This window comes from Zingiber officinale, chromosome 9A (genome assembly GCF_018446385.1).
Source record: "Zingiber officinale cultivar Zhangliang chromosome 9A, Zo_v1.1, whole genome shotgun sequence".
NCBI classification, from domain to species: Eukaryota; Viridiplantae; Streptophyta; class Magnoliopsida; order Zingiberales; family Zingiberaceae; genus Zingiber; species Zingiber officinale.
Genome location: NC_056002.1, coordinates 110552251 through 110624339, shown reverse-complemented (window position 1 = coordinate 110624339; position 72089 = coordinate 110552251). Strand labels below are relative to the sequence as shown.

The window sequence follows — 72089 nt, the reverse complement described above, 5'->3', positions numbered from 1 at the left end:
TTACGGACACGCCGAGGAGTAGGAGCCCTAATCTCCGAACCTCGTTACATCGGTTTGTTTGAGGTTTGTAGTCTTCCTTTCGTTTCTAGTTTATTTTTCCGCTGCGCTAACGAATTGTAGGAAGAAACGAGAGCGATTTGGGGCGGCTATTCACACCCCCCTCTCTAGCCGAGTACGAAGGATCCTAACAGTTAATACTGCAACTGGGAGGATCTTGACCTTGACTATGTCCAAGTCAAGGAAGTTTGGGTCCTGAAAAGGATGCAAGCAACTATAACGCCCGCCCTTCCCCGCTACTCAGGAAGGGAAGGACGGGATTACTTGAAACATACATATGTACATACTTAAGATCATGACAGCGGAAGAATTGAAAATCTATCTATTTTCTAATCACAGGATCATATTAACATGACATGGCATGTGAACAATATGATAATCATGTAGAAATCATATAACATATTAAACATATGACATGCTACTCCTTTAAACATATCATGTGAACATACTAGTATTCATGCATATAACTTGGTTTAATAGCTACTACTTGAACATGATACATGATATTTTAAACTAGAGCATGGATCACACTATCATGGAACAAGAGAAAAACATAGGTACATAAACCATCCGAACGGTTCAAGTCAAAAGCATCAAGTAGCATAATAAGTTTTCATGCAAAAACTTAGACATATATACATCTTAAAAACACTAATAGATCTATTCCACCATGCCACTGTCACATACATCCTTGCCCTTCCTGCTGCTCCCCTTAATTTAGCCATTCTTTATCCTTTTCTGTAGTACAAAAAAACATAAAACTATAAGCACATAGGCTTAGTAAGATCCTTTCCTACTCACAAAAATCATAAATCATGAACTAAACGTAGAGTAGTGTTATGTTCATTTACCCAACACCTAGATTTAACAATAGCATGCTAGTCTTAAAATCATGTCATACTTATTTGGGCAACCCATAAACCTAGCATATAAGAGCATAAGCATAAGGTAGTAGCATATTCATCTAGGCATCATAAACATATCTCAAAAGAGCATAAATCATAGCATATGAAAGCATAAGCATAAGATAGTAGCATATTCATCTAGGCATCATAAACATATCTCAAAAGAGCATCTTCTTAAAGCATAAACATCATATAGCATGAAACATCTCAAGAGAGCATCTACTTAAAGCATAAGAAATCATATAGCATGAAATATGTAGATGCAAGATGTTCTTTTGAAAACATGTATCATATGACATGGAATGAGTAAATGCAAGATGATTTTTTGAAAACATATATCATATAGGTACTTAAACATAATCTCATCATGATGGCCCGGCTTTGTACCGCATACATGAATGCGCGCATCCTAAATAGATCCAAGGTAGCTAATCTTGAACCTACTAGGAACTAGGCCCGTTTCCTTGACCATCGACCTAGGGGCACTTAGGAGCCCATCCCTTTTACTAGGTCCGTTTCCTTGACCATCGACCTAGGGACAACCTAGGAGCTCATCCCCGGTACAAGTCATACAAAGTAAAATAGCATACATGTTTCTTGTTATATCATAGCATATCATGTTCCTTGTCATATCGTGAAGAGTCACTACAAGAAAAAAGCTAATAGACAACGCTTTTAAAGCGTTGTCTTTGTGCCTGAAAAAGCGTTGTTAAAGGCACTGTTGTTAAAAGTCTGCTCAACGACAACGCTTTTAAAGCGTTGTCGTTTGTAGCTAAGACAACGCTTTAAAAGCGTTGTGTATTTTTTGCAAAAACATCATCTTTGCAACGCTTTAAAAGCGTTGTTGTTTTTGGCAAAGACAACACTTGTGCAACGCTTTAAAAGCGTTGTCTTTTTAAAATAAAAATAAAAAAAATCTATTTACAAAATCATTTTTTTTATATTTACAAAACTATTAATTTTCTTTTACCATATCTAGATTTGAATTTGACATATAAAATAATATTAATTAGCTCAACTAATGATTTCAAACTCGTACCAAAACAATAGAATTCAATTACAAAGTATTAGTATTTACAGGAGAATTCAACTATACACAAAGACTAAATAGTTCTGTTTCAAAGTATAGTGACATTCAAATTTAAAACAAAAAAAGCACAAAATAGCTAGTCGGCCTCGAAGAATGATGCGGCGAGGAGTACACTTTGGCCTTATGCATTGGACAGGTTTTTCACGATATTTACCCGGCCTCACGCCTTTTTTCGGAGATTTGGTGCTCAGGTTCATGACTAAAGCCTCCACAGAGGCAGTCTCAAACAAGTCTTTGCCAGCCATCTCTTGTTGCCTCCACTGATGGAAGTGTTCCAACAATGCCTGCACTGACTCCCGCAACTGCTGCAGAACAGAGTGTAGGGCATTTGGGTTCAGAGACGACCCTTCTACCATTCCACTCATTGACATCCAAACCACCAATCGCTTGCTGAAAGAAACGTAAACAAGCAGATCATAATTGCAAACAGTTATTTGTAGAGAATGTAGAATGTCATGCTTCATAATTGCAAGAGATGGACACTTTACTAATGGAAAAGAATGAAATCATAATGTCTAGAAATGATGGTAAAGAGGTATTAAAGTTTGTAATTTGACACTTTACTACACCTTGTTGAAACAAATGGTTCTATGTTCTAAAGTGGAAGTTGTACCAATTATATATTAGTAGCTCTCAATTCAGCATAAAAGATGAACACAGTCTAATTCCAGACTGTCCATCTTCAATTGGACAATATCACTCACACAATCTTGATATGAGCAAAGAGAACAAAATGATATCATTAGCAAAGGTAAGTTAAGAAATCAAGTTGCTGCTACCTTGTTCTGAAACTTTGTCAAAGATTGTTGTTCGTCCTTGAAGGATCAATAACATCAAAATACTTTGAAACAAAGGGTTGGCTGTGACAGCAGAAATAGTCAGCAAATGGACAGGTATTCCTGTATCGAAGCTGCAATAATCTGAGAGATAAAATCTACTGTATCTGGAAATTCAATTTGTCAGAAACCTTCCACGAAACAGAACTAAGAGATACAATGTCCATGGCTAATCCATTGAAAATATGAGAGTGCAGGAAAAAACTAACAAGCATAGCTGATAATGGATTCCAAAGAAGCAAGAAGTTGCTTCTTGTTGTTGAGGAGCCTATGGTAATAAGATACAAATTATTAATGATAAACATACACATGAAGGAAGATTGTTATATATAATTACACATACCTTTACTACTTCCCACATAGCCTTTTTTCTACCTTTCCTTCCCTTGTTTGAATTAAACAATCTTAAGGCCCTTCATATGTTAATGATTTTTTATATATGAGTTTTGTATTAACATAAATGCTTAATAAAAATAAATATGAACTCACATTTCCACTATATATTTCCAATCCTCATCATGAATGCGGTGCCTTAGAGAATCCAACAAACATCATAGGAACATAAACTAGAGCATGTGACAAAACCTAAACTAATTACATTCAAATAAAGAACAAACATCATAGGAACATAAATCACTAAACTAACAAGCATTACTTGGAATTAAACTAAAGAAATTGTATCAACTAAAACCTATACAATGGAAGAGAAATTTAATCAAACACTTGATGGGCATGAATCAATGAAATCATAATGTGTGTAAATTGAAATCATAATATCAGATATATTAATCAAAATATTATAAAAGTGCTAGGTGAAACCTGAAACAAAAGAGATCGTTGTTTTGTCTCTAGATCAAATTGCTTTGAGACCCTATACCCTGGCCTCCCAATCTTAACTGCAAGGATAGTGCAATGTAACAACGAAGCACCAGTAATTGATTTTATAGAGTTCCAGAATATATAGATATATTAGTTGCAATGTCCCTATGTTAATCTAACTGAGCATTATATAAAAGAGAACATGGATACAACTTACAAGTAATAAAAGTGTCAAAGTACAAATTTCTCGAGCAGAAATAAATTACTCAAAAATAGAGAAAAGAAAAGAAACTGTAAACAAAACAGCTTGTCCGCACAATTAACTACTAAATGATCAGATTACACCATGATCTAAATTCAACTACACATGTGCTATTCTAAATTCAATTAACCAATGTGATCCAATTTATCCCTAATTCAACACATAAACCTATCTAACAATCATCTACATCATGTATCAAAACCCCTACACATACCTCAAGCTCAGCCCCTTCTGTTGATCCCCAATCCAGAATCATTACTGCCATGAAAGAGTAGTTGATGGGACCAAAGAACACCACAGAACTAAACTTCCCTGCTGGAATCTTTCTCACGTAAGGTTTAGAGGCAATCAACAATTCACTTTCTGCTGATCCTCAACCATAGATGGTTGCTGCCGGAAGAAGACTCCCCCACCAGATTACCTCAACAATCGAACGTCTCTGGCGAGCAAGGGAAAAGAAGAATCGGTCACACAATATCTCAACAACCCATAGAGTACGATGCCTTACCTCCAAGATCCGGCTAGGGCACAGCGCCACAAGAGGAAGAGGAGGAATCGAGGAAAGGTCCGGCGCTGAGGTTTGCGGGAAATCAAAGAAGAACAAGATAGTTCATCCTTGAGGCTCCGGGAATAAATCTACACCGGTGGTGCCGAGGAAAAGAAGAAAAGGTCCGGCGAGAAGTAGGCGATCAGTCGTGCCCTAGGTATCGATTACTGAAGATGGCTTTGACTATGCCAGTATCGTCGAGATCCGAAGACTTCCTCCTCAAGTGACACTGTCGATCACCGAAGGTCGAAGCTCCGTTCCGTTGTCTTCGAGTCGTCCGCGAGAGAGAGCGCGTCAAGCAGAGGGGAGATCTGGGAAGAGAGGAATCGGGCGCGCAGAGCAGAAGTCGGGTTCGGGATTAAAAGGATCGGCGTCTTTGACCCACTAAAAATCAAGAAGCGTTGTCATATACACTAAGAAAAATGATAATAGACAACGCTTTTCAAGAAGCGTTGTTTTTGACCCACAAAAATCACTAATAGATAACGTTTTTTAAAAAAGCATTGTCTATTAGTAAGAACATAAAGAAATAGACAACGCTTTTCACTAAAAGCGTTGTAAAAGGAAAAAAGACAATGCTTTTTAAAAAAAGCGTTGTCTTTTAAGTGTTGTAGAATCTCGATTTTCTTGTAGTGAGTGCTCTTAGTCTCAACTTATAGGGAAGCATCTCTTAGGCTTCTCATCTTACATAAGCCTTGTATAAGCATAACATGATGGCATAAAGTGCATATAACATATGATATCTCATAGAGAAAACATAACATGATGACATAAGTGCACATATCATATAGCATTGCATAACATGATGGCATAAGTGCACATAGCATATAACATATCATAGAAATCATAACATGATGGCATAAAGTACACATAACAAATAACATGGTGACATAAAATCCATATCATATCATGAGGAGTCATTATCATGCATGGTTGGGGTTTTGAACTTCCCACAAACCCTAAATCATTACTTGGCCGAAACATAGAAGCATGGATCATAGGGTTTTAAGCAACACAAAAACATGAAATCAATAACCTAATTTCTCATAGTACTTAGCATAACATGTGAGGCCTTTTGGAACTCTAGGTAGCTTCTTAACCAAATATTTCTTGTCTTGGCCGAAACATGTAGGCATGATCCTAGCTTCTTTTAACAACCTAAAGCATGAAATTCTTACAACATACATAGCATAGCAAATGAGGTTCTTAGTAAGCATAATTAAGGTTCTAACCCTAATGTTCAAGCCTTGGCCGAAACCTATAAGCATGTTTCTAGGTTTCTTTTAACAACTTAAAGCATGAAACTTTCACAACATACATAGCATGGCAAATGAGGTTCTTAGTAAGCATAATTAAGGTTCTAACCCTAATGTTCAAGCCTTGGCCGAAACCTATAAGCATGTTTCTAGGTTTCTTTTAACAACTTAAAGCATGAAACTTTCACAACATACATAGCATGACAAATGAGGTTCTTAATAAGCATAATTATGGTTCTAACCCTAATGTTCAAGCCTTGGCCGAAACCTATAAGCATGTTTCTAGGTTCTTATGCAACCTAAAGCATGACAACTTTAAATCGACATCATATAGTGGGTTACATATCATGGGGAATCATAAACAAGTATTGTTAAGTTCTTAAACTTCCTCTAATATTTTTATTTCTTTTTGACCGAAATCCTAATGTCATGAATCTAGGTTTTTAAGCAACCTAAAGCATGGAAACTTTAACCAATATCATATAGTGGGTTACATATCATGAGGGATCATAAACAAGTGTTGTTAAGTTCTTAAACTTCCTCTAATGTCTTTATTTCCTCTTGGCCGAAACCCTATCAAGAGCATAGTTCAATTTTTCCTTTAGCAACATCAATTATGAAGACCTTTAGCAACCATAGGTAACCTCTTAACCTTATTTTCTTATCTTGGCCGAAATCTACAAGGGGAAATCCTAGGTTTTCAAGAAATCTTTAGCATAGAAACATACAAAAGCTACTTGTACTGCAGGTGAGGAGAATACTTACATCCTCTCGCTTGATTTACTAAGAGAAGGAATCTTACTTGTGAAGTTTTCCTAAAGAGGAGGCCCTTAGCTTGGATTCGACAACATGAAGAGGAGAACTTTAGGGTTCGATGGAGGAAAGGAAGGAGGAGGAAGAGGGAAGCAAAAATAAAGTTTTCATTCCCTTTTTCCTTTTTATTCTCCATGAAGGAAGAAGGCAAAACCAACTTCTCATTGAAAGAAGAAGAAGAAAACTTAAACTTTTCCTTCTTAGTGAAGGGATCCTTTTCTTTCCTTACCCTTAACTGCCATGTCCCTTTCCTTTCTAACAGCACACTCCTGCTGGGGCTACTGGTTATCACATACATACATCTAACAAGAGGTCCAAGGTTCAAACCTTGGTCATGCCTATTTTTGGTTCTATTTTTTTTTTTTTTTTGAAAAAGAACCTACATAAAGCCTATTCTAATTATGCATAAATTCATATAAAATCATTAGGGATCCTATGGGTGTTATAGCAATGCGGTATATGCCCCTTAGTAGGGGTGAAGTTGATACCGCAGTCGGAAAGATCTCGACCCTAATTATGTCTGAGTCAGGGGACTTTAGGCCCTGAAAAAGACACTGGTGATATGGTATATACTTGATCGATTAGCAGGGACGAGGTTGATACCGTAGCCGGAAGGATCTCGACCCCAACTATGTTCGAGTCGAGGGAGTATTGGATCCTGAAATGGACACCGATGACATGGTATATGCTCAACCCCTTAGCAGGGGTGAGGTTGATACCGCAGCTGGAAAGATCTCGACCCTGACTATGTCCAAGTTAGGGAAGTTGACCCTGAAAAGGGCACGGATGATAAGGTATATGCTAGACCCCTTAGCAGGGGTGAGGTTGATACTGTAGCCAGGAAGATCTTGACCCCGACTATATCATGCAAGATCAAAAGCATTAGAGGGGGGGGGGGGTTAAATAACGCTCGTGGCTTTTTCACATTTTCGTAAAAACTCAAAGTAAACACAGTGGAAATAAAATAAACAATTGCTAACACTTTATTTTTTACTTGGTTCAAAGTCTATGATAACTCCTACTCTAAGGCACACACTCATTGAGTGTTTACATTGGGAAATTCATTAATAATTCAAAGTTTACAAATAAATTCACAAAAACATATTACAAACTTGTGTAATTTAAATTATACCAATAGTATAGAAGTCCGGTGTAGAGTGCAGTCGTTAGAGCAGTGTTGCAGCGTTGTAGTCAGAAGTCGAAGTAGCGCGGCTAGCGTTTGGGCGTAGATTGTTTTCTTTTGATGTTCTATTCAAAGTTTTGCTTGAACAACTCTTTTATAAAAGAGTTGAGGGCACCTCCAATACCATACAAGACACCTCCAACCAAAGATTTTATCCCCTCATCTTCGGTCTTGATAAACCCCGCTACCTACGGTCTTTATCCTTTAGAGGGCGCCTCCAACCACATGGAAGGGGCCTTCATTCCTCTCCAAGTAGGACTTCAGCCAAGGCATCTGAGGCACCTCCAACAGCACCGAAGGCCCCATAAACACTGTTCATCCGAGCTATTCTTTGTGTATTTCACTTCCTGCAATCCAAATAACAAAGATACCTTACAAAATAAAGTTAACATAATAAAATATGATTAATTTAACAGTCTTTAAACTATCTAGTTTTGACTTTCGGATTTTCTTGAAACCCTAGGTCAAATCAACGCTTACTGTTCCCTTAATGGGGAACGCATCCTCACCTACTCCTCTTAGGAGAGTTTAGCTTTTGTTAAATCAGCCCTCCAAACCGTTTAGACTTTTGCTCGACATCTGAGACCTCAGGACTTTTCACTAGACATCCGAACCCCGACCCATCCAGTCTTCCACCTCTGCAGCCTCCAGTACTTTCACCTAGTGTCCTCGACCCTAGGATTTTCGTCCGACATCCTTGACCTGCCAAGACTTCACTCGGTCCATCGGGCATGAACTTCCTTGCCTAGTCACAACTAGGACTTTCCACCTATCTAGTGTCCACTAGAATTTCTTTGTCTAGCCTCAACTAGAACTTTCACCTTGCCTAAGATCACTTAGGATTTTCTTGCACACTTAATCAGACTTGTTAGATCAACAACATATCTTAACTTTGAACCATTTGTCATTATCAAAATATAGGTTCGATTATATGGTGCTTCCTATACCAATAATATCCCCCTTTTTATTATGGTAACACGGTTCACAGTTAAGTAAATCATAAAGATAACATTTCAACAAGTTAAGAAAAAAAATTCACAAGTAAGATTTTTCAAAGTAAGAAATAACTTAGAAAAATATATTTATGCTTTCAAATTTAAAGTTTTATAAGTTAAAATTTCAAAAAATATTTTAGCTTTAAGCTCCCCTAAAGAGTAGCATTTTAACATTAGAGAAATTTATAAAACTTCTAACTTTTAAAATCTTCTTTTCGAGGAAAAATACTTAAGCTTAGTTTTTGAAAAAGAATCTCCCCTTGAAAATAATACTTTTTGAAATAACACTTAATTTTGAAAACTTTTTTTTTTGAAAAAACTTAACTTTTGAAATATTACTTTGTTTTTGAAAATACAAAAAATACTTAACTTTTAACTTCTTTTTCTCCCCCTTTGACATATATAAAAAATAAGTAGTGTTCTTTGCAAAACCCTAAATAATTTAAGAGTGTTTTTCAAACACTTCTTTTTTTAAAAATCAATGATTTAAAATTCCTCCCCTTTAATTGATACTTCTCTTGAAAATTTTGAAAATAATATTGAAAAGTTTTTAAGAAAATTGTGTAACTAAAATTAATACTTACAAGAATAAAAAATTGGGTAACAATTTTGATCGAAACTTGATTAGTTAGAGTAAGGATTCTTAGAAATAAAGTTAAATATTTAATTTTCTTAAAATGCTTTGTCTAGAAGTGGTTGTTGTTTTGATATCAATTGTAAGATCGAAAGTGTTAGAGGGGGTTAATAGCGCTCGTGACTTTTTCACATTTTCGTAAAAACTAAGAGTAAACACAACCGAAATAAAATAAACAATTGCTAACACTTTATTTTTTTACTTTGTTCGAAATTTGTGACAACTCTTACTCCAAGACCCACATTCGTTGAATGTTTACTTTGGGAAATTCACTAATAATTCAAAGATTACAAAGAACTTCACAAAAACATATTACAAGCTTGCGTAATTTAAATTATACCAACAGTATAGAAGTTCGATGTAGAGTGCAGTCGTCGGACCAGCGTCGCATCATTGTAGTCAAAAGTCAGAGTAGTGCGGCAAACGTTTGAGAGTAGATCATTCTCTTTTGAAGTTCTGTTCAAAGAGGTACTTGAAAAGTTCTTTTATAAAGCGTTGAGGGCACCACCAACACCATCTAAGGTGCTTCCAACCACAGATTTTATCCCCTCATCTTCGGTCACGATAAACCCCGCTACCTGCAATCTTTATCCTTTAGAGGGCACTTTCCAGGAGCCTCCAAGCTAGTCTCCAGAGTGCCTCCAACCATATAGAAGGCACCTCCGAGCCTCTCTGCTCGAGGCTTTGGCCAAGGTAGCCAAGGTGCCTCCAACAACACCAGAGGCCCCTTGAACATTATTCATCTGAGTTAATTTTTATGCATTTCAGTTTCTGCAAGACGTGTTGCTCCAAATACCAAGGATACCCTGCAGAATAAAGTTAACACAATAAAATATTATTAATTTAACTATCTTTGAACTATCTAGTGTCTTGACTTTCGGATTTCCTTGAAAGCTTAAGTCGAACCGACGCCTATTGTTCCCTCAACGGGGAACACGACTATGTCTACTCCTCTTAGGAGAGTTTACCTTTTGTCAAACCAGTCCTCCAGATTATTTAGACTTTTACTCAGTATCTGAGACCTCAGAACTTTCCGTTGGATGTCTAAATCCCGATCTGTCTAGTCTTCCACTTGGTGTTTGCAACCCCTAGGACTCTCACTTAGTGTCCTCAGCCCTAGGATTATCGCTCGACATCCTCGACCTGCCAAGACTTCGCTCAGTCCCTCGGACTTGGACTTCTTTGCCTAGTCACAACTAGGACTTTCCACCTGTCTAGTGTCCACTAGAACTTCTTTGTCTAGCCTCAACTAGGACTTTCATCTTGCCTAAGATCACTTAGGATTTTCCTGCACACTTAGTTAGACTTGTTAGATCAACAACACATCTTAACTTTGAACCATTTTCCATTATCAAAACTTAAGTTCGATTATCTAGTGTTTCCTACACTAACATGTCCATGTCAAGGGAGTCTAAGCCCTGAAAAGGATGCGGGTGATATGGTATATACTCGACCCCTTAGCAGAGGTGAGGTTGATACCATAGTCAGGAAGATCTCGACTCCGACTATGTCTGAGTTTGGGGAGTTTATGTTGGAGGATCGGTGGCCGGCTTGAAGGGGGGTTGGATAGCTAGGCCACCCCCAAATCGATTTCTTATCTACAATACGTTAGTTTGCGCAAGCGGAAATATAGCAATTAAAACAATGAAACACAAACAAGAATACAAACGCTAACACGCTCGATGTAACGTGATTCGGAGATTGCTTGCTCCTACTCCACGATGTGTCCTTGAGGTGGACGATCTCTTGATCCTTTGGTGGATCAGTCCTCGACAATCTCCGGCTAAAGCTTCTCCTTCTCGGTGGAGTAAACCTCTCACAAAGTGATCTCTTCCTCTTTACAAGATGGAGTTTGGATTGGGAGGAAGAGACTTAAACTTGGAAGCTTTGGACAAGACTAAGAAGGTTTACAATTAGCACCCGTAACCCTCTTCAAGCCCCAAAGCATTCCTTAAATAAGAGAAGAGAGTTGATCACAAATCAACTCAAACCCCGACACCAGTCGACTGGTCCAAGCACCAATCGACTGGTGTGCCGTTGGACCCTGCCAACGGCTCTCTGCAGAAAGCCAAATTCTGCCAACGGCTATGTACCAGTCGACTGGTCTCAGGACCAGTCGACTGGTCCCTGTAGCCGACAAGCACAGAATGCTTCTGTGCATTTTGTGAAGCTGGATCAGTCGACTAGTCCCATTACCAGTCGACTGGTCCTAGTACATTCACTCCTCTCATCCTTTCCGGAGTCGCCTTTGAAGTCTTCTTCCTCGGCCTTCGTCCCTCAGATGCACCCGAGCCCGCGGCTCCTCTCCATGTCATCCTTCACGCTGCCTTGAAGTCCACTTCCCTCGGCTCCACTCCATTGCTCCTCGTCCGGCGGTCCCTCGGATGTCTTCCACACCATCCTTCACCGACTCAAGGATCCGAGCCCTTGGATGAGTTTCCCATACTTGGCCGCACCAAGTTCTCATGTGTTCCACCAAGTCCAGCAAGACTCAAACACATATCAAATACATATGAAAGCCTAACTTAAACTCTTTGATACACACATCAAAACCTAGGTCGATTACACCAACAATCTCCCCCTTTTTGATGTGTGACAATATGTTTAAGTTAGGTATAAATAACAACTTTGAAAATTTGAAGCAATATGTAAACATGAAGCATAAAACCCAAGCTCCCCCTTAGCACATGCTCTCAACTTTAATTTTCAAAGATGTGCACACAAGTAGGTTTCTAACTTAAACCTACCCATTTCTCCCCCTTTGACACCATCAAAAATATTGTGCCAGACACGTACACATACTATGGTATCAGTTCTAACCAAATATGGACCAAAAAATTTGATTTTAGAACCCCTCAGAGTGCTGAAAGGCTGGTACCAGTCGACTGGTACCTGTAACAGTCGACTAATACATGCTGAACACGAATTTCAGCCTTCTGAGGCCAACTTCAGAAATGCATAAAAAATTTCAGAAAATTCAAAAAATCATGAAATTTTGAGCACATATTCTTTGAAATATCCTTTAACTAGGAAAAATATGTTTTCATGAAAAGTCAACCTATTTTTGAAATTTTGACCAAGTCTCAAGAATTCCAAAAGCACGTAAGTTTGTATCAATTTAAAACCCAGTTTTGCACTCATATGTTTCAATATAGCTATACCATAGTAAATAAAACATAGAATTGTTTTCAAAAACATTTGAAATATCCAACTATGATATATGGGCAAGATGTCCATTAATTAAACATTTGCTTTCCCCATAGTTGGTTTATGATCACTAAAAATTGATACATCACATAACTCATCAAAATGCCATAAGCATATGTGAATTATTTGTATCATCCTAATATCTCACATTTATGGTTAGAAAAGAAGACAAGTCATTGTGAGATAAAGGTAACTTCTACTTAGCCCTCTTAATCATAAATTTCTAGCAATGCTAAGTGCTCCCCCTTAAGGTCTCAAGTCAACCATTTTTCAAGGATTTGAATGATGATTTCCATGGTTGACTTAACCCTAAAATCCTCTGACTCTTGAGGATTGATTTTGGCACCCAATATAAATTCTTTCTAATTGGGTTGACCAAGTACTCTTTGGGGATCCATTTCCTATCTATGGTCTTTGTCTTGGATTGCCCCCTAGCAAGTAGACAATGATAGGTCTTTTCATTATTTGGTTCATTGTATCCTATTCCATTTTTCTTAAAACTTGCCCTTTGGCTCCCAATGATCATATTTAGGGTTTTAGAGCCAATTTCAAATTTTCTAAGGGCATTGGTAAGGTATTCTACCTTTTCCCTTAATTTCCTATTTTCTTCTTCTAAACATGAATTATTTGAAGAATTATAAGAAGCATGCATATTGTTGTCCTTAGAGCACATGGATTCTAATTTTTCTTCAAGCATGCTAATATCATGTTTCAAAGACTTATTCTTCCTTTTTGCCTTGAACAAGTATCATTTGTGCTTGAAATAATTTTAATTAAAATATGAGGAGGAAGATTATGTACCTCACTTACCGAGAAGTCTGAATCCGAAGTTTGACCTCCCCCTTCACTTGAGCTCCCCTCTTCATCTTCACTTGAACTCCTTCCTTCTTCTTGTTCGGATGAGGTGGAAGCTACATCATCAATTCCCATTAGAGCAAAATTTACTACATGGTGCTCTTCTTCCTCCGATGATGATGATGGATCATCCCATGTTGCTTTTAGATTTTGAGCCTTCTTTCCTTTTTCTTTTGTCTTCTTTTCCTCCTTCTTCTTCCCTTCCTTCTTCTTCAAGAGAGGACAATCATCTCTTATGTGTCCTTCTCCTTGACAATTATAGCAAATGATCTTCCTTGTCCTGCTTTTGCTTCTAGAACTTTTCCTAGCACGAGATTTGTTAGAAGAAAAAGATTTAAATGCCTTTCTCATCTTCCTTACCATATATGTCTTTTGATCGCTATCCATTGAGGCACTTGATTCTTCGGAGTCAGAAGATGGTGGTGATGAAGATTTCTTCTTCTTTCCTTTTCCCTTGTTTGCAACAAGGGCTACTCCTCTTGATCTATGAGCTTCTCCATCTAATCCTTCAACTCTTGTTTCGTGAAGCTCCATTGTTGAGAAGAGTTCATCTAGAGAGGATTTCTCTAGGTCCTTTGATATGTAGTATGAATCTACAATGGAGCTCCAAGTTGTGGTTCTTGGGAAAGCATTTAGGGCTTTCATCATCATGTCTCGATTTGAAAGTGTCTCACCTACACTTGTTAGCCCATTAATAATTTCCTTAATTCTAGAATGTAAAATTGATACCTTTTCTCCTTTCTCAAGCTTAATATTGTTGAGTTGAGTTCGAAGGAGGTCTCTTTTTGTCAATTTTGCTTTCGATGTCCCTTCATGAAGCTCCACTAGCTTTTCCCACAAGTCTTTGGCACTTGTATAGTTTCCAATTCTTGTTACTTCTTGTTGTGGAAGAACATGTAGTAGGTGATGCATTGCCTTGGAATTTGCTAGATGCTCTTCTTTTTGCCTTTTGGTCCATCTTGTTATGTCGATTGTCTCATTGCGTTCATCCTTGGGTTCTTAAAAATCACTTCTCATGATTAGCATAATGTCAAAATCGGTATTGAAAAATACCTCCATTTTCTTCTTCCACCATGAGAAGTCCCCTTCGAATTTTGGTGGATGAATGTTTGATCCGGCCATTTTGATGAAGTGCTCTTCTCGGCGATTAGTCTATTGAAGGGCAACCTCGCTCTGATACCAATTGTTGGAGGATCGGTGGCCGGCTTGAAGGGGGGTTGGATAGCTAGGCCACCCCCAAATCGATTTCTTCTCTACAATACGTTAGTTTGCGTAAGCGGAAATATAGCAATTAAAACAATGAAACACAAACAAGAATACAAACGCTAACACGCTCGATGTAACGTGGTTCGGAGATTGCTTGCTCCTACTCCACGGCGTGTCCTTGAGGTGGACGATCCCTTGATCCTTCAGTGGATCAGTCCCCGACAATCTCCGGCTAAAGCTTCTCCTTCTCGGTGGAGCAAACCTCTCACAAAGTGATCTCTTCCTCTTTACAAGATAGAGTTTGGATTGGTAGGAAGAGACTTAAACTTGGAAGCTTTGGACAAGACTAAGAAGGTTTACAATTAGCACCCGTAACCCTCTTCAAGCCCCGAAGCATTCCTTAAATAAGAGGAGAGAGTTGATCACAAATCAACTCACACCCCGACACTAGTCGACTGGTCCAAGCACCAATCGACTGGTGTGCCGTTGGACCCAGCCAACGACTCTCTGCAGAAAGCCAAATTCTGCCAATGGCTATGTACCAGTCAACTGGTCCCCGTAGCCGACAAACACCGAATGCTTCTGTGCATTTTGTGAAGCTGGATCAGTCGACTGGTCCCATTAACAGTCGACTGATCCCAGTACATTCACTCCTCTCATCCTTTCCGTAGTCGCCTTTGAAGTCCTCTTCCTCGGCCTTCGTCCCTCAGATGCACTCGAGCCCGCGGCTCCTCTCCGTGGCATCCTTCACGCTGCCTTGAAGTCCACTTCCCTCGGCTCCACTCCATTGCTCCTCGTCCGGCGGTCCCTCGGATGTCTTCCACACCATCCTTCACCGACTCAAGGATCCGAGCCCTTGGATGAGTTTCCCATACTTGGCCGCACCAAGTTCTCATGTGTTCCACCAAGTCCTGCAAGACTCAAACACATATCAAATACATATGAAAGCCTAACTTAAACTCTTTGACACACACATCAAAACTTAGGTCGATTGCACCAACAGTTTAAACCCTGAAAAGGACGTGGGCGATATTTATATGCTCGACCCCTTAACAGGGGTGAGATTGATATTGCATTTGAGAAGATCTCAACCCCCAACTATGTCTGAGTCGAGGGAGTTTGAAGAATCCATTTAGAAAAAAACTTCTTTCAATCATGTTTAATTGGTGAGTACACATTGTAATAAAAGGAAATGTTTCAAAAGATGACAAACATAATGATTAAATGCATGAGAGTACAGAGCTGGCTTTTAGAGTAGTATGATTTCAGATGGTTGGCATTCCATGGTCGGTCCAATTTTTTATCATAAGTCAATCAGATAATATGCTCATATGAGCTCGTCTTCTCGATCACTTTGAACGGTCCTTTCTATCGGGGTTCTAGCTTGCCAACATCCCCGACTAGTTTTACTTTCTTTCAGACTAAATCTCTAACTTGAAATGATCGGGGTATTACACGCTTGTTGTAGCTGAGACACATCCTTTGACGATATGCCATGAGTCAAGTGGCAGCTTTTGCCCTTGTTTCTAAAATCAAATCTAAATTGAGCAGGCATAACTCGTCATTGTCTGTCCCATAAACACTTCTTCTAATAGATTCATCCCCGACTTCCACCTACACGATCACCTCACCACCATAAACAAGATGGAACGGAGTCATTCCGGTGCTTTCCCCAGGAGTTGTTCAATAAGCCTAGAGTATACTAGGTAACTCGTCTACCCAGATACCCCCAACATGATCTAACTTGATATTCAACCCTTTAACTACCTCCCAATTAATGACTTCAACTTGTTCATTGCTCTGTGGATAAGCTACCGAAGTGAAAGTCTGTTGAATGTCGAAGCTCTCATACTAATCATTTAGACATCAACCTTGAAATTATCAACCATTATCTAAGACCAACTTATGGATGGAAGCTGAATCGACGGACTATATTTTGCCATAAGAATTTCATAACCCCTTGTGTCGTTATTCAAGCTAGTGGCACAACTTCCACCCATTTAGAAAAGTAGTCAACAACCACCAATAAAAACTTCTTTTGATGTCTGCCAATGGGGGAAGGACTTACAATATTCTTACCCCATTGATTAAAGGGGCAGGATACCATGGAGGTTTTTAAGAATTTTATAGGGCGATGAGATAGGCTCCGGTGCTTTTTATAGTAGGGACAAACAACAACGAACCGAGTTACGTTCATTTGCAAAGTTAGCCAAAGATACCCCGCTAGCAATACTTTTAGTGCTAATGTTCTTCCTCCTGTATGATTACCACATATGCCCTTGTGAATCTCCCTCATGACACAATCGATATCTTCTTGACCCAAACATTTGAGAAAGGGTCGGGTAAATGACCGTTTATAAAATGTATCTCCGAGAAGATTGAATCAGCATGCCCTCTTTTTAAGTAGTCGAGTCTGTGCCGAGTCGACAGGAAGAACTCCTTGCTCCAGGTACATCTTGATAGGCACCCTCCAATCAGGCAACATATCTGGATCTGTGATTTGGCTAACCTGAGAGATGAGCAATACTTGGGATATGCAATATTCGAGTCTCTAGCTAGACAATGTGCTGGCCAACTTAGCTAGCTCATCTACCTTATGATTTTCCACTCTGTAAACTTTTTGAAGACTGATCTCTTGGAAATGCACTTGGAGTTTTTCAAAAGCTTTAGCATAACCTTGTAACCTCTTATTTCTAATTTCAAACTTCTCAGCTATTTGTTGAGCCACCAACTGAGAATTCGAGTAGATTATAACTCGAGAAGCTCCTACTTGCTTGGCAGCTTACAATCCTGACAATAAAACTTCATACTCAATCTCATTATTGGACGCTCGGAAATCTAGCAAGATAGAAAGACCATGCTTCTTCTCAAGGAGATATCAGTAGTACCCTCACTCTGCTACCATGTCGATTAGAGGAGCCATCCACATAAACTTTCCAAACGCCTTTAGACATTTGTCCTGGTACTTCCGTGAGAAAATCAGCTAAGGCTTAAACCTTAATAACGGTTCTCGGCTGGTATTGGATATCATATTTACTCAACTCAGTGGTCCATTTGATTAATCATCTTGAGGCTTCCGGGTTGGTGAGTACTTGCCCCAAATTACTATTAGTGAGGATAGTAATCAGATGGGCTAAAAAGGAGGATCTTAGCCTTCAAGAACCTAAGGTAAGCCCCCATGCCAACTTCTCCAAATTGGTATACTTTTTTTTTTGTTTCCTTTAATAGATGACCAAAAAAGTAAATGGAATATTGTACCATGTCCTTTTGTCTTACAAAACCACTGCAACTACTTCTTCGGAGGCCGGCAAATACACCCACAACATTTCTCTTGGTACCCACTTGGAATGTAGGGGTAGTTGGGACAAATATTCTTTTAACTTTATGAAGGCTTGATCACATTTATCATCATATTTGAACTTAGCTTCTTTTCTTAACACTTTAAAGAAAGGTAGACTCCGGCCATCTGCATGTGATATGAATTGAGATAATGCCATGATACGGCCCACCAGCCACTACGCTTCTTTAAGATTACCAGGGCGTAGCTTGCGCTGTAAGACCTGAACTTTCTTCGGATTAGCCTCAATTCCTCGTTCAATAACAATATATCCTAGAAATTTTCCACTCTTGACTCTAAATAGACACTTGTGAGGATTTAGTTTAAGATCATATTACCTAAGGGTGGCACAAGTCTCTTCAATATTTGAATGAGGGTATTGGTGCATGTAGATTTGATTAGGATATCATCAACATATACCTCCACGTTCTTCCCAATCTGATGCTTGAAAACTCGGTCCATCTGTTGCTAATAGGTTGTCCCATATTCTTCAAACCAATATGAATAATAGTGTAGCAAAATATTTCTATTGGGAGTGATGAAACTGACCTTTGTTTGATCTTCCTGAGCTAAGGGGATTTGGTGATACCCTTAGTAGGCCCAACATGCAAATGATCTCACATCCAGCCGTCACATCCACCAATTGATCAATACAAGGAAGTGAATAGCAATCCTTTGGGCAAGCTTTGTTGAGGTCTCGGAAATTAATGCAAACTCGTCATTTGCCTCCTAGTTTGGAGACCAACACCATATTGGATAGCTAGGTTGGGAATTGAGCCTCCCATATGTATTTAGCTTCTAGCAATTTATTGACTTCTGCCTTAATCACCTGACTTTGCTTAGGTGAGAATTTTCGCTTCCTTTGCCACACAGGTCGAGCTCCAAGCAGAGTGTTCAACTGATGAACCATCACCGAAGGGGAGACTCCTACCACCTCTTTAGATGACTAGGCGAAGACGTCATGATTATGAGAGAGGCAAGCAATCAACTTTGTCTTTGAGGCATGACGTGAGGTCATTGGCCACCAGGACGACCCCACTGGGTTGGGTCAGATGAATCTGCACCTCATGATGACCCTTCTCAGGTCGAGTTACTAGTGACTTCTTGGTAACTTGAAAAAATGTGTTGTGGGTGTGACGAGCTTTTCGAGAATCCACGCATATTACATCCACATAGCATTTCCTAGTTGTCGATCGACTCCATTTTACCTCCCCAATTTGGCCCTCCATTGGGAATTTAATTTTTTGATGGAAGGTGGATACCACAACTTGAAACGCATTCAACGCTGGTTTTCCTAATATATCATTATAAGTTGATTCAGTGTTTACCACCAAGATGGGTGTACATCTAGTCCTTCTCCTCAATTCTTTCCCTAGAGAAAGGAAAAGCTCGATCTACCCCATAAGTTGTATCTGATGCCCTGTAAACCCAAATAAAGAGGTATTTACAGGATGCATTTCTTCTCCATCTAGCTGCAATTGATCAAAGACGTCTTTGAAAAGAATATTAATAGAGCTCCCAATGTCGATAAATACCAGTTTGACTATATAATTGGCAATAAGGGCCTGAAGTACAAGAGCATCTTCATGAGGAACTTCTACTCCCTCCACATCATTAGGACCAAAGTTGATCATGGGATCGAGACCGATACCCTGACTCAAGATGACTGCATAATTTTTCAGTCAGTGTCCATGGGCCTTTCCTAGCTCATGTGGAATCACCATCTGTCCACTTTACTAGACAGAGAGGAAGAGGTGCCTTTCGATCTGCTTGGGTAGGCGCTAAGGTTTGGGTTGGTGTCTCTCTTCTTTTGACAGATTAGGTTTCCTTTACTTGAACGTATTTGATAGCCCGAGCTTGTAACCCATCGAAGTTGGTTGGGGTTTTTTCACCAAGGTTCTAAAGAAATACCCATCGATCAGACCCTGAGAAAATGCACTAACTTACACTTCTAGAGTAACTAAGGATGCATCCATGGCCACTTGATTAAACCTCTGGAGATAGTCTTTTAAGGACTCCTTGGGCTTTTGCCTGAGGAAAAATAAATCATGAGGAGTCTTCTGATACCTCTAACTAGTAGCAAATTGCCTCATGAACACTGTCTTAAAGTTCTTGAAGGATCGTATGGAAGATGTTGGAAGGCGATTAAACCACCTCTGTACCGAACCTGACAGCATCATTAGAAAAACTCGACAATTTGACCCCATCTGTGTATTGATATAATAAGGCAGCATTTTCGAATTTGTAGAGGTGGTCTTCGAGATCTATTGCACCATTATATTCTCTAATTTGTGGGACTGGGAAATGCTAGTATTATCCCTTAGAGTCAATTATAAGATGATTGACAAAGAACATTTTATATCATATTTTATTAATAAAAGATAAAGTTTATGATTATTATATTTACTTCATATTTGTGCTAGACGAATAAGTATAATAATGTCCTAGGGTAGTAAATTCTAGTATATAGAAAATCAATTGATTGAATTGATAGTGAGAGGTTGTATATATATATAACACTACTCTTAATTATTTCTAGTTAAACATTAATATACAAGGATAATATTAATGTGTTGAGACTACCATGTAGGTCAATTGATGACTTAATCTCACAAGTCATGGATATAAGATATTAAGTTGACACATAGGTGTATATTAGAGAATATGTACTGAATTGACCCTCCATGAGAATATTTTATGGATCGTTATATGAGTATCATAAATATTCTCATAATGACTATTGGTATGAATTATCCTTAAACCTGAAGTGACTACGGTTCCCTATATAAGGAGTTGTATACTTTGGTATCGGTAAACATCACCTATAACAAGGTGGACTATAAAGTCAATCACCGGGTATGCAATAAGTTATGTGGAGAAATATGAGTAATGTAGATGAGATCTATCCCTTCTATATGACGGAAGTGATATATGTGGGCCCCTTGATTAAGTAGGACACAAGAATGCATGGTCATGTTCAAATTAATCAATATGAGATATTGAGCTTATTTGATTGAGTGTGTCTACTTAGATATCAAGAAACATAAAGATTGATAAGAGGATGACACAGTCTATGCCTCATGGATCAATCTATATATCAAGAATAGAAGAATCAAGTTATGCAAGATAATAGACATAGAAAGGTTATATCGGATCTCGACATTCTCATCACTTTGGTAGCAATAATGCATTGTTAAATGCCGCTCATTGCTTGTGTATCTAAAATAGTTTTAGAAACACTGTCAATGTTATGAGATTCTATTGGGTCACACATAAAGAGCATGTTGACTTGGAGATTAATTTATTTTAGTTGACTAAAATTGTATGGGTTTGAGCCTTAATCCCGAAATTGGTTTCGAATCTTATTATGGCCCAACCTAATCAAGAGCCCACTAAGATACGAACTAATAGTCATCGAAGAAGATGAAGAGTTAGTGTTTATCTTCCTTTTTAATGTCACCTTAAATAGCCATAAAGAGGCTAAGAAGGTGAAGAGGTTTTGGGTGCCTTTTGGATTGTCAATATATATATCATCTCTAGCAAGATGAAGAGGTTGGGGTGACATTCCATTCTTTTCCATTTTTCCATGGGTCAAGAGAGAGAGCTCTCCAATTCCAAAGTTCTTGGAGAAGAACTGAGGGACTTGCTCGTGTGGATACCGTAGAGGCGCGAACATTTTGATCGCACTGAGATCTACCAATGAATCGAAGTTGTTGCCGGGATTGTACCATTCACGCAACAAAGGTAGTCATTCTATCAAACTTTATATACTATATTCACATAGATCTATAGAGGGATCGATTTTTTCCACTGCGTATATTTATTGCTTTTTGCAAAAATATCCCTATAGGAAATGCCTTGGTAATTCATATTGAAGGACTCCCAATAAGAAAGGGGCCCTTTAGCATCGAGTGCTTTACTAGACAGACACACCTTTTCTTTCGGGGGACTCCGACGGAGGATTTCCCCCGAAGACCCAAGAGATTCCTCCCTCATAGCAGAAGTGCTAACCAGGGCCTGGAATGTATCTTTGGAGGTTTCTCGTAGCCGGTTCGACCTAGGCTGCAATGTCGGTGCCACCTCTACGTGTTGGGACGACTGCTCATTTGGGGGAATAAGCCCTGAGAATGTTGAAGGTCGGGATTGCCCCTGTAACACCGCTTGTATAATAGCTATTACAAGTTTGTTGAATTCTTCAGTTGTCATGGTGATAACATTTGCCCCTTCATTAGCATCCGTGCTGGATTGTCCAGTATCATCCATCTTCTCGTCTTAGTCCAATTCTTAGCTCAGATTTTCTACAGACAGCATTAATTTGATCCTGCCTGAGAACAAAGACTTTTGACTCACAGGTAATGCACTGTTATTATTGTTGATTAGGAAGGTGGTGTGACTTCTGTTTTACGAAGAAGAAGAGTCACAGGAAAAGAGTTAGAATGATGGACAGGGAAGTCCCCGGCGAAGCCACTTCGACGCTCAATCCAGCTCTTTATCAACAAGAAAGTGATCGTTGGAAATTAGGTTTTTGAAAGTATGTCCCTGCATATGTTTACTCGTGAGAGTCAACTACCTTTTATATGCCCTGATCTCTCCAACACGTTCTTCCTATGCCCCCTTGTTTCTCGTTGTCATGGCCACGTTTCCTGAAATAAATGGCCATTACGACTCATTTATGTCAGAGTTAATAGTTGTGTTTTCCGCTTTTCTCATGATAACAGGTGCATTATTCATTACCCTCCAGGAATAGTGGAACGCTTCGTTGCTCCAGTTCGTGGAAGTTGAGACCGTTTCAATTTAATTTGAAGGAACCTGAACGTAAGTCAAGAGTCGACAGTCGAGAGTCGAGAGTAGCTAGGAGTCAGACATCGATGTAGCCGGGAGTAGCTGGGAGTCGAACACCAAGCATAGCAGGGAGTCGGGAGTTGCTGGGAGTCGGACACCGAGTGTAGTCGGGAGTCAGGAGTAGTTGGGAGTCGGACACCGAGGGTAACTGGGAGTCAGGAGTAGCTGAGAATCGTACACCAAACATAGCCAGGAGTCGGGAATAGATGGGAGTCGGACATCGAGTGTAGCCAGGAGTTGGGAATAGTTGGGAGTTAGACACCAAATATAGTCGAGAGTAGCTGGGAGTCGAACATCGAGTGTAGCCGAGAGTCGGGAATAGCTTGGAGTCAGACATCACGTGTAGCCAGAAGTCGGACCCTTATTGACACCACATTCCATTCTGATTTGATCATTGACCTTTTTAACCATGTGGAAAATACTTATGGATCATGCATGCTATGAGATTAGAAGATGCTTCTTCTCTAAATCAGACTTTAGTGTTGCCTATTTAGTTCAGTCCATAGTAGCCGAGTGAACTTTCTTTTATTTCTAAAGCATGCCTTTCCACATGTTACAGGTGAATGTTCTCCGTTCAATGAGACCATTGCAATTGGAAAATGTAGTCATTGGACAATACAAGAGCCACACAAAGGGTGGAGTGACGCATCTTGGATACACAGAGATAAGACTGTCCCTGAAGGGAGCCTTACCCCAACATCTACTGCAGCTGCGCTTTTCATAGATAATAAAAATAATAATCTAGTTAATTTCATTGACTGTTTTTTATAGATAATAAAAATGATAATCTCAATTAATGTCATTGACCGTTTTTCACAGATAAAGCAAGATGGGATGAGGTTGTCCTTCCTAATGAAAGCTGGTAAAGCATTGCATACCAAACGGTAGGTTGCAAATGCCATTATGCATTTCTAGGTACTCGTTTCCACTCTCGTGTAAACATCAGCATATATAGTGACACAATTTGGTATTCTTGAAAATTCTATTTGCAGAGCGGAGATTAGGGTTCAGTGTCGACATGTCCCTGGCAATCTCTACAAGCAAAATTTTGGCACCGATAACAAGCTACCAATGAACTTGTCATCAGGGTCCAACCTTGCAATCTCTACTTAAATATTAATAACAAGGTTCCAGGCTTGGGCATGAGACCGGACCGTGGTAATCTGAATCTTCTACACTCATCATCAAGTTACATAAGTAAATGAATTTTCGAAAAAAGTTACATAAGTAAATGAATTCTCTTTCCGAAGAGATATTTTGCCAACGACTTAAAATGCGTATTTCCTCATTACCTTCAAAACATAAGGCCTACTTTACTAATTGTGCCATGAAAATCATGAATTTATTCTCTTTTTTAAACTTTAGGACATTTTAATTAAACATTTAAAATTTTAGTGTCAAAACAAATTAAGTAATATGGAAGAAAAACATATGTACAACATTTTATAATTAAAAAAAAAACAATTGATGCTTGTTATGATATATATCAATTATAAAAAGGCACCCTTTACCAGTAAAGGGTCAATATTCTTAACTAGGATATCTTTTATCCCACTTTAACTACTTCCTCCAGCCTGGTTCCACCTCAACTCATCTACCTTGGAAACGGGCTCCTCTTCTCACCCAACATTAAAATCCATCAACTACACAAGCAAATTACCCAATCGATCTCAACAATTAAAATCGGTGAACCCTTCACACTCTCATTTTACCTACTTCAACTGAACTAAATCAGTTCAAGCAATTGCTACCTGAAAGCCACAATTGAACCAAAATCCAAATCTGGACTCCTGCAGCCTCATTCTAGCGCTAAGCTTTTATAATCTGCTATAACTTACCATAACAATTACAAATAAAATAGACAAACTATTGCACACTTAGCGCAACTAAGTTATTGCAAACTTATTCTTAAAAATTACTTGCAACTTTCAACTTTAGGACAAAAAACAAATGCTCGTCACGGAAGGCCATAGCTCAATACCTCAAATGCCACTGCAACTTGCTACCTATAATCATGGAAATTTATCTGAAAAAACACACCTAGCAATCATTAAAATTTAACGTCATCAGCCATCAATAAGGAAACTTGATTTTTTTTTTTTTAAAGGATAAACTAGGTTCAGATAGAAAAGCACAAGAAGCCAACGATGCTGATGATACAATCCTTACGTCAAACATAGGTCTACTTGATCACAACAAACTAACGATGCTGATGATACGATCCTTAAGTCAAACATAGGTCTACTTGATCACAACAAACTAACGATGCTGATGATACAATCCTTATGTCAAACATAGATCTAATTGATCAAACAGGTGGCCCTGCTGTAATCCAGCCGTTGAGACGGAACATGTCATTGAGCACACAAAAGCTCCCCTGAGGTGTCGGAACCAGTTGAAACGTCTACAAAAATAAGCCCCATTAATTAGCAAGTCATTGATTAATTAGAGAATGGAACATACAAATAGAGATTAATTTTAAAAACCAAAGGATCTAACAATTACCACTATAATCAACTAAAAGTAACAATCAAGAGCTAGGTTTGATGTTTTAAAACATTCTTCAATGTATAATCCATCAGAATCGAAGCAACTAGGAGTGTTTAACATCTCAGGAATTGAAAATATTGCAAATGCAACCAAATTCATAGATCTAACAAACAAAAGCGGAACAGCTCTTCAACAAATTTCTATAATCAAGTGATATAAACAAATTGCAGAATTTTATGCACGGGTAAATCTCAAATCAAACGCAAATTGAAAGATCAATGTAAAACATGACATGGACACAGAAAGCAACATAGGAAAACAGAGCAGCAGGTCAAAACACATCTATTGAACTGAAGAAAAGTCATCACATTGCGTATGCTAACAATCACGAAATTGGTTACTAATTATATAATTACCTGATGCTCTGTGCATTTATATTAGTCATAAGCATTCATGACAAACTGCAATAACAGAATCTCTGTAATTAAGCAATTGGCTGAAACTAGTCAAAATAAATTCAGATAAATCATTATAATCTAAAAAACAGAATATATGGTCATCCCAATCATGTGGACCAGGCATTCCACTTAAGAAATGTTGTTCCCAAATTATTTCATTTGGTAATTTGAATCATGACAAACTTTGATCCCTTTTGAGTATTGTTCATGTGGACCATCTGTGAATTTATTCATAACATGCAAGCTATCTCTTACGAGCATTTTGTAATTAGGCACATTGCTCCCAAAGTAACGGAAGGTTAGGTAGAAATCCTAAGTAACGAAAGTATCCTAAGATGGAAGATAATTATTGCAGATATGAACTAGACCTTGACAGCATGTAAGATGGAATGATCGTAACTGTGTGTCAAACTCCATGGTTCTAAAAGTCCCTGTTTGAACAACATGCAATAAACGATTGAACGAAAATTTTAAGAACTACAGTCAAGTCATTGAGAATGTGAAAATGATTTTCATAACTTTAGATCATTATCTTTAACAATAGTACTAAATAAGCTAACAAATCATACACAAGAAATTTCAAAAAGTGTATGCAAATGGTATATACTGAACCCAAAACATAACTCATGTGTGTTATGTGGAGGCATATTAATGTAGCGGAAGCTATTGATACCGCTTTATTTGAACTCGAGTCGAAAACAATCTTCTGAGGACCTACTGATTCTACATACAATAGACAACCAAAACCTTAAAGTTATGGAGAAAAGACGGCTAAAAATCTTATTGATCCAAAAACTAATTAAAAAACAACTAAATAGATATTTAAATACTTTTAAAACCCTAAATCTACAAAAGACAAAAATACCCTCAAAACTCTAACTCGGTAAAAGATTAAAAAAATCTAAAATTCTTCAAGACATCCGAAAAGGGATCAAACGATGTTTTTTTTGGCTTAAAACAGGGTTGTTACACCTGATAACCAATTGTATATCTCTGAATGAGCTTCGATTTAAGATATTATAAGTCCCATGATTTATCTTTTGTCAAAAGTCATGGTCACTAAAAGCTTCCGCATTATTCTCTCTAGAGTAGAGAAAATTAGCCCTCAAATTATTGGCACATCATCATCAGAAGAGACAAGAAGCAAATACTTCACATTAAACGTAGCGGCAGTGCGAATATGACTAGGTAACTTCAAATGATAGACATTGGGATTTATCTTCACAACAATATAGACATGACCAATTTTTTTTAATAATAATTTGGTGTATTCCTTAGTTAAAACTGGCCACACAATATCTCCAACATCAAACTCCAAGTGTCGGTACATTTGATCTGCAGCGTACCTATACTTGGAATTAGAGATAAGCAGATGTTCATGAATTGCTTTATGGACATCCTATAAGCAATTCACAAAGTAATTGTTTTACCATGGAATGCAAATTTGCTTGGCAATGACAACAAATCCGGTTGACCACGAGGCTAAGCCAGTACTGTGATTGACTGAATGTTTATGAACAAATTTCGTCCGACAGAACTTCTCATCCCAACTCTTCATGTGGTCTCCTATTAAGCAACACAACAAATGCAGCACAACAAATTATCAAATGACCTATTCACAACCTCCGTCTACCCATCTATTTAAGAATGATAAGAACTACTGAAATTCAATTGTGTATTAACCATCTTTCACAAATTGCATCAAAAATGACTAAGAAAACGAGTGTCTCAATCCAATTAAGGAACAACAAACAATGGACGTCGATAGGCCATGAAGACGATAGACATCCCAAAAGAACAATTGTGTCATATTAACTGCATTTGTAGTCTTCTTGCAAAGAATAAAATGAACCATCTTAGAAAATCTATCAACAACAACAATGATGGAATCATTACCTTGCTACGTACGTGGCAAATCAAACACAAAATCCATGTTGATATCAACCCAAGATCGAGAAGGGACATGTAAAGGATTACATGTGTATCCTGCATTAGTGGCTACTCTCTTAAAGACTTGATAGATTTTACACCTCTGCACATGCTTCTCGACGCAATGTAGGCCAAAAGTAGAAAATTTGAAACAATTGCAACATTCTATCCCTACCAGCATGACCCTCATAGTGCAAATTCTTTAATAATACGAAGAGGACAATCTGAAATGCATAACGATTACCCTTAAACATAAACCCATGCAATAAAAAAATATGTTTTCTTCTCGGCTTGAACATGCAGTATCACAGAAAAACACGGATTAGTAGCAAGCAAATCACGAAAAAAGTCAAAACATGACGCCTCAACTCATATAGTAACCAATAAGTTGTTCCTGCGACTCAAAATGTCTATCTGATTAACAACCCTTGCTTTATGTCTAACAGTGTAAGCAAGCTGCTCAAAATAAGCAACCCACCTCGAATGGCGGGGTGACAGCTTGTTCTGCTGGTGTAGGTGTCTCAACAAATCATGATCTGTGTTAAAAAAATTCCCTTAATTAATTATTTCTCAATGTTTCACTACTTACACAATGGCATAATACTCCAATACCAAATTTAGAAGCATCTGTGTGCAACTCAAAAGGTTGTGAAAAATAAGGGAACATAAGATTAACGCAATTGTTAGTCATTCCTTAATCAATCAAAAAGCTAACTCTACATCATTAATCCACTCAAACCTGCTACCCTTGATACAATATGTTATAGGCATCATAATGTTGCTGAAATAAGTAATGAAACACTTGTAAAACGATGTCAGATCGTGAAAACTCCTTGCTTCTATTAAGGACGACGGTGTGGGTCATTCTTTCACTGCTTGTACCTTAGCTTCTTTGACTTCCAAATCCGCTCCTGAAATCACATATCTCAAAAACAACACTTTTAGGGACATAAACACTTCTTCATTGCGACAAAATTATTCCAATTGCAAGACACTAAAACCTCCCTCAGAAGATGCTTTTAAGGAGTCACACTATATATTCGAATATCATCAAAATACACCATAACTAATATCCACAAAAAAAATGGTCGCAATAACTAATTTATCACACGCATAACAGTATTAAAGACATTAGACAAACCAAAAGACATCATTAGTCACTCATACAACCCCTCCCTCTTAAAAGTCATTTTCTATTCATCCTCGGGCCTAATACAAAATTGGTAATACCCACTCTTCAAATTCATCTAAACAAGGAAATTAGAAAGTGGTATTTGACAACCTTGTTGTCCACACATGTGTTGGTGCAATATCCCCTGGGTCAGGTTGACTAAGCTTGAGTTGGCTCAAACTTAAGTCTTGATGTTTGGGTTTCGATGTTTGACAATAAATAGAGATTGCAGGTGCAATCGTCCAATTGGGAAGATTGTTTGTGCAATTCCCCTCAGTCAAGGTTTGACCAGTTTGATGTGAAGAAAAAATCAAGTAGGTCAAGGTTGATCAGATACTTGACTGGGAAAGTCATAATTAGAGGTTAGGCAAAAGCAAACCCAACGGGAAGGTTAGCAGAACTTGAAAATCCAAGTGGGTCAGTGTTGACCGAACACTTGGTGATGGAAGTTCTGGTGAGTGAAGCCAGACAGATAAAAATCCTAGTGAGTGAAGCTAGGTGAAAGACCTGGTGTGTGAAGTCAGACTGTTAGAAGTCTCGGTGAGTGAAGCCAGGCCGTTGGAAAATCTTAGTGAGTGAAGCCAGGTGAAAATCCTAGTGAGTGAAGGTAGGTGAAAGACCTGGTGAGTAAAGCCAGGCAGTTGGAAGTCCCGGTGAGTGAAGCTAGGCAGATAAAAGTCCTGGTGAGTGAAGTCAAGCGCGTGGAAATCCAGGTGTGTCAAGGTTGACCAGACACCTGGTGTTGGGAAGTCCAAGTAGGTCAAGGTTGACCGAATATTTGGCACAAGAAAATCTAGATGGATCAAGGATGATCGGACATCTGGAGAAAGGAACCGGACACTTGGCACGGGACGGAAAGTCCAAGTGGATCAAGGTTAACCAGTCACTTGGCATGAGGATAAAAGTCCAAGTGGGTCAAAGGATTGACCAGACATTTGGTGAAGAAGTCACAACAGATTAACGGTGATCGGATGCTAGGCATGAGGAGTTCCAACAAGTCACGATTGACCAGATGTTGGGTTTGGGGACCCTTGAGCTTGAGTTAAGCAAGTCAAGGGTGGTCAATCGATCAGCCGATCGATTGGACCGAAGCTCAATTGATTAGCCGATCGATTGGGAGAGTGTTGCGATAAACAGCAGCCCAATCGATCAGCCGATCGATTGGGAGCCTGAATCGCGAGCAGAAGCTTTCCCAATCGATCAGCCAATCGATTGGGCAAGTCGATCGATTGGGGGCTGAAATTCTCGCACGACGCAAGAAAGGCTGAATCAATCGGGTGATCGATTCAAGCCTCCCCAATCGATTGACCAATCGATTAGGATATAACCGTTGCGCAAGTAGCGAGCGATAGACGGCTGAGATTGCGTGGATGTGACGTGACAATCGATTTAGAATAAGCTCAATCGATTGGGAGCCCTAGAAGCGTCGAGTATAAAGTCGTGACGAGCTTTCTTCTTCATAGCGCTTACACGATTCTTCACTACTAACCGTCGGACTGAGAACTTGGAAGAAAAGTGTTGTTGCACTTTCCAAAGGGTCCAGAGGCATCTTCATCAACAAGAGATCAAGCAAGAAGAGGTTTTTAATTTGTATTCTTTTATTTTCTTCTTGCGTGTGTTGTATCGTTGTGTGGGTGTTGTACAAGGCTTCTCCACCTTCGGTAGTTATTGAGAAGGAGTGTTTTTCATAGTGGAGAGTGCGTCATGTGTGGATCCTTGGATTAGTCACCTCTTCTTGAGGTGGATACCAAATAAATCTACGTGTTAGCGTTGTGAGTCTTGTTTCGAGTTCTTTTCGTTGCATATCAACAACACCAAAGCAAGCAAACGAAGCGCAACGAGCTATTCACCCCAACCCCCCCTCTAGCTACAAATTGAAACTAACAAGTGATATCAGAGTGCTCTTCATCAGAATCATCGTCAGATAGGACAAAAGCTAGAGGGAGAAGTTGATGCACCAAATTCAACAAGTTAAAAGACTTATCAAGGCTCAACTTCAAGATGGAATTCTGAAATGGACTCGGATTCGACACAAGGGTGCCTCCACCATTCACATTGATAAGCTTCGATTCTTAGAAGTCAAGAATCGAAAATTTCCCTATGATGGAGATAGAGCAATGGTTTGCTCTCATGGAAGGCTTTGAAGTTCCAACGAATTCGAAAGGCAAAATCATCAAGAAGTGCAAATAGAGAAAGAAGAAAATTCAAAGGTGCGAGGTAAATGACAAGGTAACCAAATTATTAGTTAGTTTATTGTCTAGTACTATTATGTGCAAAATTGGAATTTAAAGATGCTAAAGAGGTATAGAGCGAATTGGCCAAGCTTCATGAAGAACCCTCCACTACACCAAACCAAGAGAGATCCAAAGAGGGTGACTCATTGGAGCAAGATAAAGAAGAAGAGAACTCCGAAATTGAGAGATACTCAACTCAAGAAGAGGAAGTCCAAGAAGCTTCATCCTCAACGGAGCAAAATAAAAAGGGCAAAGAGGGATCATACTCTTTGTTCAATGGGCAAGAGGATGAAGATGAAGAGGCCTCCACCTCTAGGATTGAGGAGGAGCGTCACGCATTGACACCGAAGCAAGAAGAAGCATCCATCTCCGGTCAAGTAGAGAGGAAGATGATGTCACCTACAAAAATCAAGAAAAATCAAATGGAGGATCATGTGTCACCCCTACAAGCAAAGAAGGTATAACTATTTCAATTTGTAATAATAAGTCATATCATTTGCTTTGAGTGTAGAGAACATGGACACTATAAGAGCAAGTGTCCTAAGTTGGCCAAGAAGAATGGCAAGTGGCACCAAAAGCTAAGGAGAAGCCAAAGTAGATCGGTCCCTCCGTACGCAAAGGCAAAGTGCACATTGCGTGTTTCTCATGCAATCAAAGAGGACATTATAGGAGTCAATGTCCTAAAGGAAAAAAGCCAAACAAAGTCAAAGGAGGAAGCACAGTCAAGAGGGAGCTTCCAAGGTAAAATCCAAGGTATCATTTATTGAACCTATTCCTTTGACACATGATAAAAAGCATGCTAAGTCTAATTTATATCATTTTAATGTTATTTAACATGAAAATAGGAAGCATGATAGAGTCAAAGACAAATATATAGCATATCATGCTAAAACTACCACACCTAAGGCTATGAAGATAGATAATTTAGGCAATAATCTTAAGGATGTTAGATACTTGCCTAAGAAAAAGAATGCTCAAGGATTTAAAGAAAAATCAAAATCTAAAGATTTAAGATTGGAAAATCAAGTCTGGCCAAGACTTGATAGATTGGAGAAGACCCTAAAGAGAATGAAAAATTTTTCCAGAGTCAACATGAGTATATCTTAGGTATAGGAACACAAAGGTCATCCAAGGATCATAGAGGTTTGGGATACAAATCTAAGACTAAGAAGGATGTCACTTTTTATAATAGGGTTCCATATAGCTATGGAACCAACCCTAGGCCTAGGAGTCAAATTAAAGAAACAAGGGAAGTTATCCCTAGAAATATTTTTGCCCAGACCAATGTAACTAAAAATTCTAAGAAGTCTAAGAAAGTCACTAAGAAGGTCACAAGAGAAGCAATTCCTAAAGTTGACCTAGAAGAAGTGATCAAGGCTTCTAAGAAGCCTAAAAAGGTTATTAAGAAAATAGCTAGGGAAGTTATCCCTAGTGAGTACCTAGAGCATCCAAGGAGCACCAATAGGTTTTGGGTTCCAAAGAGCATATTCTCTGCACCCTAGATGGGTTTAGAGAGTGTCAACTCTAAATAGGTAGGGTGGTTAATCCAACCTTGATAAAGTTGACACTTGAAGGCATTTTCAAAGTTTTTGTTAACCTTTGAAATGAAAAGAATTAATTGTTTACTCTTTGGAAGAGTAAATTGTGCCAAAATTTGAGTAATTGGACCTAATTTAAATTGGCACAATTGGGAAAAGCATAAGAAATGTCAAGTTAGGATTTTGGTATTTTCTTAGAGAGTTAAAGGTAATTTAAGTCTTAACTTAAATGATTACTCTTTGGAAGAGTAAAATGTGTCAAACCTTGAGGAATCACACTTAATTTAAATTGGCACAAATTATAAAAAGCAAAAGAAATTGTCCAAATTTTTAAGTTTGGCATTTTCTTGAAAAAATACGGGCAATCTAGGATTAGATTCTAAGTTTAGCTAAGGTTTAAGGATACTTAGATAGATCATCTAGGTATATTTTATTTATGCTAAATTACCATGATTGATTGCTCAACATATGTCATGACATCATGTGTTGCATTCATTTTTATATTATAAAAAATATAAAAATACTATGTCATGTCATACATGCATCATATAGTTTTAGCAAGTTTTATTTTAAAAAAAAATTACTTATGTTGATGTATGTCATAAATCATCATGCATTATTTTAATTTCTTTATAATTAAGGACAATGACATTTACTAACAAGTGACATCCTAGGTGGATGATCATAATTTAAAATGCTTAGATAAATATGCATGATCCCTAGTTTAGGGTAAAACTAAAATCTACATCTCACAAAGACTATAAGTTGACTTGTATGTGTTTTAGTGCACATTAGATATAAGTGAGATGTTAGGATGATGAACAAAACTCAAGATGTTAATTTAATGCATCTACTTGAGTCTTGATTTCATCAAAACACATAGTTATGTATACTCCAATCATTGGGAAAGCTAATGTACAAGTCATGTACATTGAGTCTGGTTGAAATTGGTTTTGAAAATCATTTTAAATATACTTTAGAAAACCTTGGTGAAGGCTATCTTCTAATAATCATCATCATTGAAAAGTTAGATATAAGCTAGAAGGAAACATTGAAGTTTTCAAGAATTTTCAATTTTGTGTAAATCTTTGAAAATAAGAAGTCTTCTCTTAGAAAATTTTTTTTCCATGATACTTGATTGGGAAAGTCCTAACTAAAGGTTAGGCAAAGATAAATCCAATAGGACGGTTAGCAGAAGTTGAAAATCCAAGTGGGTCAGTGTTGACCGGACACTTGGTGATGTTAGTCCTGGTGATAAAGTCAGGCAGATAAAAATCCTAGTGAGTGAAGCTAGGTGAAAGTCCTGTTCAGCGAAGCCAAGCAGTTGGATGTCCCGATGAGTGAAGCCGGGCAGTTGGAAAATCCTAGTGAGTGAAACCAGGTGAAAATCCTAGTCAGCGAAGCTAAGTGAAAGACCTGGTGAGTGAAGTCAGGTAGTTGAAAATTCTGGTGAGTGAAGCCGGGCAGATAAAAGTCCTGATGAGTGAAGCCGGGCAGATAAAAGTCCTGGTGAGTGAAGCCAGGCACGTGGAAATCCAGATGGGTCAAGGTTGACCAGATACCTAGTGTTGGGAAGTCCAAGTAGGTCAAGGTTAACCAGATACTTCACACAAAAAAATCCAGATGGGTTAAGGATGGTCGGACATCTGGTGGAAGTAAGTCGAAGTGGGTCATGGAGGACCGGACACTTGGTAGGAACGGCAAGTCCAAGTGGGTCAAGCTTGACCAGTCACTTGGCACGAGGATAAAAATCTAAGTGGGTCAAAGGATTGATCGGACACTTGGTGAAGAAGTCCCAACAGGTCAAGGGTGATCGAATACTAGGCATGAGGAGTTCCAACAAGTCATGGTTGATCGAAAGTTGAATTTGGGGACCCTTGAGCTTGAGTTAAGGAAGTCAAGGGTGGTCAATCGATCAGCCTATCGATTGAACTGAAGCCCAATCGATCAGCCAATCGATTGAGAGTGTTGTGATGAACAACAGCCCAGCCGATCGATTGGGAACCTAAATCGAGTACAGAAGCTGATCGATTGACCACCCTTGAATTGATTCCCTAATTGATTAACCGATTGATTGGGCACAGCCAATCGATCGGTCGATCGATTGAGGGCTGGAATTCTCGCGCGATGCGAGAAAGGCTGAATCAATTGGGCGATCGATTCAAGTCTCCCCAATCGATTGACCAATCAATTGGGATATGACCGTTGCACATGTAGCGAGCGATGGATGGCTGCGATTGCGTGGATGTGACGTGGCAATCGATTGGGAATAAGCCCAATCGATTGGGAGCCCTAGAAGCTTCTAGTATAAAGCCGTGGCGAGCTTTCTTCTCCGTAGCGCTTACACGATTCTTCAATACTACTCACTGCCAAACTGAGAGTTTGGAAGAAAAATGTTGTTGTACTTTCCAAAAGGTCCAGAAACGTCTTCATTAACAAGAGATCAAGCAAGAATAGGTTTTTCATTTGTATTCTCTTCTTTCGTGTGTTGTATCTTGTTATGTGGGTGTTGTACAAGGCTTCTCCACATTTGGTAGTTACCGAGGAGTGTTTTTCATAATGGAGAGTGTGTCGTGTGTAGATCCTTGAATTAGTCACCTCTTCTTGAGATGGATACCAAGAAAATCTACGTGTTAGCGTTTGTGAGTCTTGTTTCGAGTTCTTTCCGCTGCATATCAACAACACCGAAGTAAGCAAACGAAGCGCGACGAGCTATTCACCCCCCTTCCCCCCTCCCCTTCCCCCCTTTAGCTATAAATCGACTCTAACAACACATACGCCAAGAACTATCATTTTTCTACGATCAATGAGCCACTAAATTTGAAACAATGTTAGATTCAGCCACCTTCTTTCCCATCAACATATACCCCCTTCTGCTTCACGCAGCTCTTCATAGCAAGCGGCAATAAAGTCGAAACTTCACCTGAAAGTTTAGGTTGTTCCACCGCCTATCTGCAAGTAGTAGCACAATTTTAGCTCCCTCAAACATTAAATTATAAATATTGCCTCACCTATTATGATCTCCACTTCTATCATATTGCCAAAGTTTGCATAACATACGACAAGCATCCATGGCTACTACATTACACCAAACTTCTTTATATTTCAAACCAATAGAAAATAAAACAATACATAGATTCTTAAGCCATACCAATTTATAAAGTTTAGAATGATTTTCAGTCTAAATAATTATTTTCTACATAGCTTCAGCTGAGACAATATTTTCATAACTTTAACTTTGATCACAAAATGACATACCAAACAAAAAATGATACATGTCAAATGAAAAATATAACTCCGAAATCAATCATCGTCCACTACCGATTACGGCATCAAACAAAAGGGTCGAACTACCAATGTCGTCCCAACATCTCCATCCAACAACACTTTGTTTACGGCCTCCTCATCATACACTAGGTGTGAACTCCACTTCACCTTCTTCACCATCATCATTCTTAACAAACAATGTCATGTTAGTCCCCTGGTGGTCGGTTAGAGGGGGATGTATAACCCTGCATAAATATAAAGAAATAAACCTTTCTCGAAACTTTACACCTTGATTAACACTTGCATAAAAAGTAATAAGTAGTAAACTAAAGACAGAGGCACGAAAGAAATTACTTGATTTACAATCAGAGGATTGCTAATCCAAGGCAGTTAAAGCTTACTATCAAAAACTCCTTCAAATGGAGAAGCCTCTTACAGCAGTTAAAGCACTCAAACAGTAGTAGAACAAAAATAGAAAGTGATTACAAGTGTTGTTCTAAGTTATTGAGATCATGTTGTATTTATAACCTTGCTCAGGGCGCCTGGAAGGGTTCCAGGCGCCTGGACAAAAATATAACTTTATCCTCGTCGCATCTGATCACGACAGTGCGCGTTTCGATAAGATTTCTAGTTCGGACACCCGGAAGGGTTCCGGGCAACCGAACTATGAGGCGCCCAGTTGATTCGGGCACCCGGACCAAGTCAACTTTCCAGTCGACTTTTCGATCCGGCCCTTCCACTCCGGTTCCGCTTGCTTGGGTCTGAGTCTTCCGCTCCGGCTCCGCTCGCTTGGATGATTTCGACCATCCGGAATAGGGCTCACCCAAACCCATTTTCCGACCTTCTCGAGCAGCCTTCTGCTCCGGCTTCTCGTCTCTTGGAACCGCCGCGCGTTTCCTTCTTGTCCGACAGCGTACTCTTTCGCAGCACGTACTCTTCCGCAGCACCTCGTCCCTCCGACACACCGAGCCCATCAACTCCCCTGTGTCGTCCTTCTCGCTAGCTGCGTCTTTTCGCTCGACCTCCTGTACTCCTAAGTTTCTGCACACTTAGACACAAGGATATCAAAACAACAACACCAAACTTGACTTGGTTGATCACATCAAAATCATCACAAGGAACTTACAATCTCCCCATTTTTTATGTGAGCAATCCCAAGTTAAGTTAGGGTAAACCAAAAAACAAATAATAGAAAATTGGCAAATACATATTTTGCAATTGAAAAAAAATTATGCAAAAGTCAAATTATACCTCCCCCTAGACTTAACCTCTAATTCTCCCCCTTTGAGTACATAAAAAATGGGGGTACCCTAAAGTGATTTGAAATTAAAATTAAAGCAAAGTCTAATTGATAAAATATAGAAATCAAACTTGAAATTTCGAAATTCTGAATTTTTACAATTTATAAACAATTTTTGGAAAAAATAATTTGAAAAACATTTTTACTCCTCGCAAAATTGTGAAAATTTTTATAGTGGTGAAACAGACATAATCAAAGCTGTGAAAAAATTTCACTAAATTATCAAATTGACTAAAGCAGAAATAAAATATTTTCTATACAAAGATGTACTTTTGAAGAAAAAATCTTAACAATAGTTTTTAAACTCAAAAAATCTTCAAAAATTTTCTAAGTATATATTATGACAAGTAGCTTTGCAGAAAGGATAAACTTTCAAAAAATAGATTTTCAAGATTTTTAATATTAAAAATTTTTATTTAGATAAACAATTTTATATAGAATTCAATAATGATCAAAAAATTTCAAAAATATTTTCCTGGACTAATAGTATGATGTGTTTTCGTAGAGAAAACACCGAAAAATAAGTTCTGCAAAAGTTAGCTCTGCGAAATAATTTTAAATTAAGATAAAAAGAATTTTTTTAAAAAAAATAATTCAAAAATAATAGAACGGAAAAAAAATTTAAAAAAAATCTTGAACAAAGAATATGATAATCTTTCACAGAAAATTAAAGTTTTAAAAAAACTCTGTGAAATAATTTAAAATGAAAAAATATGATTTTTGTTAAACAAAAAAAATAATTTAAGGGTCAAAAGAATTTGAAATTTTTTTTACAGATAAGTGATGTAATTCTCTTTCAAAAAATTAACTTCTAATTAATTTCTAACGGAAATTGTGAAAAGAAATTTATTTAAAAACATTAAACAATAAAAACTTTAATTCAGTTAGAAATTAGAGCATGCAAAAAAAAATTAATTTAGGCACGATTTTTATACCCAATATAAATTTTATCCAACAAGATTAATCAAAAATTTCTTAGGAATATATTTTGATGATAATTTTCTAATTCGTCCCTGATGATATTTAAATTATCAATTTAGTCTATTATAATTTCGAGCTTGTTAAGCATGTAAGCATGCAAGATTTTTTATTTCTTCTTTCAATTTTTCATTTTTTATTTTTATCTTGTCGAAATCCTCTAATCGACAAGAAGTTGTTAAGGTTAATTTTAACTCTTCATTTTCTTTTAAATATTTTTATTTTCTATTTCTAATTTGCAAGAACTTTTCGACAACATTTTTATAAATTTAAATAATTGGTCAGGAGGTAGGGATTGTAACTGACTTACCTTGTCGATTTTTGATGCTCCCCCTGTAGTGTTGCTTTCTTCTGACGATGTTCCCCCTTCTTCGATGCTCTTGATGCTCATTGAGGATAAGCTTGCTTCATCTTCTTCTTCTTGGTGACTTGTCATTAGCGTAAGTCCGGCAAGGGCTTCGATCTCTCACTCAGATGGTGTTTCGTCCCACGTCGCCTTTAGATTTCGATGCTTTGTCTGGACTGGTCTTTTGTCCTTACTCTTTGTTAGCATAGAGGGATTATTTTCTCACACTCTTGACTTTATCCTTGTCCTTGCTCTTCAATTTTGGACAGTTATCTTTCGCATGCTCTTCTTCATCGCAGTGGTAGCATCTTACCCTTTTTTTTCTTCTTTTACTATGCACTTGATTAAATTTATTAGTTTTAAATAACTTTTTAAATTTCCTAACCATGAACATCGTTTCATCATGATCGAGAAAGGTTTCGGATTCAGGTTCATCCATTTTTGCCTTTAAGGCAATGTTGTGCTTGGGCTCCTTCAGATCTGCACATCTTATTTCATGAACTTCAAAGGTTAAAAATAACTCTTCTAAAGTACTTATCTCTAGATCCTTAGAGATGTAATACACATCTACTAAGGAGACCCATTCAGGAGTCCTAGTTAAGGCGTTAAGCGCGTACCTTAGCGAATATTGGTTAGTTAACTTTTCTCCAAAATTCGTGAATCCGATGATGAGTTCTTTGATCCTTAAGTAAAGGTGTGCGACGATTTCGCCTTCTTCTAAGCAGAGGTTACTTATCTGGTTCCGGAGAAGATCCCGTCACGCGAATTTTGCCTCCAAGGCCCCTTCGTGTAGTTCCAGGAATTTCTCCCAAAGCTCCTTGGCTGACTTGTAGGCTCCGATCCGGTTTACTTCTTGAGGTGGTAAAACACTAAGCAGATAAAACTCTATTTTATCATTTGCCATAAAGTCGGCTTGCTCCTTTCTTGTCCATTGGTATTTTTCTTTGCTCTCTGGTGCTACAAAACCAAACTCAATGATTAATAACAAATCAAAATCTATCTTAAAAAATACCTCAATCTTCTTCTTTCAGTTCGCGAATTCCCCCTTGAACTTAGGTGGGTGGATGCTCGGTCCGGTGATCTCTTGTGCTTCGGTCGGTGGTTAATCCTTTTGAAGCAGTTAGGCTCTGATATCACTTGTTGGTCTCCTAGCGGCCGACTAGAGAGGAGTGAATAGTCCTACAAAAATATAAAGAAACAAACCTTTCTCGAAACTTTACACCTTGATTAACACTTGCATAAAAAGTAATAAGTAAACTAAAGACAGAGGCACAAAAGAAAATACTTGCTTTGCAATCAGAGGATTATTAATCCAAGGCAGTTAAAGCTTACTATCAAAATCTCCTTCAGGCTGAGAAGCCTTTTACAGCAGTTAAAGCACTCAAACAGTAGTAGAACAAACAAAGAAAGTGATTACAAGTGTTGTTCTAAGCTACTGGGATCAGGGTTGTATTTATAGCCCTGCTTGGGACGTCTGGAATGATTCAAGGAGCATGGACGTGGATAGAACTTTATCCCCGTCGCACCGAATCACAACAGCGCGCGTTTCAATAAAATTTTTGGTCTGAGCGCCCGGACTGTGAGGCACCCCGGAGGCGCCTAGTTGATCCGGGCGCTCGGACCAAGTCAACTTTCCAATTATCTTTTCGGTCCGGGTCTTCCGCTCTGATTTTGCTTACTTAGGTCTGAGTCTTCCACTCCGGCTCCGCTTGCTTGGATGATTTCGGTCATCCGGAATAAGACTCACCCGGCTTATTTTCGGCCTTCTTGAGCAGTCTTCCACTCCGGCTTCTCGTCCCTCGGAACCACCGCGCGTTTCCTTCTCGTCCGCCAGCATACTCTTCCGCATCAACTCGTCCCTCGGACGCACCGAACCCGTTGACTCTCTCCCTTACCATCCTCGTTAGTTGCATCTTTCGCTCAACCTCCTCTGCTCCTAAGTTCCTACACACTTAAACACAAGGATATCAAAACAACAACAGAACCTAACTTGACTTGGTTGATCACATCAAAACAATCACGGGGTATTTACATGTCTTCCTTCCTGTAACATTTTTACACACCTATTATTTGTGTTCAATGTCTCCAAAACTCCTTATACCGCCACTGCTACCGCTTTTTTTATTAAGTTGGTCGACATCCTTATTCACTCGCACACCGATACTCCTGCCAAGAATCACACAGCTAAGCTCTCCACTCGCTATGTTCATAAGAAAGGAACCTTTTAAATTTAATATTTCAAACCCTCAATATTTAATAACCTTTTGATACATTAATCGCATGAAATTATATGGCAAAAAGGTTGTCCACATGTGCTTCTTCATCTTCTCCCAATTAATAATTTTTGCCTTAACCAACCTATTTCGGGTCTATTTCAGTTGTTATCACCATGTAGTTGCTCTCCCACGCAATCTACTCCCAATTAGTAATTTTTGCCTTACCCAACCTATTTCCGATCTATTTCAGTTGCTGTCACCATGTAGTTGCTCTCCCATGCAATCTACTCCCAATTAGTAATTTTTGCCTTACCCAACCTATTTCCGATCTATTTCAGTTACTGTCACCATGCAGTTGCTCTCCCACGCAATCTGGATGCAATCAAAGGCACATGCTTGTCTTTGGCACCTCTTTAAAATCGAGAACTTCCTTTACCGAGGCTAGCCAATCTAGGAACTTCTCAGGTTATAGGGTGCCAAGGAATTTTAGTTCTCATACACATGTCCTAACACCTATGATCCTCCTCTACTACTACTCTGCGTCGTCTACGAGGAACCTCCTCTTCATAAGCGTCCTCACCACCCGCCTCCACATCTGAGTTTGCTCGGTGATGGTGTTGAACCGAATTTCTTGTATTTAAGCTTCCTAACATTATCACCATCCTCTCTGTAAGTTGTTCCAACTGTTCATCAAACATCTCTCAAGCATGTTACTACATATCACGTTCAAGAGTGTAGTCAATGCATTGCTATCATCTTGGCGGCATGATAACACAAGATCAATTCAACTGGTGATGTAGCAGAAAGCTATGATTTCGTTGATTCAAACTCGAATGTCAAAAATAATCTTCTAAAGACATATTGATTTAGCTAAATATCAAGCAATAGGCGTCTAAAAACTCAAAGTTTTAGGGAAAAGATAATAAAAAATCTTATTGATCCAAAATCTAACTTAAAAAACAACTAAACAGATATTTAACTAAAAATACTAACTTCTCAAAAGATGAAAATACCTTCAAAACCCTAACTCGACAAAAGGTTAAAAAAAAAGTCAAATTCTTCCAGACCTATGAAAAGGCATCAAATGATGTCTTTTGACCAAAAATAGGATTGTTATGGGTTACATCCAGTAATCAACGGTAGATCTCTAAACAAGCTTGATCATGATAGTGATGGTATTCGAGAAGGATCTCCACCAACGGAAGGTATTCGAGAAGGATAATGATAGTGATGGTAGTCGTCAGGACTAGGACTTAGACGTAGTCACCTTGGGAAGAGGTGAACTAAGTAAACCATCCGAGTTAGCGATTGTGTCATGATTTAGCGTCGATTTTGATTCAAATTTTCTACTGCTCATTCAAATGATAAGCACACAAAAGAGAGAGAATGATCGGAACTATTCAACCCCCCCCCCCCCTTCCTCAAGCTCGTAAGGTTCTAACCAGTGGTATCAAAGCGAGATCGCTCTTTATGCCGGAAGAAGAACAAAAGCTAGAGGTAAAAGATATAGTTATCTTGAAGGGGTCAAATAAAATTCAAACATGGATTTAGATACGATATTCGAGTTCCATCTCCTTTTAGATTAGGAAGTTTCGATCATTAAAAATCAAGAATGGAAAATTTACAAATGATAGGCATAGAATAATGATTTGCTCTAATGGAAGGATTTAAAGCTATAAGAGAAAAAACTTCTGCGGAAGAGCAAGTTCAAAAATTCAAGTTAAATAAAATGGTAACTAAATTATTAGCAAATAGTTTACCTAACAATGTCTTGTGCAAGATAGGTCAATATAGGGATGCAAAGGATCCAAGGAATAAGCTTACAAAACACCAACTTGCGTAAAGTGAAAACAATCCTAGGGAAAGAGACTCATTGACATTAGAGCAAGAGGACTCAGAGTTTGAGAAATACTCAACATCCGAGATGGAAGATGAAGCATCGACTTTAAAGATTGAGAGGGAGAGCTCATTAACACCGGAACAAGAAGAGCCCTCAACATTCAGAGCAAATGAAGACGAAGCACATGCCTCCTCTACTAGCATGGAAAGTATATCAATTTCATGCAATAAAAATAAAATTCACTTCATTTTTGCTTTGAATGTAAGGAAAAATAGCCCTACAAGAGCAAATGTCCTAAATTGACAAAGAAAATAAAACTCATGTGGCACCTAAGGAAAAGAAAAAACCAAAAAAAGTCAAACTTTTGGTGCGAAAGGGTAAGAAGCACATAATATACATCTCGTACAACCAACGAGGACATTATCGAAATCAATGTCCAAGGAAGAGACATCTAAGTAAAGTGAAGAAACTCAAACCTAGGAAAAGCTCTTAAATAAAATTTAATGCATTATTTTATAATGTAATTTCATTATATTATGATAAAAACATATTAGAAATAAGTTTTATGACTTCAGTGTCAATTATCATGAGAATAAGAAAAATAAAAAATTTCAGGATAATTGTAGATTGACTCATTAGAACAATATTATAAAAGGATAGAAAAGTAGAAAATAATTTAGGTAATAATCCAAAAAGGTTTAGACACATGCCGGAAGAGAAACAATCAAGGAAAACATGAAAAAGATGGAAAACCAAGTCTTCATGTCAAGACTTAATTATTTGGAGAAAACCCTTAAAAGATGAAAATTTTGTTTTAGTTAAATAAATAAGATCTAGATTTAGGTAGGCAAGAGTCATTTATGGGGTTTGAGACACAAAGGAAAGTCCCTCCTCATACTATAAAATTCAATATAATTATATGTAAAAAAAATCCTAAATCTAGGAGTCGAATCAAAATTACAAAAGATGTCATCCCTAATATTGACCTTGAAGAGACTACAATGACTAAGACTTCTAAGAAGTCAATGAAAGTCATTAAGAAGGTTATCCCTAGTAAGTACCTAGTATACCCAAGGAGCTTCAATATGTATTGGATTCCTAAAAGTGTAATTTCTTCGCACTAAATGAGTATAGAATGTGTTAACCCAAATTGGAAGGGTAGTTAACTCAGCCATGTAAAGTTGCATTTTATGGCATTTTCAAGATATTGTGGTATATTGAGAATGAAAATTCAAATTTTATCTTGGAAGATCTCTATAGTGTGTCAATAAGAATTAAGTTCTTAAATTGATCAAAATTAACATGATAAGATAGAATTCAAAAATGTGCAAAGTTAGGATTTTGACACATTCAAGAGAAATAAGCCGCTAATGTCAAACCAAGTATTTGACAAGATGATAACAATTAGATGAAAAATCTAGGTATTTTGTTTGTGATAATTGTGCAATAATTATCATATTTGTGTCATATCACATGTCATAACATCATATCATATATCTATCTTGTCACGATAACATGCTTGAAATTGTCATGTGATATCATACATGTATCATTAATTGTGATATTTCTTTATGAAAGTTTCGAGATATGTCATACTCATTTACATGTATAAATTTGAATTCATTGCAATTAAGGACAAATGATATTAGTTAACATCCTAAGTAGGATAATCAAGTTTAAAATGTCTTATTAGAGATGCATAATTCCTAAATTTTAGGAAAAAATCAATTATACATCTTACAAAGAATCATATGACTTGTGTGTATTGACATACATTAAACACGAGTGAGATATTAGAATGATAAATAAACTTCAGATGTTAATTTAGTGCATCGATTTGAGCTAAGTGTCATCAAAAGACAATTTATATGACCAATCATGAAAAAAATTAATGTATAAGTTATGTGCATTTAGCTCATAGATGATGGTTGAAAATTGTTTGAAAATCATTTTAAAACCAATTGGGAAAATCTTGATGAAATCTATTTGTTGATAGGAATCACCATTGATTAGGTTGACAAAAGTAGAATGAAACATTAAAGTTTTCAATGATTTTCATTTTTTTATCTTTTTAAAAAAAGATATATTTTTCTCTAATAGTATTTAACATAAATAATGTCTGTCTGAAATTTTATGATTTGTCGGAAAATAAAAAATTACTTGTGCATTTCTGGAGTTGAGTCTAAAATTGAATTGTTATTTTTAGACACCGCAATCGACTACTATTAGTTAGCAATTGATTGTTGTATGTGGCAATCAACTGTTAGTGAACAACTATCAATTGCTACCTTGAGTTTATGCTGAAATAAAGCAAATTTAGTCGGTTAAGCTCACTATTAGGTATCTTAACTATTTTTAGCTCTTTAATATGCTTCAATAAAAATTCAAAAATGATTTTTTCGATGAAAATAAGAAAATGAAGTTAAAAAGAGAAGAATATGAAATTGAGGGGAGGTTTAGATTCAAGGTTGAATGTTACACCTCATAACCTATATTTTGAATTTCCTTTAAAGTTTAAAAACTCCAAAACATTATTGATGCAAATCAATGAAGTGGAGCATGCTTTGAGTGAGAGGTCCTCCTTAAAGGCAATGCGTCGTGCCTTGGCGTAGAGTTTAATATAAGTTTTCTACAACGCATTTAAACGATGAGCACACAAAAGAGACACCGCTCGCAAGGTCCTAACAATATGTAGTTAATATTACATACTAGAAGACATTTTTATTGATATCTACGATATTTATTACTTATCAAACAAGTGTTTAATTTAACAATTAAGCATTGCACGCTACTAAATAAGGTAGTTGAAGGTACTAAGTGAATTTGTTTTAACTTAAATTAATTTAATGAAGCAATACTCATATAAATTATATATGTCAAATAAGGTCGCTTTGTAGCCGCCTTCGGAATTATTTTAGGTGGTCACTTATACATATAACAATAACAGTCAAGCCTTATCCTACTAGGTGGGATCAATTATATGAATTCTTTTACGCCATTAAATTTTATCTCCTATTATATCATCGTCTATTCTTAAATACATTTTATCTTGTTTTATTGTTGCTAACTAAATTTTTTTCGATCTTCCTCTTCCTCATTTGATATACGTATTTGTCATTGTTTCACATCGCCTAACTAGAGCATTTATTAATCATCTAATTATATGCTCATACTATCTTAGACTTATCTCTCGAAGTTTTCCCTCAATAAATGCAACTCTGATTCTCTTTAATATTCTCATATGTCCGCACATCCACCTTAATATCCTAATCTCTGTAACTCTCATCTTCTGCTCATGTACTTGAATTATAGCTCAATATTCAACTCCATATAACATAGCAGGTCTAATTGCGATTTTATAAAACTTTCTTTTAAGTTTTAGAGGTACTTTACAATCACGTAAAACACCCGGTACTCTCTTTTATTTCAACCATCATACTTTTATTGTATGTAACATCTCTCAATCCCTCCATCGTTTTGTAAACATAATCCTAAATATTTAAACCTCTCGATTCCGAATAACTCGTCATCTCCTACTTAACAATTGTCTCATTACGTCTAATATTTGTAAACTTAAATTTCATATATTATATTTTTATTCTATTAAATTTAAAACATTTTCCTTCTAATGTTTCCTACCAAGATTCTAATTTAACATTTACTCCTTCACGTGTTCGTCTACCAAAACAATATCTGCAAACAACATGCATCACGGATCTGTGTCTTGAATGTATAGTGAATTCGTCCATAATTAGGTAACATCTCTCTCATTAGTTAAATATCTATTTGAACAATTTTATACATTTTCCCTTGTTCTCAAAGTTTTAAATAGCATAGTGTTGGTTCATAACGTTTTTGTCTTATCATCGTGTAGCGTAAATAGCGAAGCGTATAGCGTAAGCTTTTCGTGCACATCAAATTTTAAATTTAAAAAGTAAAATATACTTATATAAGTAAAATAAAAATAGCATAACCTATAATTAATCATAATAATTCATTACATGCCAAAATATCCTAGAATAATAATTTAAAAAGTCTTATAATTAAAATAACATAACCAAAACAACAATTTAAAAAGTCTTATAATTAAAATAACATAACCAAAACAACAATTTAAAAAGTCTTATGATTAAAACAATTTAAAAATATTTTGTATCATCCAACTCTATATCACTATCATCATCAATAGTGTCTATGGTTGAAAATTTTCCACTATCGAAAGTTGTTAGAATTATCCACCATAATTTTCAACATCAAGATGATTATCTTCCTCATCAACCAGACTCAACCTTGCTTGTTTACCTTTGCTTCCACCTATTATATAAGAGACACGACATTTAAGAATCAATTATAGGTGAAGTAGATATAAGTAACTAATTTGCATATGTTTACTTTGAATTTTCAACAACTTTTTTTTTTGAATTCGTAGAAGAACTTCAACTATAATTTCAACATATTTGACTCATTTATCTGAGTCGAAAAGACTTTCAAAGATAGCGGACAACACACTCACAATAGGATAACTTTCAAATAATTCATCATCTTCAAGCCATTAGTAGTTACGGTGAGGACAGGACCTTCTTTCTCAGTTATCTATTCATCATCCGAATCAATTTCATCAACTACAATAGGATCAATCTTATCTCTCCTCCTAATGCTTCTCTCCCTAAGCTTGAAATTATATTTCACAACCACCAACGCATTCAACTTCGCATGTTCAAGTCTATTTCTCTGTTTTTGTATGAATCTAATATTGTAAATAAGAATCATATATAAAAAATTAAAATATGAAATTCAACTTCGCATGTTCAAGTCTATTTCTCTGTTTTTGTATGAATCTAATATTGTAAATAAGAATCATATATAAAAAATTAAACAATGATATGAAATTCAACTTCGCGTGTTCAAGTCTATTTCTCTGTTTTTGTATGAATCTAATATTGTAAAGAAGAAATCATATATAAAAAATTAAACAATGATATGAAAATTATAAATAATTAAAATTCAAGTAGAGTTAGAATATTCACCGATTCAAAAGTGCTCCAATTTCTTTCATATCCCGAAGAACTACAAGTGAGACCAAGCACTCGAATTGCAAACATAGTAAGCTCAGGTATCTTACTTTCAAAACGTTTCCACCACGAGGCTAATAACATAAAGAAAATGAAAATTACAAGAATGTTTATATAATTTTAAAATACAAATGCTAGTATAAAAGGTTAAAAACTGATATGAGAATATAAAGAAGTAAATAATTTTATCCGGAGTTCGCAACATTCTTGTTCGTTTTGCTATTGGAGTTCCAAATTCTCCTTCAGCTTTGTTATACAAGTCCAATTGGATGTCTACTTTAAAACGATCATCAGAAGACAACATCTTATCCATGCAAGCATACAATCCATCTAACTTCATCACAATTAGAAAACCTTTCTTCATAACGCAATTGCGGTTTCAAATAATACCCGACCGCGTATAGAGGATGATGAAGTTACAAAGTCCATCGTGAATCATTTTTTTCCAAATGGGTTTGTATTTTCTGTTAACTTCCCCACAATTAAATTTTATTGTCTCTTTTACCTTTATCCATAAGTTCATAAATAAATCCCATGGTCGATCACTCCTTCGAATCAACTTCCCTTAACACAAAATGCAACATGTGGCCAAAAGTTGGGATCATTAACAACAATTCTTTTCACGACTTTCCCCTGAGTTGTTTAAGATAGTGGTGAATTAACCCAATCGTCGGAAGCAAACGTTTGTTCAAGTGGTTTTTTAACCTTATACATGTGCTGAAGAGTCATAAATGAAATAGTAAAGCGAGTAATAGCCGGACAGAGAATTTCTTTACCGTTTATATACTTTCTCATCAAAGAAAGTATAATCACCATTAAGGAACTTCGCAACCATCTTAGCATGCTCAATTGTGTTAGAAAAAATCTTAAACTTTGCAATATCCTCCAACATTAGATCAATGCAATGCGCCGCATAAGGTGCCCACCAAATTCTATGTCTAATCTTCATAATTTTTTCCCCGTCTTAATGCAATTCAAAACATTATCCATGACAATTTGAATCACATTTTCCTCTCCCACCTCATCAACAACATCATCAAGATACTTAAAGATCAATTCCTCATTTTCAATAGAAGTTGATGCATCAACAGATTTTAAAAAAGAAAGTGCCGATATTCACCAAAAAATTGATCAAACTTCCACACTTTCCATCCGTCCAACCATCGGACATAATAGTGCATCAATATTTTTTCCATGTTTTTTTATGCTCCTCATATATTAGGTTGATGTCATACTTCAATCTTATGTATCCAAGTTCTTAACTCATGCATTAAAGGAAGCTCAAACCCTCTTCCATATTCCGCAATACCCTCAACCATAGGAAACCAATAAGGATCATTCACAACATTAAACGGAATTGCGGTTGAGTAAATAAAACGACCAACTCTACGCTTCACATTAATAAGCAAATCTTTTTTGAATGCCAAATTAAGGATTATTTGTCTAGGTTTCGAACTAACAAATCCATGAAGAGTACCTTTACTTTTTGATTCACCACTACAAGAAAATCCAATTGAATTTCCCCCTTCACTTCCAAGTCCAATTTTGATGATTGTGTACTCATACTCTGAGACCCTCACCAATCTCTCGTAACAATTTGATTTGTTTGCTTTTAGATGTTCTAATTTTGTCAAGCGATTCTCTAATTTCTTGCTTAATATTAACCGGAACACTAACACAAGGTGCAACCCCTTTATGAGTTAGAGCTAAATGTTCTTTTAAGCGAGTAATCCCTCCATTCGATATATGGTGACAAAATTTGCACCGAATAGATTTTTCCCCCTCCTTTTGATAACAATACTTCTAACCAATATCTTTTTTATCTTTTTTTTTTATAAATTTGTAGACATTGCAAATTCAAATATACAATCAAAATCCTAGAAAAACAAAAGGAAAAAATCAGAATAAATAAATAAATAAATAATTTCTTAACACTATTCGATTATCTATGAATGAAGGAGAAAAGACAATCCAAATAAACAAAAACATTTCACTGTTTGAACAAATAATTAATTAATTCCTTCTCTAATTTCACTGTTGATTATATTAGAAGAAAAATCAATTGAAAATTACAAACAATCGACTGAAAGTCAGAAACAAACCAATCGAAGAAAAACAAAAAGGAAAAAACCTCACCTCTAGTCTTCACCCCTCGCCGCCCTTCGTCGATTGTATTCGGACCTGTCTTTCTTACTCGCCTCTACCTTTGCCCTAGCTACTCGAATGTTTATCAGGATTCTGCTTTGTTAAAATTGGATTCTTGCTTAGTTGATTTTGTAATTAACTAAATCAGGATAGCCCAAGTATCGCACGCTATGGGCTACTAAGTCAAGATAACGCACGCTATCGTGCACTATCGACATTATTGTCCCGAATAGTGTTGGCTATTCAGGACAATTGTTAATCAGCGAACGCCGCGTAGCATTTGCTAATCATAGCGCACCATAGCATGCTACATAGCGCGCTATTTGCTGCTATTGAAATTACTACTTATTCTTATATAAGGGAACTAGAATACTTGCCCTCCATTAATCAGATATATTTTTCATTTTCAATATCATGTTAAATAATTTTTTAAGTTATTCAATATCTTATTTCTCTAGGCACTTCCATATCTCTATCGGAATATCATCTGATCCAACGACTTTTCCATTATGCATCTCATTTAAAGGTTGTTCTACTTTTGGAGTTTGAATTTTACAATAAAAATTAAAATTTTATACTCATTTAACCTATTTAAATTACCTAAGTTAAATTAATCACCTAAACATTCATTAAAAAGTTTATGAAAATATATCTTCCACCGCACTTTTATTTCTCCATCGTTACTAGTACTCTATTACATTCATCTTTAATACATTTCATTTGGATAAGATCTCTTGTCTTCTATTCTATAAATATCTCTTTCCCCTTCTTTTGTATCCAATTTTTAATATAACGGTTCAAAAGTTTCATTTTTTGCTTCATTCACTATTCTTTTAGCCCCTTCTTAGCTATTGTATATTTTTAAAAAATGTTCTCGTTCTTACAAATATATATTCTTATAAGCTGTTCATTTTTCCCTCACCTTCTCTTGTACTTTCTCAATCCTCCATCAAGATTCCTTACTTAATGGTGCATGTCTCTTTGACTCACCAGTCACTATATATTTCACCTAATGCTCATATTCCTACCTTCTCTTTAAATATATTTTGCTTCCCATCCTTTAACTTCCACCACTTAATTCTAGGAGTCGTATATATTTTTTTTCTATTAATACTATACTTGAGGCGTATATCCAACACTACTAACCTATGCTGAGTAGTTAAGTTTTCTCCAAAGATGCCTTTACAATCTTTACAAACCTTTCTATCCGTCTTCCTAACCATAAGAAAGTCAATTTGCGATTTATTATTCCTACTTTTGAACGTGACTAAGTGTTTTTCTCTTTTTTTTGAAAAACGTATTAGTTAATATAAGATCATATGTTATCACAAAATCTAATATAATTTCCCTTCTTCATTTCTTTTCCAAACCCATACCCCTATGTACCTTTTTATATTCCTCATTTTTTTTACTCCGACATGTCCATTTAGATCACCTTATATTAAAATCATTTCATTTAATAGAATGTTTTGTAATACTTTATCTAAGTCGTCTCAAAACCTTGATTTAGTACCTTCATATAATTCTACTTGCAGTACATAAATGCTAATTATGTTCATAATTTCTTTTGTCGCTATTATCTTAAGGGCTACAATTCTATCTCCTTTTCTAACTACTCCTACAACTCCATCCTTTAACTAACTATGTACAACAATATCAACTCCATTTCTTGCTTTACACTTTCCTGTGTAGCATAACTTAAAACCTGAGTTCTCTATCATCTTTGTCTTCTTGCATACCTATTTTGTCTCTTATAAACATAAAATATTAAGTTTTCTCCTAATAATCGTATCTACTACCTCTATTGATTTACCAGTAAGGGTTTGAATGTTTTATGTTTATGTCTTAGACTATTAGTTTTCCTATCATATTTGTTCTTATCCAATCTATGGTGTGAGAACTCTTGTCTATTTAACACTACACCCAAGTTCTCATGAAGATATAATGGTCCTTGCCAATACGTTACAGTCGAATCCTGCAACGCGAACTCTTGCATATTTAGCACTACACCTGAGTTCTGGAGATGTAGTGATCTTTGCCGAGATGTTACAGTCGGACCCTGCAACGCGTTTCTTCCGGGGAACAATCTAACATTAGCACAATAGTTTAATGAATCCATTCATTGAACATTTATCATAGTTTTAACGCAGGTTGACATCCTAACGCAACCCTCATTTATCCGAGCTTGGGACCGGCCATGACTGATTCATCATGGGCGAAGTTAGGTGGTCACTTATGCATAATTAGATTTAATTTGAAGCTTCAATTATAGACAAAAAAATTTAGAAAGGAAAAGGTTTAAGTTGAGTGACAAGAAAAAATACGGAATAATTAAGATCATAGCTGTTAAAAGCACTCGCTTTGCTCGCTTAAGCGCAAAGCGAGGCGCGGCCCTTGTGCTTCCGAGAACTCGGACGCGCAAGAGGATTAGGAAGCGAGCACTTTGTTGCAATTCGCGCAGAAGGCAATGAAGCGAGCATCGCTCGCTTTGCAGAAAAATTCCTTTTTGTTTGTTATTTTATTTAAAGCCCTAATTAAATTTCTTTAAACCTTCGTCTCTTCGTCTGCTTTTTTTGCGTCTGCCATTGTTGCTTCTTTGATCGCCCACCTCTTCGTTTCGAGGTAAGTTTCTATTTTCTATTAATTCCTTAAGTTCGAGGTATCCTGGGATTCTTGCACCGTCGGAGGCGTCTAGCGATCGCTTCTAGCGGCACCAGAGACGTCGCAGGAAGCCTCCGCGGCACAAGGAGGCGTCACAAGACGCCTTTGGATTCGTAGTCGTGAGCTGCAGAATCACAATTTTTTTTATTTTCGAACTTTACATTTAATTAATTAGATCCACTCCCAATTTAAATGGATAGTTCAAACAGTCTTACAGAAAACCTAATTAATTTATCCCAATAAAATATATAAAAACATATTTAAAATAAAAAAATCTAATAAATATATTAATTCAAGAAAATCAAAATTAAATATAATAAAAATAAATTTTTTAATAGATTTTATTAAAACACAAAAATCAAATTTAATATATAAAACATAAAAATATAAAAAATTGATAGATTTTATTAATTCATATATATTTAATTTAAAGATAAAAAAAATTGAAAATTAAAAAATCAAATAAATTTTATCAATTTATATAAATCAGATTTAAATATATAAAAATTATTTTTAAAAAACAATCTAATAAATTTTATTAATTATAAATCAGATTTAAATATTTAAATTTTAAATATATAAAAAAAATATTTTAAAAAATCTAATAAATTTTATTAAATTTTATTAATTCTAAATCAGATTTAAAAAATATATTTAAAATAAAAAAAATCTAATAAATTTTTTTAATACATACAAATCAAATTTATATATATAAAAAATATATTTAAAGTAAAAAATCTAATAAATTTTATTAATACATATAAATCAAATTTAAATATATAAAAATATATATTTAAAATTAAAAAATTCCAAGTAATTAATTTAATTAATTCCTATAAATCATATTTATATTTCGATAATTTATTTTTTATTGCTTTATATTTTTTTTACTTATTGATTGTTTATTATTAATTGCAACGGTCTTGACTCTTAATCCTTAACTATGTCAAATATAACAATTTCATCCACTAAAAAAGATATTGTTTGGAATTATGTAACATGTTCGGATCCTAAAAATCCAAATATTGTTGGTTGTATTTTTTACGGTAAAATAACAAATGGAGAAATTTATCGACACGAACTACATATAGTTGGGGGTAATAGAAATATGAAAGTTTATTCCAAATGTCCCGAATATGATAAAGAAGAAATTAGAGAATTCGTGCAAAAAAAAAAAAGAGTAATTTGAATAATCAAATAGATGATATTCCTCATTCTGATTATATTGATGATCTGAAAGATTTGGAAGAATATGAAGATGATCATCAAATTAAAGTGAAAGGGAAACGACCAATATCTGATCCAAGCATCCAACCTACAGTCCAAGGTAAAAAGTGTAAACAGGCTGGACCTATTAATCTTTATATTATGAAAGATGATGATGAAATTGTCAAACAAAGGCGTGTAAAAAAAACAAAGGACAATTTGATGAAAATAAAAAGAAGCTAAGAGATAATGCAATTGAGAAATTTGCAAGATGGATGTAGGATGCTGGAATTCCTTTCAATGCTGTTAAATATGATTCTTTTGAGCATTGTATTGAAACTATTAGACAATTTAGAATAGGGATGAAACCTCCATCATATCAAGAAGTGAGAGTTAAGTATTTAAAGGAGTTGACAAATACGAACTTGCTTCTCAAATCACATGAAGAAGATCATGCTAAGTTTGGGTGCACAATCATGGCAAATGAATGGACAAATAAAAAAAGGACTCTTATAAATTTTTTAATGAATGGTCCCAAAGAAAGTGTATTTGTTGAATCAGTTAATACTTCAGGATATTCGCACACAGCTGACAAGACATTTGAATTACTTTCTAAATTTGTGTATTGCATTGGAGAAAAAAATGTGGTTCAGATTGTAACAGATAATACAAGCTGCAATGTTAGTACAGGTAATATTTTAAATTTTAGTTACTTCCAATTAATAATTGGATCATATTTTAATTCTTTTTGTCTAAATTTATTTTTTTCAGGACGTCTTTTAGAAAACCGATTTCCACACTTGTACTGGACCTGTGCAACTCATTGTTTAGATTTGTTGCTTGAGGATATATTCAAAATTCCTCATCTCAGAAAATTACATGAACGGCCATTGATGATGAATGGTTATATTTACAACAGACCACCAATATTGAGCATGATAAGAGAGTTTGAACAGCAAGACATGGTAAGAATTGAAAAGGCACGTTTCACAACTGCTTTTTTGACTTTAAAGCGGTTTCATGTACAACAAGCAAATCTAAGAAAGATGTTTGCATTTGAAAAGTGGGCAAATAGTCGATTTTCTAAAGAGTTGGTTAGAAAACGTGTAGAGTAGTGATATTGATGTCTTCATTTTGGAAAAATATGATTTTTGCATTAAAAATTGGTAGCCCATTGGTAAAAGTATTGCGGCTGGCAGACAATGAAAAAAAGGCTCCTATGGGTTATATTATGAGTCAATGGATAGGGCCAAAGAAACTATCGTTGCGTCATTTAACAATAATGAAGAGAAATATCGTAGCGTTTTTTAATTCATTGACAGAAGATGGAACGTTCAACTCTATCGACCTTTGCACGCAGCTGAATATTTCTTGAATCCCGAGTATTTTTACTTAAGCCCTAACATAGAAAATGATACAGAAGTGATGGAGGGTTTGTACAAGTGCATATCTAGATTGGTGAGAGGTGAGGATTTACAAGATAAGATCACAAATCAATTGGAAAAATACAAAAAAGCAAAAGGACTTTTTGGTTTGTCAATGGCTATCCGACAAAAAACATCAAAATCTCAGGTAAATTTGTAAATAATATATTGTGCAATATCAATATTAGATGGTAATAAAGTTAATCTTATAATTTAATGTTTTTGTATTTCAAGTTGATTGGTGGTCTTCTTATGGTGCATCAATACCTGAATTAAAATTATTTGCAATGAAGATTTTAAACCTCACATGCTCTTCTTCAGACTGTGAACGTAATTAGAGTATTTTTAAACATGTAAGTTGGAGTTTTTTTAATACATATTAAAATTTATATCATGGAATTAATCTTTTACTTTTAAATTTTTTTTAAGATACATTTCAAGAAAAGAAATAGGTTGTCTCAACAACAATTGAATGATTTAGTATATATCAAATACAACAGAGGTTTGAGGCGAAAATATGACATGCGAGATAAAATTGATCCTGTTACTTTGTCAGAGATAGATGATAGTAATGAATGGTTGTTAAGAAAATTGGATTACAACGATAAAGACAATGATAATGATTTTGCCTATGAAGGTGAAGATTTACGTTGGAGTGATGTAGCACAAGCATCTGGGTTGTTGAAAATGCATATGACTTTCAATCTCGAAACGCGTCTTCTTCAAAAGGAGCATCATCATCTACTTCAGCAAAAAAAGAAAGCAATTTTTCAGCACAAACTACTCTTGTAGATGAAGAAGAGATTAACCTTAATGATGAAACTGAAGAAGAAGATACCGATGAATACAAATCAAGCGATGGAGCTGATGTTGACGAAGATTTGGACAATGAAGATGAAGAAGATGATCATTTTGATATTTAATATTTCATCTATCACATTTTCAAAGACTTTTGATTTATTTTTAGTTTTTTGAATAATCTACAGCTTTATCAAAGAATATTTTGTTTATGGCTATTTAGATTTTTAAAGACATTTTCAAAGACTTTTAATAGATATAATAGTTCTTTTGTTTATTACACTTTTTTCCATAAAACCCACGCTTCGCCTTGTGCTTTGCGCCCAAGACATTGGGGCGCTTTTTTGCGTCTTGCGCTTTTGACAACTATGATTAAGATGGATGGACATGAATACTATAATAGTTTCCCAGAATCTCTAGTCAACTAGGGGATATTGATAAAGACATAATGTAATAGCATAAACAAGAGATCCTGTGTGAAAGTCAAATGCCCCAGTAAAAGGAAATTTAATAAGACAATTGGTTTGATCGCCAATACTTCGTGGATCAAAGTTTCAGGATGTTAGGGAACTTGTAACAAAATTTAATCTAATAGAGATGAAAATGCTAAAATAGATATCGAGTTGCTATAAAAGGACAAAATAAGAAATTCTAGTAGTTAGAAGTAATTAGGTGTGGCTCAATTAGGTGATAAAATAAGAGAAAATAAATTGAGTTGATATAACTTTATTCAAAAACGATTAATGGAGACAGAAAACCATCGGTCAATGTAAAAATGAATTAATTGATTTAAATATTACTTGTGATGTTACCTTGAACGATGTTCAAATGGGGGATTAAATTCATCTAGCCATCCTAAATAGTTGGGGGATATAATTCATCTGGGCATCCTAATTCCTAAATAGTTGAGATAAACACATCTTAAGAAGAATGATGATTATGTAAATGAACCATAAAACTGGAATATGATCATATAAAGATACAAGTAATCTAACATCTAAATCATGAACTCCAAAGCTTTCAAATCCAACTAGATTCATCTGATCTCCACACATCTTAAACCCTTTTCGATGAGATTTTAATCTTATAAGGAATTGACGAATGTTTACTAGCATATCAAACAATCACAAATGGCAAGAGAGTTCTCATAAAACAATGATCGGTAACATATGTCAATATTTGTGAAAATGATGTACCAAGGACTCAATTTAAGCCATCAGTAGAACGTAATCTAAAAAAGTGAAATTTAAAAAGCATAAAAAATTGGGTTTGAAAGTTGACTGAATAATACCAACCGCACCTGGAATCATAAGAACTCTTACAAATAAGTCATCGAAAAATGCAATCAATTATCTATGACATGTTTGATTATATTTTCTTAATCAAACATAGATGGTGATGGAACCATCGAAATAGAAACAAACCCTAGAATGTACAAACAGGTTTAAAAAAAGAGAGAGAGAGAGAGAGATACCTGGCTGAACATGCGAGGATGTTGCTCGCCACCAAGCAGGAGGAATCCGTTAACGACGACAAGAACACCACCAGAAAATCCTGAGGGTTGGCAATCGACGGTGGAGATGGCATGGGCGCACTGCTGGAAGGGGTGAGAAGTGAGTTTAGAGACAATCGCAGCCGCACCCTGGATCTTCTCGCCCTCAAAGGTGAGCATGGAGTAATCCAGGTAGAGCCCTACGAGCGCCTGCGGGTTGCTCTCGAACGTCCGGTAATAGTGCTCGGCGAACGCCCTGCCGAAAACGTCAAAGAGGAGACGGTAATCCTTAAAGATCGCGTACGTGTCCATCGCTGCCGGCGCCGTCAAAGAGGATACAGGTGCTGCTTCCTAACCTAGTCTGATAGATAAGAAGGGGAAAGCGTAAGGACTACGCACCCGTTATCGCTGACGCTGACGCACGCGGATGACGACGACGACGACGCTGCTGCTGGAGTTAGTTGCGTTGAGTTCCCTCTCTCTCTTTTACATCGGCGCGCGAGAGGGCTACATAAAGATCAGGCACCGGCCCATTGATAATTTGGGCTGCCCTATATATAATTGAAATAGAAAAATAATTTTTAAATATTTTCGTATGAATTAGTTAATATTTTTTTTATATTCAGTTTAGTTTCAATTTAATAAAACTGATAAAATTAAATTAAAAATTGTATTGAGACATTTAAAATGGAAAAGATGATAAAGACTTTTCAATTAAAAATATTTTTTTAAAAGTTTTCAAAATGCATAGATTTTTTAAACAATTATCTTCAAAATAATGATTTAACAATTATGCTTGATTAAATATATGTATAAATAGTTTTTTTTTAAAATTTATATATCTTTAAAAATTAGTTGGCTGATACTTAAACACAAAATCTTTAGGTCAACATTAAATTTCTAGATCCTTAAGACACATAGATAGATTATCCTTATGGTTAACAAAATTAATCAAATTGTGTCCGATTAAGGGGAGTGTTGAAGTTGAAAATAAATTATGTGGGAAATCTTTGAAAAAATATATTTGATTTTTAAATAAATCTTGGAAAAAGTGTTCATTAAAAAGCTATCAACTTTTAAAAAAATGTTAAAAATATTTTTTTTAACTATGAAAATAGTTAAATCTAAATCTTGTCTAGCTCTCCTACCAATTTTAAATTAGTTTATTTATTTTGAAAACTATTTTAAAAAATCATTGGAAAATATGTTAAAAATATTTTAAAAATATCTTTACAAATTTTAAAAAATACATTGAAGCTTGGAAAATTATTATAACAATGGTTCATATCCTTAAAAAATCTTTGACTATTAATTTTAAAAAAAAAATCTATAAACTTTTTGAAAAATATTTTCAGCTTGCTTGCTTGGTGGATACAAAAGTACACTTAAACCTAACATCTAACACCAGTGAATAACCACTAAAAAGTAACTTAACTCGTCCCACAAAAATTATACGATTATATGAGTTAAAAAGTTTAGACCGAATGAGATGTATAATGTAACTTGAACATAAATTAAATTTTTAGAAAAATGTTAAAAAATCATTAAAATTAAATATGTTAAAATTAAAAACTGAAATTAAAATTAAAATCACTAAAATAAAAAAACGTTAAAAATAAAACTTAAATTAAAATTAAAACATAACTTAAATCAAAACTTAACATAAATTAAATTAAAACTTAAATTTAAAAGTAAAATTTATGTTAATATTAAAACAAAAATTTAATCCTTACAACTAACTAATCCAAAATTTATTAATCAATTAATCCTACTTTAATTAATCTAAATTTAAATAATCAACTGCGATTTTTCGATCAATTGGCGTCATAATGTACTATTAGTTATTACTTATGATCGATTCATAATTAATGATTAATTATGGATGACTAACATAATCGTAAATATATTGGGTCGCACATACTACGAGTGCATTTTAAAAACCTAAAAATAAGTTAGAGAATAAAATCCTCAAATAGACAAAGAGATTAAGTCTGGTTGGATTAGGCGAAGGGCAAATATAGAAAGTATTTGTCGTGTCGAAAGCACTTATAGGCTACGCCTCTTGTAGGCGGGGTGGGTCTAATCATATGACATGGGTTTGGATTTTGTTCACACCACTTGTAGGTGATTCAGGTTTACATGTGTGATATGGGCTTGGACCTTTGCTTGTTCCTCAAGCCTTAATGAAGAGGTATATAAATACCTCTTTGATATGTGGTAAATTAGCAAGTGCATGGAAGCGTCGTCAAGTAATAACAAAATCGAATCCACAGGGACTAATGATTGATTACTAACTTATAAATTAGACTTAACTGTCTAGACCAAATCAGAAATGTCGAGTGTTATGAGTGCTAAAACAATAGTCCATATGAGAAAAGATAACGGAGAGGGAGAGAGAGAGAGAAGGAAATCAGAGTGACCACGAAAGAAAGGTGCATGATCAAAGAGAATAGTCGGAGGCTAGGAGACAGATAATGCAGAAGAAAGACAAACAGAGAAAATGATTCTAGAGTTTTGGTTTCACCTCTATACTAGCAAAAACTTGATTTATGTCTCAGTTCTTGTCCTCAATACTAACTTATGTAGGTAGATCATCCTTTGGTATTTGATATGAACTTTTGCTTCTACAACTGCGTATCAACCCTGATCATTGTCTACTTTCGAAAGGAATGTAACTAATGGTTGTAACCTAAGGGGGACCCTATCAACTAGATCTCACACTCTAATTACCATTGTTTCCTACTGTGTGGCGACAAATTAGGTTTGATCTATTAAACTCTATGATGACTTAGGGTTGCTCACGGCATACCAGGTTACACTTTCGTATCTGACTCTCTACGTCTCAATTTTCTATGAGTCGGAAGATCGGGTTCTTTTTTCATTTCATCCCCAAACCCTCGTGGGATATGAATCTCGTGCTTTTGGTATCGGGATTGTGTCAACGCTGTAGATTCAGACCATAATCTAATACATCTTGAAAACAAGTTAAGAAAATGTGCATAGATCAATGAAATTACAATACCCCAGTTCTGAGATTCTGGTTAAGTATGACTTAAAAGGTTAGATGGTACTATCCATATCACCAAGGTGCACTTTTCTTTTCGGAAGCCCAAATTTAAGAACTCCAAAGTTAAGCGTGCTTGGCTCGGAGAAATCTAAGGATGAGTGACCTCTTGGGAAGTTTTCCAGGGTGCGTGCGAGTGAGGACAAAGCATGTTGAAAGAACCTCCGGTGGTCTGTGGAGTTAGTTGTCAACCAGATGGGCAATTCTGGTGGCGTTCCTGGTTCGGTCCGGGAGTGGGGCTCGCTCGGGCTGAGGCGTTACAGATGGCATCAGAGCCAGGTTGCAACCGTGAGTGCGCCTATGGCAGGAGCACCCAGGGCACCACCTAGTGAGGGAGATTCTAGGATTTATCTGTGGTGTGATTCATGGTTACACAACGAGGACGTTGTCTTTAAGTGGGGTGATTGTAATACCCCGGTTCTGAGATTCTGGTTAAGTATGACTTAAAAGGTTAGATGGTACTATCCATATCACCAAGGTGCACCTTTCTTTTCGGAAGCTCAAACTTAAGAATTCCAAAGTTAAGCGTGCTTGGCTTAGAGAAATCTGAGGATGGGTGACCTCCTGAGAAGTTTTCCAGGGTGCGTGCAAGTGAGGATAAAGCACGCTACAAGGACCTCCGGTGGTCTGTGGAGCTAGTCGTCAATCCGATGGGCAATTCTGGAGGCGTTCCTGGTTCGGTCCGAGGGTGGGGCCCACCCGGGTCGGGGCGTTACAGATGTGGTGCGAGGGAGTCCCTGCCAGAAGAAATTTTGATAGCATCTCCCCTGTATGGGTAACAATCTGAGATGTACCTACAAGTCCTCTGGGCCACATAAACCTCGACCAACACAGCCGGAACATATATATAAGCACCCACGTAGTTTAATAGTAAAAACCAAACCTAAGCAACGATAAAGAAATCATCTCAAATATCCTACTCAACTGCACTCATAAAACTCAAATCACCAGCATACTTCCAAACCTACCTCTTCTGTCATCCAAGCAAGCATGTAGGAAAATATACCAAATAAAAACTCATCGATAGTAAAGGATCATACAAGATTCAAAGTGCCAAAAAGGTACAAGTCTGAAAACATAGACGATAACATAATAAGAAAAACCAAGGCAAAGATTCAAAACAGAAATCCTCGCAACCTAGAGGGGGGAACTAGCGACTGGAAATCCTCTGGACAGCCTTAACCTGAAAATAGTAATATCAATGGGGTGAGACAAGTCCTCAGCGGATAACTACTGACATGCATATTAAGAAATAACAACTAATAATAGATATGTGCACAGTCTCCTGGATATATCATATGGAAAATGTAAAACTGTAAGGGAAAGGAGTATCTATACTAACCAGGACCTGGGTATAGGGATAACAAGGCCGTCAGACCCAGAGTATCATAAATCCTATATGCATGTCAAACATATGCATCCACCAAATATGCAGCATATAAAGTGCAACAAACACAAGTAATAAATGCAGTCAGTGCATATGATGCAACATGTCCTGGTCACCCCTGACGCCAATCAGTCGTCTCACACATGATGGTGAGACCGAGTGGGTAGGGTTGTGACAACCGTGCACTCTGCCATCACTGCTCTTGAGCGATCGAGTGGACGAGATGCTGTCAGAGTTCTCCTATCCTCCTACCCCAAATCATAAGTAGGGGAGCTCAATGCTCTCATCTCCTTGAAACAATCCAGAGGAGGAATCTCTGTCCTACTACTACGCTATATTACACTACCCATGAGTGGACCAGCGGATCCCTTGATAGAACAACCTGCTGCAATACACCATGCTTGATAAAAACCATTAACCCATGAGTGGTTGTGTGTGCAGATCCATGTAACTGGCGATGTGCTCAACAATAATAGAGTCGACTATCACACAACATGCAATTATGCGAGATGGTGTATGACACTAACCATGGAAATATCCTGATCCTATCCATCTCTACATAATTTGTACCATAGGACAAATAGATCAAATCAATGGTCTAAGTACATAAGTCAGATATTGTATAAAAACTTAGGTCATGAACATTATAAGGCATGGTATGTCATTACCTTAAGGTCATATATAATCAAAGGAATATGAATGCAACAGCAGGAAATAAATATAGCATGCTCAGGTAATAGATAATGACATACCAATGCAGAAATGAACATAAATATTACTACTCGTTAAATATTACTATGCATATCAAACGACAATATCTTAAAAGATAAGTCAAAGTACCCGCCTCAAAAATGGAGATCGAGCTAGATAACCTCTGCGTTGAAGTGCTCGTCCTAAATCAATGTCCTGTAATAGCCACATTTAATTTAGCTACATATATTTCACATAGCTAAAGTAATTTCTTATTTACCAAAACCCTAATTCGTTCATTTATTCTCAGTTAACTAATAATTCGGATCTAACCGCAGCTTAGATTAGACTTGACATTTAAACCCTAATTAAATATATCCCAACGTTCAACTAGGGTTAATTATTCCATCATTCGGGTTAAACCTAACGAACAAGATGAATAACATCTAACCATGTAAATCCAAATTCATTACAAAATGTATCACGATCCTACACTTTACCTTAAATCACAGCCGCTGATTGCTGCTGATGAAGGGTCGTTTGCTGCTGGAATGAGGGGTTGCTGGCTGCTGCAAATTCAAAGTAAGCAGCTACTGGATAAGAACACCTCAGAGTGAAAACCACCTTGCTGGATTCTTCCTTACTAGTCAAAAATCAATCATGAGATTAAAAGTAGAGATCATGGATCAGATCTAGGAATGAAAATCACTAGTCCAACCATAACCTAATTCCAACCAAATATATTCATCTTACCTCTTCCTCTCCACTGGTGAAATCCATGGGAGAACTCTTCAAGTGGCAGCAATGCTCTGCCTTCAGCCCTCCCCTGATGTTTCCCCCTTCCAGCGACGGTTGTGCCCAGCGGTAGGACGTTCACAACGAAGATCGAAGAAGAGTGAGGCGGCGATGAAGAGAGCGCACAGCTGGTGTTGCGATCAGAAGCTAGGGGTTAGAGAAGGACGGCGGTGTCGCGCCCCCAGGGAGGAGGAAGTCGGTCGGTTGTGAATGCAACCTAAGGCTCAGTAAATCGGCCGAATCGGGTGGCGGTGGCTCGGCGGAGGAGTGTTGGTTGGTCCTAGGAAGATCGTACCGGTTCCGCTGTACAAAAATTTTGTACAAGTGTCGAACCTTTCCTAAACAACTTATTGTGTTCTTTAGAAGTTAAATTAGGAATCGCAAATAGAACTTAACATTATTGATTCCAAATTTAACTTATCTGTTCTTAATGGTTTAGATTTGGATCGCAAGCGGAACTTAACACTATTGATCGAAATCAACCTATGTTATAAATTCAATTAAATATTAATTTCTAAAATTAGCTTCCAGGACTGCATGGTGAGGCACATGACCTTCTTGGGTATGGGAGCATCTACCACCGCCTAGACAAAGCCTTTTAAGGAAAGTTAATATTTAATTTCCCAACTTATCGGGCCTATTGATTTATCGAGCTAAATCTCACCCTTTGATAAGTTAAAGAAATAAATATTAAATATATGTGCTCGTTATTATATTAGAATTAAGAGCACACACTTTCATAATAACTAAGGTGTTGTTCTTTTATTAAGTCAGTATAAAAAGAACTTACCTTAAATGGTCCTACTCAATACACTCAGAGTGTATTAGTGTAATTTATTAGTCAAGATAAACTAATACTTAATTACACTACGACTTTTCCAACGGTTTGTTCCTTTCCATCTTAGTTGCGAGCAACTGTTTATAATTTATAAAGAACCGATAACATGATCTTCTGTGTGTGACACCACACACCATGTTATCTACAATATAAATTAATTGAACAACTACACTTAACAAATAAATATAGATATTTGACCAATGTGATTCTTTTATTTCAAAAATAAATGTTTACAAAAGCTAGGCTTTTAGTATACACTCTAACAATCTCCCACTTATACTAAAAGACTAAGCTGTCATATCTGCTGTCATACATCTGATTCTCATCCCCTCCACATGCCGATCAAAAGCTTTCACTGGAAGGGCCTTAGTGAAAGGATCTGCCAGGTTATCTGCTGATGCAATCTTGGCGACGACAACTTCTCCTCGCTTGACGATGTCTCGTATCAGGTGGTACTTGCGCTCTATGTGTTTACTCGCCTTATGGGCTCGTTGTTCATTCGAGTTTGCAATTGCACCGCTATTATCACAATAAATTGTGATGATTTTGGGCAAACCAGGAATCACATCTAAGTCCATTATGAAGTTACTGAGCCATATAACTTCTATAGCTACCTCAGAGGCTGCCACATACTTAGCTTCTATGGTGGAGTCCGAAAAACAACTATGTTTAACACTCCTCCATTGTTATGGCTTCACTTCCTAAAGTAAACACAAAACCCTGAGGTCGACTTACTATTGCCCCTATCTGATTGGAAGTCAAAAATCTGTGTAATCCACAGGGATCAAATCGTCTGCCTAGCATATAATCTCTAGTGCCTTTAAGGTACTTTAATATATGCTTTACGGCAGTCTAGTGTCCCGGTCCTCGGTTACTTCGATATCTGCTAACCATGCCCACGGCAAAACAGATATCCGGTCTCGTTCATAGTATACATTAGGCTTCCGACAGCCGAAGCATAAGGAACTGCCTTCATGTCCTTTATCTCCTTTGATATCTTCGAAGACATCTCTTTAGATAAAGCTACTCCATGTCTAAAAGGTATAAAATCTTTCTTGGAATCTTACATGCTAAAACGAGCTCGTTATATGAAGCTTGTGCTAAGCACAATATTCTTTTCTTGTGATCCCTTTGATCCCGAGAATGTGTGCGCATTCTCCCAAGTCCTTCATATCGAATTACTTGGACAACCATACCCTTACTTCCAACAACACTTTGATATTGTTTCCAACTATCAAAAATGTTATCTACGTATAGTACAAGAAATACCACCACGCTTCCATCACACTTCTTGTATACACAAGACTCATCCGGACACTGAATAAATCCATAGGTCTGGATTACTTCATTTAAACTGGATGAACCAAGACCTTGAAGCTTTGCTTCAGTCCATAAATAAACCGATTGAGCTTACATACTAGATGCACTTTGCCCTTTGCAATGAACCCCTCTGGTTGCTTTATATGGATGCTTTCTTCAAGACTTCCATTAAGGAAAGCTGTCTTGACATCCACTTACCAATTCTCATAATCCATATGAGCAGTAATAGATAAAAGAATCTGGATAGACTTGGGCATGGCTACTAGTGAAAAAGTTTCCTTTTTCAACAAGCCTTGCTTTGAAAGTTTCCACCTTTCCAGTCTATCCCTCTTTTCCTATTGTAGACCTATTTACACCGAATGGCTTTTACACCATCTGGTGGTTCTACAAGCTCCCAGACTCTATTAGAATACATATATTCTAATTCTATATTCATTGCTCTTTGCAAAGATGCTGCATCTTTATCTTGGAGTGCTTCGTCATATGTCCGGGGAATCAGGTTTATGTTCACTAGGGATCAGGTCCAAAGACTCTCCCAAAACATGAATCTTTAAGGTTGCCTCACAACCCTCCTACTATGACGAGACACTGTCTGTATTTGTGTATCATTTGTGATACGTGTTGTAGTTTCTTGTGATATTTCATCTTGTACAGTTGGTACTAGATTAGACATGTCCTTTATTATTTCTTTAAGAACAAATTTTACTTATGGGCTTGTGGTTCATTTCATAGTCCTCTTTTAAAAATCGGGCATTGGTGCTTACAATGACCTTCTGATTTTTTTAGGACTATAAATCTCCTTTCGTTTCTCTAGGATAACCCACAAACAAGTTAACTCCTGTCCAACTTATCAGTGTCTCCCTTCAGCACATGTGCTGAACTATCCCGAATCCGAATATGCTTCATATTAGGCTTACGTCTATTTTGTAATTCTATGAGAGTAGAGAGTTCTGACTTAGGAGGTACTATGTTCACTTCTGTTTCCAAAATATTGTTGGTTGGTCCTAGAAAGATCGTACCGGTTCCACTGTACAAAAATTTTGTACAAGTGTCAAACTTTTCCTAAACAACCTATTGTGTTCTTTAGAAGTTAAATTAGGAATCGCAGATGGAACTTAACATCATTGATTCCAAATTTAACTTATCTGTTCTTAATGGTTTAGATTTGGATCGCAAGCGGAACTTAACACTATTGATCCAAATCCACCTACGTTATAAATTCCATTAAATATTAATTTCCAAAATTGGCTTCCAGGACTACATGGCGAGGCACATGACTTTCTTGGGTATGGGAGCATCCACCACCGCCTAGACAAAGCCTTTTAAGGAAAGCTAATATTTAATTTCCTTATATAACTCTAGATTTAACCAAAAATAACAATCGAATCACAAATTCGTAAAACAAAAAAAACATAATTTCGAAACAAATCCGAAAACTAGAATCTAATGCCTCTTGTGTTTGGAATTCATATAAAGAAAAACAACTAGTATGATGCGGAAGAAAATTACTAGTTATACCTTCTCTTTGTATGCTAATGACCTCGAGATCTTCTGCCGTATTCCTCACCTCGCCTTGGACGTCGTGTGGGCGACGATCTTCCAAGATGAACACCACCCAAAGTCTTTTTCTCCTTCTCTAAGAACCGGCCACCACCACCACCAAGGAAAAGAGAGCAAGGGGAAAAGAGAAGAGAGAGGGGCCGACCACAAGAAGAGCTCCAACATGAAATAAGAATTGTTATCTCATGAGGCCTCCCCTCCCTTTCTTTTATATTATTTGCCCAAGGCAAATAAGGAAAAACTTTTTACAAAAATTAAAATCTTCCTCTTGTTTTTCTTTTTCCCTTTTAATTTTTTCTTTTTCTTTCCTCTTGATTGAATCAATCATTAATCATGGATTGATTGATGATTTAATTTGGCCGACCCCTTGCTTGGGCACCAAGCAAGGGTGGCCGACCACATCATCAAGGAGAAGAAATAATTTTTATAAAATTTTATAAAAGAAGAAATCTTCTTATAAAATTTTACAAGCTCTCTTTCCTAGAGTGGATGTTAAAAAAGGAAAGTTTTAAAAATTAAAACCATGTTTTAAAATTTAAAACTTCTCTTCTAAAATTTCCTTTTTTAATATGGTTATAAAAATAGAAAATTTTAATTTTAAAACTTCTCTTCCTTTTTCCTAAAAAACCATGAGGATGGTTAAAAAAGGACAGTTTTAAAATTTTTAAAACTCTCTATTAAACCATGTGACCTAATTCAAATAAGGAAAGTTTTTAAATTTAAAATCTCTCTTTTAAAACTTATAGATATCTATAAAGAGAAGATTTAAAAAATTTAAAATACCCCCTCATCTTTGAATTATTGTGGCCGGCCCCTTTGCACAAAGCAAAGGTCGGCCACCTTGAAGGATTTTATGGCCGACCCTTGGCTTGGTCACCAAGCCTTGGGCCGGCCCTTCTTGGACACCAAGATGGACTTTCATTGGATGGACTTGAGGCTTTAATGAGGCTACGACAGGGGCCTAGATGAGAAATTGGTTTTGGCCTTCCGATGAGCTTGAGTATCCCGTGTTCGCCCCGAACACACAACTCAAGTTATCAATAATAACTCATTCTACTAGAGAGTTATTATTGCACTACCACACCAATCCCAAATTACATTATGGGCTCCTTCTTATCATAAGTGTGTTAGTCTACCTGTGTTTAAGATAATGAATGCCCACTAATTAAGTAAGTTACTGACAACTCACTTAATTAATATCTACCTCCAAGAGTAGTATCACTCAACTTCATTGTCATGTTGGACTAAGTCCACCTGCAGGATTTAACATGACAATCCTTATGAGCTCCTCTTGGGGACATTCTCAACCTAGATAAATAGGACACAGTTTCTTTCTCTAATCAACAACACACACTATAAGTAATATCATTTTCCAACTTATCGGGCTTATTGATTTATCGAGCTAAATCTCACTCTTTGATAAGTTAAAGAAATAAATACTAAATATATGTGCTTGTTATTATATTAGAATTAAGAGCACACACTTCCATAATAACTAAGGTGTTGCTCTTTTATTAAGTCAGTATAAAAAGAACTTACCTAAAATGGTCCTACTCAATACACTTAGAGTGTATCAGTGTAATTTATTAGTCAAGCTAAATTAATACTTAATTACACTACGACTATTCTAATGGTTTGTTCCTTTCCATCTTAGTTGTGAGCAACTGTTTATAATTTATAAAAAACTGATAACATGATCTTCTGTGTATGACACCACACACCATGTTATCTACGATATAAATTAATTGAACAACTACAATTAACATAAATGTAGATATTTTTGACCAAAAATAATTTTTTATTTCAAAATAAATGTTTACAAAAGCTAGACTTTTAGTATACACTCTAACAAATATATCCTTAAAACGAATTTGGTAATTTTCTGAATAACTTATCATCGATCTACTCATTTCCATAAAAGTCCTATACCTTCTTTCTTCCACAACATTCTGTTGGGGTGTACCAGGTGCAGTTAGTTGGGATTGAATCCCGACTTCTGATAAGTGACTCCTAAACTATCCTAAGAGGTACTCGTCACTATGATCTTACCATAGTGTCTTGATACTTTTACTTTGACATTTCTCCACATCAGCCTCGTACTCTTTGAACTAATCAAAATACTTAGACTTACGACGCATCAAGTAAATGTATCCTTATCTCGAATACTCGTCTATAAAATAGACAAAATGTCACGCCCCAGAGGAGTCTCTGTCCGAAGAAATTTCGGCAGCATCTCCCCTGTACGGCGGACAATCTGAAACTTTTCTACAAGCACTGTATACCTCAGCCACATGCGGCTGGAATAATAACAATAAAAGAAAACAAACACCACGCAGTTAATATCAAATTCAGCCTCTGGCTGACACAACCACACAGTTAAAAATAAAGCAGCCTACTCGGCTGTACCAAAACCAAAACACATAACTGCTAGCCGGCTAGACTTACACAACCAATAACAAATACAAAACACCACATAACAACATCAACTCCCCAAAAATAAAACCAGAGTACATAGCTAAACAAACTGATACATAAAACAAACAAAACATACGTGAAACCGATAAGTCTTCTGATGTGACGTGGGGACCAGCAGACAGGATACTCCAAGCGACACCCAAAACCAACCTGGTACCTGAAAAAGATAGTATCAACGGGGGTGAGTTCAACAACTCAGCGAATACCAATGAACATGAGTAGTAAGATATATCTAACAGCAACTAACATGGAATACAGCTTCTTAATCATAAATAGGGAATACGCAAAACTAAAAGGTAGCTGAGGAAGCTGTACTCACCAGGAACTCCTATCCAGACAAAAGGGTCGTCAAACCGAAAGTGTCAATAATCCTGTATGCAGGTCAAAAGTATGCATCCAACCAAAATGCAACAACCAAATGCAGCAAACAAAATCATAAGAATATAAATGCATCAATGCATATGATGCTAATGATGCGTCCTGGTCACCCCTGACGCCAGTCAGTCAGCTCACACACACAAATGGTGAGACCGAGTGGGTAGGGCTGTGACAACCGTGCACTCTGTCGTCACTACTCCTGATGAGTGACCGAGTGGACGGGATGCTGTCGGAGTACTCCTGTCCTGTGACCCCAAATCATAAATGGGGGAGCTCAATGCTCTCATCTCCCGGTACACGATGACGGGGAGGTATCTCTGCCGGCTACCACGCTGAGTCACCTGACCAACGGAGCCAAACAGAGTCCACCGTCTGCCGGCTACTACGCTGCTACACTAAATGCCAGCGGAGCCAAACAGAGCGGAACTGACTGCCGGCTACCACGCTGAGTCCTCAGACCAACGGAGCCAAACAGCAGAACCGCCACACACCTGCCTGATATACCACTAAACCATGAGTGGGGGTGTGTGCAGTACATGTAACTGGCGATGGGCTCAACCATAGTGGAGCCGACAATCGCACAGCATGAAATCATGATGCATGTCACTATGTATAGCAAAAACTGATCAATATAACCATATCCATATATACAAAATGGGTACTGTAAAAGTGATGGTCACATACCAAAATCTAAAGTACACAGGTCAGATAAAATATCAAAAACCTATGTCCTGAACATAATAAGTATGGAATATCCTGATCAGCATAGAAAAATCCATATATACATAATATGGGTACCACAGTATCAGTAAGCCAAATCCACGGATCTAGGGTATACAAATCCTCTAAGGTATAACAACCTAGACCCAAATCATATCCCTCTTCTATAGCATATGTACCAACAATATACACAGATCAAAGAATCAGGGTCTAAACACCCGAATCATATATGATATACAAATAGAGGTACACAAATCTGATATGGCACAAAAACCTAAGTATCAGATAATCTAGATATATAGGCCAGAAACAACTATCCAAATCCTAGTCCTAACCTCAGTAAGCATGGTATGTCACTCTAGAAACAAAGATACTCATGGTAACAAGATAATCATGACAACAAATCACGAGATATAAGCACTGATACATCACAGGTGACAAACCTAACATGCTAAGGATATCAAACAGTGACATACCAACGGCAAACATGTTCATTGCATGTAGTTATAAAATACTATGCATATCCAATGACAATATCATAAAAGATAAGTCAAGAGGTACCCGCCTCCAATAAAAAGATCGTATCCGAATAAATCCTCGTCGAGACACCGTCTCAAATCAAAGTCCTGTAATACATGATATACAGATTCCACTAAGTACATATGAATAAATTAGCTAAATCAAATCCTCAAGAAACTAACATAAATCCAGATCCAATTATAGACCCTAATTGAATCATTTATCTCCTCAATCGTTTCTAATCCATTCGAATTAGGACTTGCAATAAATATGGTTAATCATAACATCTTACCCGATTTAGTCCTAATTCGACACATATATCAACTAATCAAATAATCCAAATTCATTATGATCTACATCCAAAACCAATTACCTACTCCTTACCTCCATTCACAACCAAGTGACCGATGGTGGAATACGACCCGAGGCTTCACCGTCGAAGCTAGATCATCGGAACTGAAAATCACCCGAAATCAGTGTTGTCCGAAGCTAAAATGATCAAACAAGCATGAAATATGATACGAACCGTACACACCCAAATCTGCCGTATCTACAATGGTGCCAATCATTTTCCCTCAGCTGCTGATCACTGATCCCTAATCAAAATACCCAAAAATCACCACTTGCTGTATCACTACAGCCTTGGTTTGGATCCGGCAACAAGAGGAAACCCGGGGCACAACAACAATCTTGGCTGCTTGTTGCGAGAAGTGGCTCTACACTGTGGCTCATGGCTAATCGGGAAAAAAAAAACGGTAGTCTCCAGCGATGGTCAGCAGAGGGACGGTCGTCTGCCGTCCCTAGGGCAGAGGAAAGGAGAGTCGGCTTATCGGCACTGCTCGGGTCTTGGCCGGCGGTGTGCAATAGTGAAGAGGCTAGGGCAACACCAATACTCTAACGTCAGCCCCCATCAATCCGAGGGTGGCTTCCCGTA

The 72089-nt window shown here is 36.7% G+C and overlaps 1 protein-coding gene and 1 long non-coding RNA gene across 18 annotated transcripts; both read right to left on the bottom strand.

Moving 5' to 3' along the window:
- Nucleotides 1–1998: 1998 nt before the first annotated feature.
- LOC122020258 lies at nt 1999–4891 on the bottom strand. Of its 3 annotated transcripts, none has more exons than XR_006122161.1 (4): nt 4478–4891; nt 3232–4408; nt 2832–3156; nt 1999–2442 (listed from the first exon to the last, which is right to left on the bottom strand). It is a non-coding gene; the product is annotated as an uncharacterized LOC122020258 (long non-coding RNA). The 3 variants fall into 3 exon arrangements; XR_006122160.1 differs by having other exon boundaries at nt 2832–3784; nt 4184–4408; XR_006122159.1 differs by having other exon boundaries at nt 2832–4408.
- A 20021-nt stretch (nt 4892–24912) lies between these two features.
- On the bottom strand, nt 24913–57936 carry LOC122019830 (nuclear transport factor 2B-like). Of its 15 annotated transcripts, XM_042577382.1 has the most exons (4): nt 57809–57936; nt 57392–57665; nt 47639–47757; nt 24913–25248 (listed from the first exon to the last, which is right to left on the bottom strand). In XM_042577382.1, the coding sequence occupies exons 2-4, from the start codon at nt 57587–57589 to the stop codon at nt 25128–25130; spliced, it is 438 nt and encodes a 145-aa protein (XP_042433316.1). In that variant the 5' UTR covers nt 57590–57665; nt 57809–57936; the 3' UTR covers nt 24913–25127. The 15 variants fall into 15 exon arrangements, with proteins under 15 accessions (XP_042433316.1, XP_042433310.1, XP_042433309.1 ...); XM_042577376.1 differs by lacking the exons at nt 47639–47757; nt 57809–57936 and adding an exon at nt 55769–55860 and having other exon boundaries at nt 57392–57780; XM_042577375.1 differs by lacking the exon at nt 57809–57936 and having other exon boundaries at nt 57392–57780.
- Nucleotides 57937–72089: the final 14153 nt, after the last annotated feature.

Excerpts from the sequence above, each read along its gene's own strand:
- LOC122019830 (XM_042577375.1), bottom strand. The coding sequence starts at position 57,721 with ATGGACACGTACGCGATCTTTAAGGATTACCGTCTCCTCTTTGACGTT. Across the intron at positions 47,758-57,391 it reads ATCCTCGCATGTTCAGCCAG|CCTCGTGGTGGAAACGTTTT; the intron begins GTATCTCTCTCT and ends TTATGTTATTAG. Across the intron at positions 25,249-47,638 it reads ATTGGAGCACTTTTGAATCG|ACGTTTCAACTGGTTCCGAC; the intron begins GTGAATATTCTA and ends TTATTTTTGTAG.